General features: G+C 35.8%; 3 protein-coding genes across 6 annotated transcripts; 1 reads left to right on the plus strand and 2 right to left on the minus strand.

Annotated features, from left to right (window-relative positions):
• Positions 1–13,227: 13,227 nt before the first annotated feature.
• Positions 13,228–18,190, minus strand: LOC111887375 (uncharacterized). Of its 3 annotated transcripts, XM_052767018.1 has the most exons (10): positions 18,006–18,190; positions 17,618–17,694; positions 15,478–17,061; positions 15,150–15,376; positions 14,736–15,068; positions 14,414–14,660; positions 14,211–14,339; positions 13,911–14,126; positions 13,703–13,826; positions 13,228–13,636 (listed from the first exon to the last, which is right to left on the minus strand). In XM_052767018.1, exons 3-10 carry the CDS (start codon positions 17,023–17,025, stop codon positions 13,398–13,400), a joined length of 3,063 nt encoding a protein of 1,020 aa, XP_052622978.1. In that variant the 5' UTR covers positions 17,026–17,061; positions 17,618–17,694; positions 18,006–18,190; the 3' UTR covers positions 13,228–13,397. The 3 variants fall into 3 exon arrangements, with proteins under 3 accessions (XP_052622978.1, XP_023739309.1, XP_052622979.1); XM_023883541.3 differs by lacking the exon at positions 17,618–17,694; XM_052767019.1 differs by lacking the exons at positions 17,618–17,694; positions 18,006–18,190 and having other exon boundaries at positions 15,478–17,210.
• Positions 18,191–32,939: 14,749 nt separating this feature from the next.
• On the minus strand, positions 32,940–37,222 carry LOC111887402 (CBL-interacting serine/threonine-protein kinase 24). 2 transcript variants are annotated; one of them, XM_052766248.1, is made up of 16 exons: positions 37,064–37,222; positions 36,294–36,543; positions 35,551–35,613; positions 35,374–35,445; positions 35,197–35,304; positions 35,041–35,115; positions 34,909–34,962; positions 34,695–34,820; positions 34,519–34,608; positions 34,308–34,430; positions 34,121–34,237; positions 33,912–34,028; positions 33,782–33,838; positions 33,610–33,684; positions 33,389–33,510; positions 32,940–33,322 (listed from the first exon to the last, which is right to left on the minus strand). In XM_052766248.1, the coding sequence occupies exons 2-15, from the start codon at positions 36,459–36,461 to the stop codon at positions 33,415–33,417; spliced, it is 1,341 nt and encodes a 446-aa protein (XP_052622208.1). In that variant the 5' UTR covers positions 36,462–36,543; positions 37,064–37,222; the 3' UTR covers positions 32,940–33,322; positions 33,389–33,414. The 2 variants fall into 2 exon arrangements, with proteins under 2 accessions (XP_052622208.1, XP_052622209.1); XM_052766249.1 differs by lacking the exon at positions 37,064–37,222 and having other exon boundaries at positions 35,551–35,624; positions 36,294–36,425.
• A 9,759-nt stretch (positions 37,223–46,981) lies between these two features.
• On the plus strand, positions 46,982–50,191 carry LOC111887395 (nuclear pore complex protein NUP1). Its single transcript, XM_023883564.3, has 8 exons — positions 46,982–47,344; positions 47,854–47,912; positions 48,065–48,207; positions 48,269–48,425; positions 48,511–48,825; positions 48,899–48,982; positions 49,061–49,498; positions 49,577–50,191. Exons 1-8 carry the CDS (start codon positions 47,032–47,034, stop codon positions 50,012–50,014), a joined length of 1,947 nt encoding a protein of 648 aa, XP_023739332.1. The 5' UTR covers positions 46,982–47,031; the 3' UTR covers positions 50,015–50,191.
• The last annotated feature ends 21,898 nt before the right edge of the window (positions 50,192–72,089 follow it).

A 72,089-nucleotide genomic window follows, 5' to 3' on the forward strand; every position in this document is an offset into this window, starting at 1 on the left:
CCCACTACCTATACCTCTTTTTATGGTCATAATTATTTTATGTTGTGTGTTGATCATTACTCCAGATTTATATGAGATTTGTACATTAAAATTAAAGCATGATGTTTATACCACCTTTAAAAATTTCTTATGATAGTTGAAAGACAATTTCAACCCAAACTAAAATCTATCTAAACCAACTGAGGAAGCGATTTTCGAATTTTGTCCCATTTCTTATCTCATCTCAGTATCACTCATTGCCTTTCATGTCTGCATGCTAGAAAAAAATGGTTTTGTTGAACAAAGACATCGACTCACTGCCAACAATGAAAAAAATGGTTTTGTCATTTTTCTTTTGACATCTTCGTATATCGTATTAACCGAATTCCGTCAATAACAAACTCCAACAACTCATCCTTTGAACATGTGTTCAAGCATAAAACTGATTTTTCATTTATTCGGGTTCTTGGATGTCAATGCTTTCCACATCTCCATCCATACAATAAACACAAAATGGACTTTCGTTCTACACCTTGTGTGTTTCTTGGTTACATCACCACTCATCATGGCTAGCAGTGGTTGGACCCACAATCTGATCGCATCTATGTGGCATGTCATGTTCAGTTTGATGAACAATCATTTCTTTTTCAAAAACCTCTAAAAACCACTCCAACTATAACCATTCCAAATCCCTACTGCGACAATCGCAAAAATTAACCCCAAAATGCTAATACAAAAAGTATAAAAGACTTAGAAAGCGATAGTTCCCAAAACACAAGATTTTGAGTTCCAACGCAAAAGAAAAATCAGTCAAAATAGATAAAAAAGTTAAAAGTAAGTGTGTGAAAAGTTATGTTGTCTTTAAGAAATAAAACCATGTTCCAAGAGTACACAACGTCCCGATCCCGGAAATATAAATTTTGTAAAAATCCGATTCCATATAAAATAGATATAATTTTTATAAAATACAAAATCAGCAACCCTTAAGGAGTTGCAACGTCAAAAGACTACGAAGAGAACAGCCGACCTTAGGATAAAGTCGCCAGAAGAAGAATCGTAGTACTTCCCGAGACAAGAATTTTGAGATAAAGAATTGTTGTATGAGGTGTCTAAGCCCATAACTATAATTTGTGTATACTTGAATTGATAGTAGCACAGTTCTTTTAGGTTGCCCTCAAAACTAGCAACTAGACAGGTTGACTTTTTGAGAGAGGTTGAATTTTATTTGATTAATAAATTGAAATAAATAATTTGTTAATATATTATGAAATTAATTAGAAATAGTAATATTTAATTAATATTTAATCAGGAATTAATTGGAATTAATTTCAGGATTAAAATAATTAATTAAAAGTGCAGGGGCTAAAGTGTAATTGTTCAATAGTTGAGCAAAAGGTTCCAGAACTTTCCTAGGGAAGGGTGGACGATTTTTCTAAGGATAATCGTGGGTTTCTAGACTATTCCATGTGGATTATTAAGGAGGTGGATAATTACCAGATATAAATTAATAATATTATATTCAAATTAGGGTTATCCAGGACATCCTATCTGCACTATAAATAGATTCATTAGGCTTATGCTTTTTGTCCACTAGAAACCCTAAAGGAATAGCCGAAAATCTTAGCTCTCCCTCTCCTCTCTCTCATCTCTCATCCTCTTGCTTGTTTGGGTGTGATCTACTAGAGGCGTGACACTTGTGACGTTTGCTCTCAAAGTTCAAAGAAGACTAGGATTTCAAGTGTTATTGCTATATAACAATCAAGGTGTGTTTTGTTAACCTTATTTTATATATTTCGAAAATATACTAGTCTATCAGGGTTTTCCATTTGATGTTCAAAAGTTGTATGTTTAATTAAAGAAAACATAGATCAAGAATTAGGGTTGCATGCACACATAGGTATTTTTTTGTTATGCTTAAATCCCATAAGTGGTATCAGACCCTTGGGTTGTATTCTATTGAATTGATTGCAATTTTTTGAATCTGATCAATTAGGGTTTTTGGCAATTAAACCCTTTTGGACTTAGAGATTTTCGATTCTAGGGTTTCTTGAACCCTAGGTTACGAAAATTTGGAAAGGGTTTTAACCCTTTCCCTTACCCTACAAGTTTCAAAATTAGGGTTTCCTTAACCCTTAAGAATTTTAAAAATGGCAAGGATTGAAATCCTTGCCTTCATCCCCAAGATAAGCCAATTTCGAAAATCAGGATTTCTGGTATGGTTATCTTATTTTTGGTAATTATCACCTTGTTTGATTAATTGGATAATTATAAATTTTAATTTATCCATCCCATGATTTTCGAAATTTAGGAGGAGATGATTAGGTTAAATTATCTTGATTAATTTAATTGGATAATCCTCAAAGTGATTTAATAAATTAATTAAATGTTTAATTAATAGATAATTATTAAATCATTTGTTTTTAATTTTAAATTTAAATTAAATTGGTTAATTTCGAAATTTAAGATTTAAAAACCCTAGTGTTTTGAAATGTTTAAAATACACGTTATACTATATATAAAATTAAATGTTTAATATTTACTATATGTACAAGACAAGTCAGTCGAACCGCTAGTACGCCTCATTCAAGAAGCCGATCTATAAGGGGGAATAAGGAAACTGCCTATAAAATGGTAGTTGGATGGGTGTCCACTCTCACTCACTATTTCCTTGATTGGTGGAGGGTCGTTAGCCGAACAAGTTTGATTGGACAAATAATTCTCATTAATAAGTATAATGAAATTATAAAGTAACTAAATTCTTTTATTAAATTCCTAATCTTAGTTACTTTAGGAAAACTATGAATTTGATGCTAATCCATGAAATTGCACATTGCACTTTATAAGTCGTTAGTGGAGTGTGTGTGGTTAACTGACACACTAATATGGACTAATAAAGAGTAGCAATGGGTGTCTCATAAATTATAATTGATTAATGGAGCGTGTGTGGCTAATCGACACATTAAAATGAGATGATAAATGACATCGAGAGTATCAAACTAATTTGCATGGTTATTCACATCTTATTTGTGATCCTCAGTATCCCAGTCACAAATGGAAGAGCATAATCAAGATTAAACATGACACTGAATATTTCAATGAATCTCAAAAGATCTAGGAATTTCATTAAAAACCTAGTTCGTTCAAATTTCGTTTTTCATGATGAAATTGGTAAATCGCCATTTACCTACCTTTATTTAATTCACAACTAGATTACGACATCCCTTTTCTAAGTTGTGAATTATCTAGTTATATCCTAACCTTAATCTTTTATTTGGGTGTTATATTGAGGCATATTCTTATCTAACCAAAACTTGTCTTTCTTCTCTTTCAGACGTCTACTCCCAACGATGCTTCTAGTTCCTCCTCCAACAACAACAACTTCTCGCTTCTGAACATGTTCTTGAGAGTTACCTTTGATGGCACCAATTACAATATTTGGATGCGAAACATCAAAATGGCTCTACGTTTCGAGGATAAAGAGTATGTGCTCAAAAAGGAACTTCTCGAGATCGATGAAACCAAAGCTACTATCGCAGAACTGTCTGAGTATAGGAAACACTACAATGTTGCAACCAAAGTGGCATGCTTCATGGTGGCGACTATGACTCTTGAGCTACAAAGGTTCTACAAGGATTACTGGCCATACGATATGAACAAGGAATTGATGTAAAAGTACCATCAACGAGCTCATCAAGAAAAGTATGAGGTAGTAAAGTCCCTCATAACTAGCAAGATGAAAGACGGAGAGTCCATCAGTAGCCACGTGCAAAGAATGCAACAATACATGGAGTGCTTGCTTAAGCAATGTGAACTTTGATGAGGAATTGGCTATTGATATAGTCTTGCACTCATTTCCCAGTTGTTATGATCTGTTTATCTTAACTTATCATTTAAACAACCGAGAGACCACATTGGCTCAACTTTAGAACCTCCTACGAACTGATGAAGCATGAATGAAGGGAAAAAAGTGTTGCCTCTTCCCCTACTGTTGCTCCAGTCTTAGCCATTGAGCAAGTAAAAGGGAAGAAGAGGAAAGGTCCTCCTAAACAGAATTGGAAAGGAAAGTCCCAAGTTGGGTCCTTAAGCAATGGACCCAAAGGAAAGGCCAGTTCTGATGCTCCCCTACCTCTGATCCTAAAGATGCTACTTGATTCTATTTCCATGAGAAAGGGCATTAGAAACGAATTTGCCCCAAGTACTTGCATGACATAAAGGATGGCAAGGTGAAACCAACCTCGACAGGTATTTACACTATCTTATCTAAAAACTCATCATATTCTCGCTCTTGGGTCCTTGATACAGGGTGTGGTTTTCACATTTGCTCAGATTTGCAGGGGCTAAGAAAAAGTGAGGACGTGGAGCATGGGAGAATGAACTTGATCATGGGCAACATGAGATCTTCACATGTTACCAAGATTGGAGTTTATAACCTAGTGCTTAGTAGTAGGTTATGTTTAGATTTGATTAATTGTTTCTACCCGTCAGAGATGACACGAAACAACATTTTATTTCATACTTTATATAAACTAGGTTTTAGATTTTCTTTTGACAACGAGTATGGATCTATTTCTGCTTTTAAAAATGGTGTATTTTATTTTGAAGTTTTACCTTGTGATGGTGTGTATGAAACCGTGATGATTGTAGACAATTTAGGTAATAATGGTTTACAAATTGATTCATCTAATGGTTTAGACAAAGCATGTTTGTGGCATTGTTGTCTTGGACATGTCAACAAGAAACGCATCGCCAAACTCCAAAAGGGTGGAGTGTTGGCATCATTCAACTTAAGGTCGAATATTGATACATGCAAGTCTTGTTTACTTGGAAAGATGACAAAATTACCATTCACTGGTATTTGTGAAAGAGGTGAAGGATTGCTAGATCGCATACACACAGATGTGTATGGGCCTTTTAAATCCACCACAAGGGATGCATCTCGAGAATCTACTCCAAAAGTGCAAAAATGGAAAAGTGTTCCAAAGAAGAAAATTGATGTTTCTAAGCAAAAAGTTGAAAAAGAGAAAATCAAAGTAGAAACTTTGTCATTGCATGATTATATATCGATGCCTAAAGCTGATGAAGTTAACTTAATAGACAATTTACAATCTAAAGTTTGTAATTGGGTTGTAAGTTCGTCTTTTCACAATATGTTCCAAACTAATGTCCACGGACCCAAAACGTTTTGGGGACCTAAATTTTTCTAATTGATTGTAGGGACTATGTGACGATCAATATGAAGAAAGTTGGTATATCGATAGTGGATGCTTGCGTCACATGACTGGAAGGAAAGAAATTTGAGAGATTTTCGAAACTTAGAGAATGTTGGTGTTGTCAAATTTGGAAATAATCAAAAGTGAAATGGGTCAAAGGCAATCAAAAGTTTGACTGTGAGGAACGAAACTAAAAACAAAAGTTAGGTTACTAGAATCAAAAGTAAAATGGTTTTATAGTAACGAAATCTTAACAAATGGTTGATTTTGTAGTCGAAATTAAAGGTTTGATTGTGAATGATTGTGTTAGAGTCGAAAATCAAGGTTGTGGAATTGAAAGCTGAAAGTTTGGAGTTAACTCTTGATTTTGATAGATGATAAACAGTCAAAAGTGATTTAGTGAGAATCAAAAGTTTTTGGAATCGAAATTTGAAGGATTGTGTTGATGTTGAAAGTTTAACTGTGAAGTCAAGCTTAATAATCAAAAGAGAAGTCTCTACTCGACTGGAATTGACTTGGAGAATGTATAGAACCGAAAGTTCAAAAATGGAATTGAGACTTGCCTGAGATACGAAAGTATGGTTTTGACTATTATTGTTTCGACTGTATGCCTGAGAGTCGAAATATTGGTTTCGAATCGAGAGTAATGATGATTGTTTGACTGTGTTGATGTTAGCTACGTTCCTGATGTATCAAAAGGAATTGGGGAAGAAGATTTGATGATTCAATTTAGGTCCCCTACAGTTTAAGCGATTTTACAGTTTCTTCCCAGTTTTGAATGTGGGGGGTATTTTCCCTATTTCTGTGAAGTGGGATGATTTTTCATAACTGGTCCTTAAAGTACTTGCAAAAATGGCTCTTTATACCCATTTTTCGAATTTCTTGCAAATCTCACCTAAAAGTCGAAATCTTCACAACTTTTAAAGATTTTCTCTCGGCTTTTCATGATTGTTTTTGGTGCAAGAATTTTCTATGGTTTATGAGCAATGTGCGTTCATTTTCAAGTCCGAGAAGTTAAATATTTGAAGATATTGGCGTATTTTTTTGGATTTTCTCAGATTAAAGAGTTTCATTTTTGTCACACGTCGAGGGGGATTTTTGTATAGATTATTCCTCGAGCGTTTCTCATACCTTTTTGGAGTTTTATAATCATTTTTTGATTATAAAAAAGGGGAGAAAATTGAAATGGGTATTCTAAAGGATATTTGTTTCAAAGCGGTTTTGAAGACCAGTGTTACTTCGAGGGGGAGTTAGTCTTGATCGCTTGGTGTTCGTTTGGATATTAAAGTCAAGAAATCCAATCCAAACTTTGAGGGGGTGAGTGTTAGGGTGCAAATTTATCCTTAGATGTGATGTAGGATTACCCTCTTAGGAATGTGTAATGGTTTGAGCTTTTCCTATAAATAGGAAGTGAGATGCTCCCATTTATGTAACCCATATGAGAGATTAGTCTAGTGAGAGAAATATTGCAAGACCCACTTTGTAATCACTTTCTAGACTAATCAGAGTTTAAACAATTTTATTTACTTATCGTGTTCTTGATATTGTTTGATTCACATAATCATTACATTTCCGTATTCGTCATCATTCATGAGATCTTATAGTTCCTAGGGGGACAAGAGGATGATTCATTCGGGAATAAGAGTATAGTTCCTATGGGGACAAGAGTATGGTTCCATCGGGAACAAGAGTATGTTTCCTATAGGTACAAGAGTATGGTTCCTTCAGGAATGAGTTTATGTCCATTCGGGGAAGCAGATGATGAGATGTAGATAGATGATTCATGTGGTAATCTAGATTGTGTATCGTTAGAGAAGACAAAGAAAAGTTCCTTGAGAGGAAAAAGATAAGATATTTCTTTGTAAGAACTTAGATGTAATCCATGAAGGATTAAGAGTAAGGAATTTGTAAGGTGCCCAAGAATAGAAGAAAGATTAAGGATCCACAATGGGTTATAAGAGAAAGAAGTAAGACCGGATGGTAGTATCCGGTAAAGATATTGGGATGTTGTTTCCCTTAGAAGATAGATGAGATTATAGTATCAGATGTGACCATTGGGCCGAGATGAGAACATAATGTTGAGGCATTAGGTAAGAGAAGAGATAAAGTAGAGAAGAGACATAGTAAAGAAGACACAGAGTACAGAATAAACACCACAAAGACAAGAGTTAGAGATAGGGTATGAGAAGAGCCTGAGAAGAGGCTAAGTAAAGAGTATGAGAAACTGAGAACATGACAGAGAAAGAGATAGATGAGAAGAAAATGAGTAGAAAGAAAGATTAGAGGAGAAAGATAGAAGAGATATGTAAGAAAAGAAAGAATAGTAATGTATGATATTAAGAGAAAGAGTTAGATGATAGCGTATAAGAAAGAAGAAAGAAGAAAGATAAGAAAAGACAAAAAGTGTAACTCACCAGACATAGTGTCTGATGTAGTAGAGACTTATGTTTTACAGGTTCAGGTAAAAGCAGTAGTGGTACCATAATAGAAGACAGGAGGACAAGGACAAGAATTAGATAGTAGGATGTTATTTAATGTATTTTCCTTGTTGTTCAAACTTGTATGAAAGAATTTTATTGTAAACCTGTGGTTTGTACTGGGAAGTAAAGTGTTTTAATTTTAGTAGAATCCGCAACTATAAGAAAAATTCTTATATTTTCCTTAGAATACATGTTATAAAATTTGGGTCACTACAGAAACAAGTTTTCAATCATTAAACAACTAAGAGGAATCATAGAGACGATTTGGGAACTTTGAACCAAAACCCTAGTTCTCATATCTTTTTGAATGATCAAAATCTTAATGTTTTAAGTGTTAAGGATGTGGTTGCAAGCTTAGAACATTAAATATGAAACATGCAGCTTAGAACATGGTAAATTAGAAGGTATTTGATAATTTTTAATCAGACTTTATTATTAATCATGCTTAATTATTTCATATTTTAATATTGAACTGACTTTTTACTAAATCATTGGTCATGGGTTCAACCGATTTTTTGATAAACCTTTCTGGGTCATTCTGAATAGTAATTAAGCAAAAGTCTGCTTCTAGTTGGCTCGGTCTCTTCACGGGGTCACGATCCAACCGGTTCGACCGGTCAGGTCAACCAAATTATAAAACATTGTAAACATATGGTTTAAAAAAAGTATTTGTATCTATATTGGAAGAAAAAAGATATACATATATGTTTTGGAAAGAATGTATGTGTATCCATGTTGGAAAGTTAAGTATATAAACATATCTTTTGGAAAGAAAATGTTAGTATCTATGTTGGAAAGAAAAATATATAAAAAATATGTTTGGAAAGAAAATACTTGTAATTATGTTAGTAAAAAAATTATGTGTATTTGTTTGAAAAGAAAAGGCACTTGATTTGTCTATGAAAAGGAAGGTATATCAGGCTATATTTTGGAAAGAAAACATATATTTATGTTTGATTAGAAAGACAAATGAGCCTATATTTTTGGAAAGGGAAGTATATATAGTTAGGTTGTGGGGAGTGGTCACAACAAAGTCATTGGAAAAGCGATGTCAACTCAACGTCACGTCAGCTCCACCACCAACTCACTACACATTGGAAATGTCTACCACTCCACAATATTCTTTTTTTATGATTAAGTTAAACAAAAAAACATAATTTAAAACATAATAAAATATTTTACATTAATTAAAACCACATTACATAAATTAAAAAAACATAGAAAATTAAACCTAAAAAACAGAAAATTAAAGCTAAATTACTAAAAAACATTTAAAAAAAACCTAAATTACTAAACAAAACATAAAAAACATAGAAAAATAAACCTAAATTACTAAAAAAAAACATAGAATCTAGTTGCGATATTTTTCGAGAACTTTTTGTTCAATTTTTAAAAATGCGTTTAAATTTTACGGGTTGAGATTCGGTTGCGGCACCATATTTAGAGTTTGAAGATCGGTGAGTATCATTTTTCACTAACGAACTTACTCCATTGATTCAAAATTTCTTTCTAAAAAAATAGAGTTTTGTCTTTTTTTCTCTACAAGTACGTCCTCGTTGGTTGATTTTCCGTTTGAAGACGCTCAATTTCTCGCTTTGTCCCTTCCCGATTGTCGACGAAGTTGGACGTCAGGTGGACCCTCCCCTTGGTGGCGTCGAACCCATCATTGAGGTCGAGGCTAACACCAATGTCCAACTCGGAAGTTCTTGCTTTTTTGTTGGAGCCGTTGGTAGATCTCGAATGTGCCGTTTCCGGATAAAGGACACATTTTGGATCATTACGACAAACTTCCAACACTTTTTGGTTGGCGAATGGTTTATCATTGTTGGTAATTTTGTATTGTTACAACGCAGTTGATAAAATGTTGAAATCGTTGTTACCACTTCAATACATATGTTTAAGATTGTCAAATACACCGTTAAATTTGGTGTAAACCACTCAAAGGTCACGCCATTTTGCATTGACCGAGTCGTATGTTCGATTCGTTTCCCTTCCTAATAATGCATGGGAGTGGTCTAAAACATGATTCCAAAAACTTTGACCGATTTGCACGTTACCGACATCCCCGTCTTGTGATATGAAAATCCAAACTTTAGCTAAAGCTTTCTGCTCCTGTCTGGTCCATCTGTAGTTTTATTTTTTCTTGGATCTTTTGATTTTTTTTGCCTTCTACGATTTGGTTGTTGTTCCTCGTCGTCATTGTCGAGGTTTATAGGATTGAGATAATGGAACTTGAGATGGTTATGAAGGTTGTGCGTGAAATTGTTGACGTTGAGAAGTTTGGGGTTGAAATTGCAGAGAAAGTTGTTGTTGAAAAGCTTGAAATTAAGGTTGATTAAATTGTGGTAGTTGTTGGTAGTGTGGGTGGTATGAAAGATTGGTGAATAGAGGTTGTTGTTGGATTGAAGATGTTATCAATTGCATGTAACTAAGATTTACTAATAGATCATTTGGAGTGCTTGGAGTATTTGGAGTAGGTAGGGTCCTTTGATTTGGATTAATATAGAAGATAAAATACTCCCTTCGTCCCAAAATTATTGTCCACGTTTGAGTTTTGAAGTCTTTCTATGTCAACTTTGACCATAAATAACTTTATTTGTGTTATATAATTTTTGCTGAAACTTATAACAATGAAAATATATTTAAAAAACAATCTATTTATATATCTTGCATAAAAATTTATATAACAAAAAGTAAATTATTTAAGATCAAAGTTGAACAAAAGATACTTAAAAAGTCAAATATAGACAATAATTTTGAGACAGAAGGAGTACATGAGATGAGTGTTTTTTTTATAGAAGATAATAAATAGAGAGTGTTTTTTGAAGTGTAAAATGTTAGTAAATTAGTGGATATTTATAGTTAAGGTTGATAGGTTTTAAAATGACAATATATATATATATATATATATATATATATATATATATATATATATATATATATATATATATATTAATGTTAACAGTCAAATGGACTTGGGGACCGTTGAAAATTTCCAACTGTTGCTAGCATACTCCTTCCTCATTGGTCGTCTTCAAGCATCTTCACAGCCACGTTACAAGCAAGCCACCGGTTCTGGGGATGATGTTCACGCGTCTTCAGACCTGGACCTTCCAAGTCAACTTCACGCGTGATTTGATGGTGCCACTCCGGATAGCCTTATGCTTGAAACAAAAAGCATATTAGCCTTAATTATATTTTGGAATGATATGTTATAAATCACGGTTGACAAAAAAATCTATTTATATAATGAGATAAAGAAATATTTAATTATATAATCGGTGAAAATATACATAATATTTGATCAAATATGTATATTGGTATATTTATAATATTACGTATAATATTATATTTAATTATATAATTGGTGAAAATATACATAATATTACGTATAATATTTAGAATGGTTACAAAAATAAAATATTTTTATTCAATTTATCATTAACAAACGAATTTTTTCTAACTTGATTTTCTTAGACGTTTGTAGTATTCATGGTGATTGAAGGTGTGCAAACAAAATAATTTCTTCTCAGTTAGAATGTAGTGTGGTGTAGTGAACTAAGGAGATGTAATTTAATAGGAATACCATATTTCTTTAGGTAAGTACTATAATGTATCCATGATCTTTTGGGATACATTAAAATTCTGATATAATTAAATCATATTGACTTTATTAGATAAGAAAGAATTTGAAATTTATATTTGGATAATTTAGTTTACAATTTGAAGTGATTTGAAATCTAGAAGCAAAAAATGAAGAAATAAGTCTAGGAAAAGGACATGTGATATGGTTAGGTTTTGTTTATTAGAATATATAGAATAGATATTTTGGAAAAAAAAATGTGTTTATGTTTTGAAAAGAAAATTATTTATATATTTATAATTGGGAAAAATGTATGTTTGAAATTTTGAAGTATTTGAATATATTTTTTTTATATCAAATATAAGTATTTCCGTCAATGACTTGTGTTTGGATCCTAGTTGGAGACACATAAATTGGGTTACACCAGGGTTTGACTCCTAACCTTAAATTTTTTTCTTGATTTTAGCTGAGATGTCTAGCGAGAGGTAGGGAAAGTAGTTTGGTGTACAATGTTTTTTACAAATCGGATTGAACCGACCGGTCGAACCGGTTGGACCGGGAACCAAGGAATGAAGCGATTCAACTAGCACCGGTTTATGTCTATTTTTGAACCGGAACAAACCTTCCAGTTTTTACAAAAACTCAGTTGAACCGGTTGAATTGAATAAAAACACATAGATATGAAATATTTTACATAATAAACTTTGGTTGTTTTTTCATGTCTATTTAGATTTCTATGAATAGATACGTATGATAAATGTTATCAAGTTTTTTTGATGCATTTGTATTTATCTAAACCTATATTTTGTTTCGGCATTATATTTTTTTTAATGTACGTGAATTGATGTAAAACCTATAGTAATGTGTTTTTTAAATATATACCGATTGATTTACAATTTATTTTTGTGTTTTTTAAATGTTTGAACTTGTGGACATCAAATTTTTTATTTATGTATGTATATATGAGTGTGTAAGAAAATATAAAAAAATTATGAAATTATAGAAAACCAATTTACCTAAGAGTCGAACCGGTTAAACCCGATGAACCGAAAATCAATCACTATATCAGTTTAACTAAAAACCCGATTTTTAAAACATTGTTGGTGTATGCTTTTTTTTCCAATGACCCTGTGTTGGTGCCAAATCAATTTTGAATTTTTTTTTTTTTTAATATCGGTGTCAAGTATCTCACCTGATAATAACCTTAAGTGTTATTTTGAAAATCATGGAATTAAACACATACATATACATATAAATTATGATTATACAATGTCAATGAAAGTAACATCTTTATTGTAATTGTGAGCTATAAATTTATAAACTTGCTGGCCGGCGAACATTATATCATATTTTGTAATGTACTAACTTTAACTTTTAAAAATTAAAAACTATCAACTTGAGCTCAAAAATATATTTTGTACGGTTATTAATGAAGTTGATTTTTTGTATTTCAACTCTAACGTTCCTTTCAAACTGTCATACCGTTACCAGTCAAATCATCATCAAACTTTCATGAAGTAATGGAGTAACTTTAACTTTAAAATCACGGGAACCCTCATGATTTTTATGTGATTAATTAATTGTTACTTATTTCTAATTGAATAATTTATATTTCGTAAAACGTTAGGTTTGATATTAAAAACAATGAAAATTAGTCATTGGAATAAAACATGCACATGCTTTGGTCTATCAAAATAAAAACTATATTTTGCGTAAAGCAAATAAACACATGGGATGTGAACCCTTCCAGAATACATCCATCCTGGCCATGTTTTGAGAGTAGTGTGACATTGGCAAGCACGTGCATGACACATGTTTTATTGCGTCATTAATACCTATATAATCTTTTACCTTTTTACTATAATCTTTACAGAAACAGTCCTTGTAATTTGGTACAAATTGCATATGCGTTCTGATTCAAAGTTTAATATGTTATATTGTTGATTTAAATAAAAATTGGTGAATTTGTTTGGAATATCATAAACTAGTTTGGAGTGTGTGTTATGAGTTATTAAAGAATATATATAAATTGCGTGTTATTAAATTTCCGAATTGTTGAGACTCGTGGTGAACAAAATTTGTAAAACTTATTCGCCAGGTGGCGTACCCTTATTGGTTGTGAGTTATAGTTATAGTGAACCGGGTTTAAGCAGGTGAGGGGATGGGGTCAGGCTGCAAGGCTTTCTTGACTAACTCCGACTGTTCAGTCCCGTGAACTCCATAGAATCCGGTGGCGGTAGCAGCAGAGGTTCCCCGGCCCACGTATTTGATGTCATATATGGTACCTCTTCCCAACACCTTCATGGCTGTAGCAAGGCGATGAGAAATGTAGGAATATGCCCCCATGTTCATCGGCTCCTCCTGACACCAAACAATCTCCGCATCTGAACAAAATAATTGTATTATTAATTAGTCAATAAAATAATTTCAAATTAATTTTTAATACTTACTTGGGTAACGCTTTAATTCACGTTGGATTAGGTCATATGGGAAAGGGCAAAGCTGTTCAACCCTACAAATCGCAACGTCTTTGCTTCCCGTTGACTTCCTTGCTTCATCAAGCTCATAATACACCTACACCAAAATACAAACATAACAGATTGTAAATGCCCTTTTGAATCAATGATAATTACAAAGATAGCCATTGGATGTACGTACCTTTCCAGAGCAAAGAACTAAGCGTCTAATGCCCTCTTCGAGATCCGAGTGGCCGTTTTGATCCTTGATAAGACGCTTAAAACGGGTCCCTTGTTTGTCATAACCCGGGTGGCCTTCAGCATCATCGAATTCTGATAAATTTGACTTACAGTCTTTATGGCGAAGTAGATTTTTAGGAGACATTACAATTAGCGGCTTACGAAAGTCCCTGTGCAGCTGCAATATGTAAAAAGTTATGACTCCGTAACCTTTTTTTTTTTTGTACTAATTTAAAAAAAGAACGGGAGCTTCGGCTTTTACTTGTCTACGCAAGACATGGAAATAATTTGCTGGGGTTGTGACATTGACGACTTGCCAATTGCATGTTTGGATTTGCGTACGGAGTGTGGGGTCCATTTCGGGGATAACAAACGGATCATCGTCGCTCATCTGGCATATCATCAAACTAAAGTTTATAAAGAGATTTGAGTAAAGCAATAACCAAAAGTGGAATGAATTAATACTTGAAGGAAACGTTCGAGCCTTGCACTGGAATGTTCAGGGCCTTGACCATCGTAGCCATGAGGCAGCAATATGACTAAGCCAGTCTGACGTAGCCACTTGGCCTCCCCACTGCTTAAGAATTGGTCAAACATGACCTGAGCTCCGTTTGAAAAATCACCAAATTGGGCTTCCCATAACACCAACGAATTTGGATTTTCCATTGAATAACCCAATTCAAACCCTAGAACACCAAACTCCGAAAGAGAGCTGCATACATACATGTATTAAAAAATATTGATACGAGTCAATAGTGTTGATTATTAAGTTAGGTTAGTTACGTACCTGTTGCTGACAGTGAACATTTCGGGATGCTGATTGGACATAACATGATCCAACGGACAGTATCGTTCACCGGTGTCCTGATCATGGATGACAGAATGACGATGACTGAAAGTACCTCTCTCAACATCCTGACCACTCAACCTCACGTGATTCCCCTCCACCAGCAAAGTCGCGAAAGCAAGGGCTTCTGCAACCGCCCAATCAACACCCTCCCCTGATTCGATCATCTTTAATCGGTCGCCAAATATCTTTTTAACTGCTCTGTGAGCCTTGAAGCTTTCTGGAAGCGTTGTGATTGCCTTCCCAACATTCTTCAAGATTTCAGGCTGGACCCTGACAACCAAAAACATTTTACTTTTTTAGTAACAGAATTTTTTTTTTTTGGGACCAAATATGTAATTTTTTTTTTTTTACCCGGTGTTACGAATGCGTGAGAGTTGTTCAGGGGATTTGAATCCAGACCAGTAAGCTGAAAGCCAATCCCTTTTCTTTTGGGCGTAATCTTTACTTGCCATGAATTCTTCATTCAAGATTGTGGTTACCTTCTTTTGCATTCTGTCGATGTCTTCTTTTGTTGATTGACCACTTTCCAACAGCTTCTTTTGGTAGATTTCAAGTGCCGATGGGTGGCTTCTGATAACCTATAGTAAAAAATGAAACAACTGGACTAAATCCGTAACTTTTGAAAAAAAAATAAGGACTAAAGTTGTAACAAGAGAGTTAAGAGATTCTAGATTCTGACCTTGTACATTTTAGGCTGAGTGAAAAAAGGTTCATCAATTTCATTATGCCCAAATCTTCGATAACACGTAATATCAACCACAACATCGGAATGAAACGTCTGCCGCCACTCAGCCGCCAGCTCACACGCATGAACAACCGCTTCCACGTCATCACCATTAACATGAAAAATCGGAGCATCCAAAGCTTTAGCAACATCCGTACAATACTGTGAAGATCTTCCCGATTTGGGATCAGTAGTAAACGCGACTTGATTATTGACGACAATATGAATTGTTCCACCAGTTGTATAATTAGGAAGAGCACTCAAATGCAAAGTCTCATAAACAACACCTTGTCCAGCAAAACTCCCATCTCCATGAATCAAAATCCCCATGTTCTTCGTTCTATCGACATCATTAGAATAGTATTGTTTTGCTCGTGTTTTCCCAATCACAACAGGATCAACAGCTTCTAAATGACTAGGGTTTGCAACTAACGACAAATGAATATGTTTTCCACCTCTTGTGGCTCGATCATATGAAGTCCCTAAATGATACTTCACATCACCAGTTCCTGTATAAAGTCCGACTTCATCAATAGGTTTTGTTCCACCACTAAATTCACTGAAGATTTGTCTTAATGGCTTCCGAACAACGTTTCCTAAAACATTTAATCTTCCTCTGTGGGACATACCAATGACGATGCTTTCAACTCCAAGATCTGCTGATCTGTCAAACATTTCTTTCATACCTGGGATTAGGGTTTCACCACCTTCAAGACCGAATCTTTTTGCAGCTGTCCATTTTGTTGCTAGAAAGTTTTCGAATTGTGTGCTCCAAATGAGTCTATCAAGAATGACTTCGCGCCTTTTACTATTGTATTGACTTGGAGATGGGGTTTCTATTCTGTCTCTTAACCAGTTACAATGATCGCGATTTGCAATGTGCATGTATTCGTAACCTATGCTTCCACAATAAGCTTGTTCGAGTCTAGTCAAGATTGCTCTTAGGGTTTGAACAGGGCGATTTTCGGATAAAAAACCCGACATTTTCCATACCCCTAGGAAGAATTCACGGTCTAGGTCGGATTCGGTGAACCCGTAGAAACCCGGGTCAAGATCACCTGGGATGTCTCGTTGTTCGAGGCTTAATGGATCTAATTTGGCTTTCATGTGGCCATGAAATTGGTAAGCTCTCACGAGTAATAACAATTTCATGGATTCTTGAATGGTTTGACCGGATACTCCAGGGGATATGGATGCTTGACCTACGAAGTTTCTGAAGAAATTGTCCCATGATTCATCGACGCTAGTGGGGTCCGCCTCCCAGGCTCTCTGCATTTCTTCCAAGTAGACACTGCTGGTTCCATCTAAGAAGTTGTCTGATAATTTGGAAAGTGGAACAGATCGTGGAATGGGTGATTGTGGTTTTGATTTGGGAATTGTGGTGTGAAAATGGTGGATTCTTGATGGAAGGAGTCGAGGTCTTGATGCATAGGATCTGCCTTGTGTTAGGGTTTTCCTAATTGCAAGCTTTGCTACACTAGTTCCAGCTCTCAACCATGCCATTTTTAACCTTCAAGTTTGTGTTCTAGAGCTCAATTCCTGCTAAAACAAAATTTGATTATATAAACCAATGTAATTTAAAAAATCTGTAGTAGAAGAAGGAAAGGTTTTTGATGTTAAAAAAGAAGCAATATGTATGTATTACAATAGGTAAAAATCTATGCCAGGATCTCATAATCAAAAGTTTTGTTTAAGCACCATAAATAAATCCATAATAATGAACAAACCGAAGGGGAAACAGTTTATAGACTTTTAAACAACAAAATTTTTGTATAAGAACTGTGTGGATTGATAAATCGAATGACTGTTGGATGAGGATGAGGATGAACACAGAAATCAACAGCAATTTCTAACCCATTGGTTTGGAGATTGAAGTAATTAATAAAATAACGATGATGAGAAATGAAAAGACAAGTTTTGTGAGTGATGATGAGATGAAGAAGGGCTCTCTCGTTCATTCTGATAAGGGGAAAAATCAGAAACAAAATAAAGGATCATAACAAAACAATATAGAAATCTGATATCAACATCAAATTCCAATCCCTTGGATCGGAAAGAAAATAAATCAAAGAATAATGCAGAGAAAAGAACAAACCCTAGGTTTATCAAAAGATGAATACACGATCTCACTTCCCCTTGCGCAGATTGTTTACATTCTGAGAGATTATAGATCTACGAAAACAAATTTTCTTCATGAAATAACACGTAAACAAATTAAAAAATCAGCGTAAACTTGCATGCCATACAACATTATATTCAGAAATCAAGGAGTAGACACACACTGACACGCATGAATTCGTTATCAAAATTAGCAAAATTCCAAACGTACTACAAATTACAAATTACGCATCATAATCAGTGAAAAAGAAAGCTAACAATAAAGCATTAGGACCACAGGCATAAAATCAGAATCAACATGGATGTCCAAACGGTTTATTCCGAAACAAATTAAAAATAACGAGGATGAACGAATATGAACAAACCTAATTCTGTGAGAGATCAAAAACCGCTTCCGTTTCTCCTTATGAAGATTGTTTGCAGATAGCGTATATAGATCTCGATTTATTCATTCATTGCGACCAATAGCTTCGCCCCATTTGCACCTTAACCAGAGCATAAGAACAGTTGCTACTACAATTCTGTTTCTCTTTCTAGAGACGACGATAGTCCATACGTTCTACTACTGCCCCCTGTAGGTTAATATATTTTCATTTTCGTCCTCCTAAGTTTTCTTTTTGTGTACATTCGTCCCTTAACCTTTTTGCTTCTTCCACTTAAAAAAAAATCAATTTATCTATATATAAGATAAAAATCAACTTTTGATATATAAAAAAATCACCTCTCTTTAGGAAATTGAAAAATGGTTAAATATTATAACATGATGATAATATTTCATTCTTGGTGTTATATATATATATATATATATATATATATATATATATATATATATATATATATATATATATATATATATATATATATATATATATATATATATATATAACTATTTTTATAAATGGTTTTCTCTAATTTACCAGAATCCTAAATGAATGTGGCAATGTGTTTTGAAAGTAAAAGAAAAGTATAGGGAGGGTTAGTGTAAATATTTTTAATTTATTGGTTGAGAAATTCTTAAACCGAATTTAATGTTTGATCATGAGAGAAAAGGCATACACGTGGAATATCTTTTTTTGCATATTTTCTATTACATGCGGCAGAAATGGTAGCCTTTTTTGTAGCGAAGAACAATTCTAACGTTTTTTTATAAATTGTATTTTGTTTTAAGTTCCAAAAAAAGTGAATAAATTTGACAAATATAACTTTAATTAAAGAATTGGAAAAGTCATTAGAATCGATATTCGACAATATAGTAACAATATGACCGATCACACTAAAATCAACTTGTTATTGTATAGGATATTTTCTAAAAACATATTTAACATAAAATATTTACTTTATTTATGCTAAATACAATAAATATTTTACCGGTTCTCAGTCCGAAAGCAAAACGTGGCCAAATTGAAATAGACATGTTTAATAATGGTATAAAGTGAAAAACATCAAAAAAAAAAAAATATGTGTAGGGAGGTGAATATCTCGTACCTAAAATATGAAGGACCTGTTTTGAAAATATTCCCCAAATCCGGCGGTAGCGAAGGCCATGGGCTCCGCCAAATCGACAATATATTTTTTTTAAAAAAATAAACCAATAAAAACATCCCCTCAAAATTTTTATAAACTATTGAAAGGTCATTTTATATTTTATATTCTAGAATAATTTATAAATAATTTTAAAAGACTCATTGATATTCTAAAAGTCTAAAAGTCACTAATAAATATCCAACTTAATTTTTTCTATAAAATCATTAAGCTTTAAGTTTTGTATTTATTTAAAAAAACATATTTGTTTTAAAATTTATTGTTATTATCATTTAATATTATAACTTATTATTATTATTATTATTATTATTATTATTATTGTCGTCGTCGTCTTTTTTTGTTACAATATTATGAGATGGCATAAATTTTCCAATTTTTGTCATTTACAGTTCAATTATAACAATTCTTCGGTAAACAGTCATTGTACATCAATTCAAGACAGACGAGTAAAATGATTATTTGTCCTAGGATTGCAAGAAATATGATGTTTTTGAAATTTTACATGTTAATCTTTGTATTCTAGAAACTATCAATAATGAGCCATAGATGACACACACAAACACACACGACGAACTCAGATTATGTTTGTGATATCAATCCAAATATGTTGGATGTTGGGAAAAAACAGGCACGACAAAGAGGTAAGTCTTGTTTAAGTAGTCTTGTTTAAGTGGTAAAAATGTAATTTTGTCTCCAGTATTGATATTTTTCAAATAAAGGCAAGTTTATTACATGTTTTATGTAAGGATCGGAGATCATAGATCCCTTAATTTCGAGGATAATTCAATGGATGGTTACACTATTGCCTTTGGTATTAGGAATCTTACACACATTGAAAAGTTCTTGATGAAGCATACATGTATTTCTTTCATAGTTTTTTTAAAAAAAATAGTAATTTGTCATTTTTTACTTCATGGAGCTTTTGTTTAGAAGAAATATTAATGGTTATTTTTCAATTAGGGGGTGTTTGAGATTGTTTTTTGAACTCCAAAAGTGTTTTTAGGCAAAAATGTATTGACTTATGGTGGTGACCAAATGAGTTTTTAGAAAAATGTTTATATTAGCTTTTGTATTGGCAATAAGCTTTACAATTGTAAAATGAATAAAAAGGTCACGGAAATAGATGAGGGAAGAAAAAGAGAGCGAGAGAGTTTATTAAGGGTAATATTGTCATTTTTAGTTCAAAAAGTCTAGGATACTATAATACACAAATAAATAAAAGTACGTTGTTAGTTCTTGTTGTAAATCAAACTAATATATGCTTAAGGAAACCGACAAATAAAATTGAGAATTATATGTCGATTAGTTTCGAACAATAGGTCTAATTATTATTAATATGTTTACCAAGTTTCGTCCAGAAACCAGATTAATCCTTCTCGATTAGATCTGAGTATAAAAAAGATAGAAGAAGATTGTCCTGTTGTTGAATGAAATTACACGCATGACAGAAAAGTAAAATTGACCTATCGATGACTGATCTTGAACTTGGAATAACTGCATGGATCGGAATCTTGTTCTTAAAGGTTTTTACTTCGCTTCTACTGGAAATCGATAAATACAAAGCGAATACTCGGATCCTGGAAGAAAAAACGCAGAGAGAGGGAGAGAGCTTCGATTTTTCGTGAGTAGTCAATACGGTTCCTAGGGAGCAATATTTATAGGTGTTGAAACCCTAGAAAGCATGAAACGAGTCCTCATAGGCCGGCCCCTAGAAACCCTAGGGCGAGGACTTGCTCTCCAAGCAGTTGTTTCCTAATCCTTCCAGAATGTCCCGACTCGTCCTCCTCGAAGTCAACGACGGTCAACCATTTGAACGGATCAATCAAACCGGCTTGACACGAACTCGTCAAAAATAAAAGCTAATAAGCTCCTAGCACGTCGTGCGAAGTGCAAAGTGCGCCTAAATCGTGCCATTTTGCGCAATGGCGGCGTCGGCTAGTGCTAGGATAGGCTAGGCGCGCGTGTGGGCTTGGCCCATTCCTTTGATCTACTAAAGCCTTTGGTGGCCTATCAAGGGAATAAGCTTATAAACCCATTAAAATTTTCTTCCCCCACCAATGTGGGATAGAGGAAACTTACCAACTTACAACCTTTCCTCCATAATTTCCAACAATCCCCCACCAAGTTGGAAATTTTCTTTTACTCAGACAGATGATGTCACTTGGGTGTCATAAAGATTAAACCCTAGTTTAAGAACAAACAAGAAGAAACCAATTTGATGGTATCCTTATAGGTTTAAACCACGAACCTTATGACCTCTCTGGTTTACCCCCACACATAACAAGTCGTCTTTGCATTCTCCCTGAGCGCTAATATGGTCATGCGCTATAAACCCTTTTCATGACCCTTCAGAAGATAAACCACTAATCTTCACTTGAGGCGGCACTACCTCTAGATCATATAGGCAAAGTTTCACAACATCTTCGTTGCTTATATGTATCCAAAACTTTGTTAAGAGTCGTAACTCAACCTCATTCTCGGCAACGACATACTATCCTACCTCGCATGGATCTATTGTTAATGATAGTACCTTCTATCGTTAGTGACTTCATTGTTACCCTTTAAACTTGAGAATTAGGAGCACTAATTTCAGGTTGGGTTTCCATCACTAAGAGATTTTACTGTGGTTTTAGACCCATGACTCTCGTGGTAGATGTAACCAAATCTCTCGTTGGAGGTTTGGTAAATAGATCTGCCAAGTTCCTACTAGTCTTGACATAGACAACCTTGATGGTACCACTTTCAGTTAGTCGTCTCATAAAATTGTGTCTCAAACCTACATGTCTCGACTTCCCATTATATATTGGATTATATAATTTAGACAATGTGGCCTCACTGTCACAGTACATGGGTATTGAAAGTAATGGAATATCCCATAGACAGATATCCACAAGTAGATCTCGAATCCACTCTGCCTCTTTGCCCGCTGCTTCTAAGGAAATTAGCTCTACTTCCATCATTGAATGAGCTATGCATGTCTGTTTCTTGCTCGCCCAACAAATAGCACCACCAGATAGAGTATAAATCCAACTACTTGTGGATTTTTAATCATCAGTGTGATTAATCCAGCTGGCATCGGAATAACCTTCAACTATTCCATTAGATGATGAATATGTTAACTCAAAAGTACTTATCCTTTTCAGGTATCCTAGTACTCTACCCACTACCTTCAAGTGCTCCGTGTAACGACTGTAGATCAGGGCTAGTCAATTTAGAGACGTTAAGTGTCAAAAAAAAATTATAGAAGAATTTTTAGGATGAATAATCTTAACTAAGTTGTAGTATATGTTACAAAGATTTTGTACATATAAAGAACGCCGAAATCCGAGTTATAACGAAGAAGTTATGACTTGTCGAAGTTTCGCGACAGAACCGACACGACGCTGAATGACGTAAAAAGTGAATTTATGTTAGAGTTATATTTAACCTTAGTGATCTAAATGAAAGTCGTAGAGTTCGTTAAACTGAGAGCGTGCATAAAAGAATGCCCAAATCTGACTTCGTAGGAGGAAGTTATGATTTTTCTAAGTTTCGACCTAGCGGTATGCAGCCCGAATACTCGATTTGAGATCGAGCGGTTTTTAGCCGAAACAATCTAAACGAGAATCGAAGATCTTGTTGATAGTAGTGCAACGGTAAAAAGAAAGACGAAAACGGATGTCAGACGAAGAAGTTATGAATTTATAACGGAGTTTTCTTGTCTCGGCCTACTAAAAATAAATAATAAAAAAAGTCAAAATTAGCGGACGGAGTCTAAATGAAAGTTGTAGATCGTAGTTTCACCTACACGGGGATATAAAGAACGTCAAAAACGGAGCTCGTATGAGGAAGATATGAATTTTTGAAGTTTATTAAATAATTAGAGTATTTAATTTAAATATAAATTCGGATATTATCCAGAGGGGGGGGGGGAGTCACCGGCCTTATCCACATTACGCCCAGCGTAATTCGAAGAATCAGCCCCTATATAAAGGGTGCGAGGGCAGCCGAGTTCCTTGCTCAATTTCTCTCTTCTCTCTCCCGTTTTACCTCGATTTTCGTGCAAGAAATATCCCGAAGCTCCGGTATCATTCCCAAGACCCAAAGCAAGTCCCGAAGCCCCGAAGATCCCGAGAAGTGCGATTCTCGAGCCGAAGCTCTGCCCGCGAGAAGCCAATTTTTGTGAAGATCTAACGAAGAATACTACTTCTACAAGCCGTAGCGTTGTCCGATCATCTTCTAATCAAGTGAGTGTGTGGTTACTTTCTTCTAGCACATAAATATGAAGTTTTTGTTATGAAATACGTGCTATGTGTTTATATATTGTTGTTTATTTGAGATGAGTGTGAATGGATGTTTTATATAGTTTTTAAAAGAGTTAAATTGTATATGTATTTTATATCTACAAATATGTTGGGTAGAACATGGGTAGATGAGATAGTTGGTGTGTGATAAAAGGATGAGTTGGATAATGGGATCAAGAGGTTAGTTTTAGATATGTGAGTAGGGATCTGATCAAGAGGCTAGTTATAGATCCGTGAGTATGGATTAGACCAAGAGGTTAGTTTTAGATCCGGGAGTATGGATCAGGTAAAGATATAAAACTTGTTATTAGTCCGGGAGTATGGATTAAGACTAAGTTAATTGTCCCTAGTCCGGGAGTATGGATTTGGCACAGTTATTGATCCGGGAGTATGGATTAGATCAGGATTAAGGTATAGTTAATTTTCCCTATTCCAGGAGTATGGATTGGGTACAATTATTGATCCGGGAGTATGGATCAGATCATGATGTTAGTTTTAGATCCGTGAGTATGGATCAGGTAGTTTTAGATCCGTGAGTATGGATCAGGGGAAAAGGTTAGTTTTAGATCTGTAACTGTGAGTATGGATTAGGTGAAAAGGTTAGTTTTAGATCCGTGAGTATGGATCGGGTGAAGAGGATAGTTTTAGATCCGTGAGTAGGGATTAGGTAAATAGGAAAATTTTAGATACGAGAGTTTAGATCGTGTCGTTGTGAGGATCGATGGGGTGGGATAAGAGTTGCCTTTATATGGTGAAATTGTACAAGTTTGAATGTTCTATATTTATAAATATATGATATAACAATGTAGGATGAAAACCCTATATGCTCACCAGGCTCCCAAGCCTGACCTACTCAGTTTTCTTTGTATCACAAGTATCGATACGAAGACATATTTCACAGAGAGATTTAAAGGAGATATAAATCATTAGTGTAATTGAATGTAAGTTCTGTTTATACTTATATGTCTGTATCGAAACATGACATCCCGAAGTTTTATTATTAAATGAAAATACATTCTCTTTGAGAAATGTTTTGATAAGTTATTATCATATCTTGTTTTGGGAACAAATTCCGCAACCGTTTTCTTTGAAATATTACTCTGATTTTTAAAACAAAGCATAAAAAATCGGTCTTTTCTAGCTGTGAAATTGGGGATGTCACACTCCGTGCTTGGATTAACAGTATACTGACTTAGTTTGCTTACAGTGAATGCGATGTCAGGTCGAGTGCAGTGAGTAGCATACATCATGCTTCCAGTTGCATTAGCATATTCTAGTTAAGCCACTACTCGACTAGAATTTACCTTTAGTTTCACACTTGAATCAAAAGGGGTGTTGAATTCCTTAATGTTCAAATGATGAAACTTTGTCAAAATTTTCTCTATGTAATGAGACTGACTCAGAGAAATCTGACCACCTGTCCTTTTCACCTTGATACCAAGAATTGTATCAACTTCTCCAAGATCTTTCATCTTAAAGTTCCAGGATAGGTATTTCTTCGTCTCAAGAGTACCTTCCAGGTGAGTGCCAATGATCAACATATCATCAACATAAAGACATATAACTACTATGTAATCGGATGTATATTTGGAATAAATACACCTGTCAGCACTGTTGTGCTGAAAACCAAAAGCAGTCACAGTGGTGTCAAATCTCGCATGCACTGTTTGGGAGCTTTCTTCAACCCGTACAAGGATTTAACAAGTCTACACTCTTTGTTTTCTTGTCCAGGTATCACGAATCCTTCAAGTTGCTCCAGGTAAATCTCCTCCATGAGATAACCATTCAGAAAGGTTGTCTTCACATCCATTTGATAAATGTAGAATCCTTTTGTAACATCCCAAAATACGACCCAAAATTTTTTGTTTTAATAATAATAAAAATCATATACTGATCGTCATATCATAAAAACCATACGTCAAATATCTCAACTCATAATAAAATGTCGTGAAACAACTGTATCAAATCAAACTATGAATCAAAACAAACTCCCAGGATAAAGACTGAAGTTGTGGTGTGTGCGATGCCATTATCCCGAGCTTTTATCCTTACTTACGGAAGTACCTGAAACCAAAACTGAAACTGTAAGCACGAAGCTTAGTGAGCTCCCCCAAACTACCACATACCATACAATAACATATAAGCATGTATTGGGCCTTGCCCACTGCATCGGACCGAAGCCCGGAAACTGCATCGGACCGTAGTCCGGAACTAACTGGGACCTTGTCCCCCTGCATCGGACCGGTGTCCGGAACTAGCTGCATCGGACCGAATTCCGGAACTAACTGCATCGGACCGAAGTCCAGAACTAACTGATCATAGCATAGCATAAACACATATCAACTAGCATGACACAAATAAACACATAAATCCTGCCTGAGCCACGAAGGCATCAAACACACTATCTGTTGCGTCGGACCAAAGTCCGGAACTACTGCTAGCTAATCGGGCCGGCAATGTGGCCGTAGACCCGTTCCTACTGGAAGGAAACTCACCTCGTAGCCTAGCTGCTGAAAGGACTGCTCCGGAATCTGTCTGATGCGGCTCCGGTTTCACCTCGGCTACAATTTCCATATGCACCATCAATCAAATACTGGGAATAATACTGAGGGTAAAATGACTCTCTTACCCCTGGTCCAAGTCAACCTAACTATCAAAGTCAACATTCAGTTGACCTGACTCGTCGAGTTGGGTCGCCAACTCGTTGAGTCCTTACTCTTACTTCCTTGATTCTACTCGCTACTACTCGTCGAGTTTTGGCACAAACTCGGCGAGTTCCTCTTTGCTACTAACATTCCGACAATCTGCATCCGACTCACCGAGTTGTATGAACAACTCGTCGAGTTCTCCTTCATTAGATGAACATTCTAGCTGTGACTCGCCGAGTTGTATGAACAACTCGTCGAGTTTGTTCTTGAGGCATGAAGATTGCCTTGGACTCGCCGAGTCAGGGCATTGACTCGCCGAGTTCTTCCACGAATGAGTCTAACCCTCTAGCTCACCGAGTCCATCTCTCACTCACTGGTTCCACTCGGCATAACTCGAAAAAGGAAAAATAGGGGACTCACGACTCGACTCGCCGAGTCTGAAGAACGACTCGCCAATTCGTATGCATGCAAACACTATATACTCGATTCTGCTTGAAACCAATCCATACCATTAATAGATCTGGGTTCCTGGGACTTGATTAACATGTAAAGTTTCCAACTTTATGTGTAAATAACATCAAATGAAGGTTTTAAGGTTCAAAGCACACTATAAGAGTAGATCTAGAGCTTCCATGCAAAATGGATCCATAAAGGTGCTAGATCTAAGCTTCTGGAATTCAAACCTAGCTAGATCCGAAGGCTAATCAACTCCATGAGTCCTCTATGCTACTACTAAGCCAATAAATGGTTCAAGAATAGCTTTAATGGCTTCAAAAAGGGGATTTAAGCATAGAAACAGAAAAGGGCCAAGATATACCTTACTATCTTCTGAAATTCCTCAAGGATCTAGGATCTCCTTCTTCTCCTCTTGATCTACCTTCCTTTTTCTCTCAAGATCTTCAAAGAACACACCAAAATCACACAAAATGCAAAGAGGGCTCTAGGGTTTCGAGAATGATGCTCTGAGGGGTGATGGGGGCTGACTTGTGGCCTCAAAAGTTGTTTAAATAGGGTGCAAACCCTTGAAATTAGGGTTTCATCCAGACTGGCGGACTCGCCGAGTCTGGAATATAGACTTGCCGAGTCTCCAAATTAAACGTGCTCGAAATCCTGACTCTACTCGACGAGTCCAGCTACTGACTCGTCGAGTTCCCCTTAAAACTTGAAGAAAAATAACAATAAATAAAAATATAAATATCATACCAAAAATGGGGTGTTACACCTTTCAAAGCTAATATTGCTATGAGAGTTCTAATAGAACTAATCCTAACAACTTGGGCATAGGTATCAAAATAATTGATCCCTTATCGCTGCTTATAGCCCTTAGCAACCAAGCTTTCTTTATAGGCGGATATGGATCCATCTGGGTGATATTTTCTCTTGAATATCTATTTGGATCCTATGGGTCTTTTCCCCTTGGGTGGATCAGCTAACTCCTAAGTTTCATTACCCATAACTGAATCCATTTTGTCATTGATGGTTTCCTTCCATAAAGGAGCACCTCGAGACGTCATGGCTTCAGTAAAGGTCTTAGGATCATCATCCAAGTTAATTGTAAAGATGACCTCTCTCGTCACTTTTGTTTGAGTTCCTTCGACCAAGTAAGAATAGAAATCATCTCCAAAACTTTTCTCTATTCTAGCCCTTGTACTTCTCCTTGGTTCCTCCGTAATAGGAGGATATGGGAGTATTTCTCGAGAAGTACTTGTAGGTGTTTTATGACTGGAGTTTTCTTCATCCCTAGAAAACTTGTCCTCAAAGAATTCCACATCTCTCGATTCCACAACAACACCTGATTCAATATCTAATAATCGGTAAGCCTTGCTACTATGATAATATCCAATAAATATACTCTTATTAGCTCGTGCTCCTAATTTGGTTCGCTTAGGATCATGAGTCCGATAATAAGCAACACACCCCCACACTTTCAAATAGTCTAGGTTAGGCTTTCTACCTTTCCACAACTCATAAGGGCTTGTAGGAATCACACGACTAGTGATCCTATTATGAATATAGCAAGCAATCAATAGTTCTTCCCCCCACAGATTGTTTGGTTGACCCGATTGATTCAACATACAATTGACCATCTCACAAAGGGTTCAGTTCTTTATTTCAGCCAAACCATTATGTTGGGGAGTGTATGGTGAAGTTCTCTCATGTTTGATTCCATTCTCTTTGCAGAATCTGTCAAACTCATGGTTTAAATATTCTCCGCCTCTGTCCGAGCGAAGAATTTTGATGCATCTATTAAGTTGATTTTCGACTTCAGCCTTATACAGTTTAAATGCATAAATAGCTTTGTCTTTAGATCTCAGCAAATAAACATGTAAAGATCGACTGGAGTCATCACAGAATGTGATGAAATACCTTTTTCCTCCTCGAGTAAGGATTCCATTTAATTCACATATATCAGAATGAATCAACTCAAGCAATGATGTGTTTCTCTCAACTGATGGAAATGGTTTCTTAGTGAACTTTGATTTTACACATGTTTTCCATTTTTCAAAATCTTTTGTATCATATTTTAACATTTCTTTAGTTTGCAATTTTTTCAATGTTTTTAACATTAGTGTGTGCCAAACGTTTATACCATAAAGAATTTCAACAAATAAAATAACCAGAAAAGTTCACTTCATTCACCATGGGTGAACTTCAAACAAACATCACCTCTTCCTTGAACTTCAGCTTTGTGGCCATCAACACAGACGACAACTGTCCCATGTGGCATTGGGTGGTAAGTGCGGAAGCTCTCTCGTTGCCCACAAACATGCATAGTGACACCAGTGTCCACGATCCATCCTCGAGCATAAATTACTCGGATAAGGGAGGAGATCATGAAAATCTCTCCAAGGTTCACACTTGCCACCATGTCAGTAACCTTCTCGACTACATGTGAACCCAACCTGATTTGCGATCTTTTCATTCTCTTGCATAGTACCCAATCTCTCCATAGACGTGGCAATGTACAATCCTCTTAGGATTTGAGTTAGGATTCTAATCACCTATTTTCTTGAAGTTTTGTTTCGTGGGTCCCAAGTTCTTTTTGTTCTGTCCCCCAGACTTGCCTTTGTGACTAGAACCCCCAGCTGACACGTGATGCACACTCGATCCGACTTTACTACGCTTGTCCCTGATGCGAGTTTCCTTCTCAATGTGGAGGTGTTTCATCAGATCATCCAAGGAGTAGTCCTCAGATTTATGCATCATTCTCTTAAAGAAATCTTTCCACGAGGGTGGCAGTTTTGCGATGATCGCACCAACCTGAAAGATTTTTGGAATGGAGATGGAGAGTGCATTTAACTTGTTGACCATGAATTAGAGTTCATGCACTTGCTCCATGATTGATTTGTCATCAGCCATTTAAAACTCTAGGTACTTAGATACAAGGTATTTGTTAGTACCTTCCTCATGTGCCTTGTACTTAAGTTCCAACGCATTCCATAGCTCTCTTGGGTCTTTGACCGGCACGTAAAGATCATAGAGTCGATCCGATAGGGAGTTCTTGATCTAACCTACACACAGTTCCTCAGACTCTTTACGCAGAGTCCTTTGCTTTTCTAGTTCTGCGATGACCGTTAGGTCCACAGTTTTCCCTTCTTTGGGAATTGGATTAGCAGGAATTAGTGCCATATTTGGGTCCAACACAAAAGCGAGCTTCAAAACATGAAGCACGAACTTGACCTTTTCGACCCAACGGGTGTAGTTCTGACCATCAAATTGGTCAAGTTTGGCAAAATCTTGGTTCATGAAGTGGAAGCTAGCAGTAGACTCCATTAGTCTGTCGATTTATCACAATAAAAACCTTTAAGAATGTTGTAAATCAAACTAATAGATGCGCAAGGAAACCGAAAAATAATATTGAGAATTATATGTCGATTAGTTGCGAACAATAGATCCAATTATTATTAATATGCTTACCAAATTTCGTCTAGAAACCAAATTAATCCTTATTGATTAGATCTGATTATAAGAAATGTAGAAGAAGACTGTCCTATTGTTGGACGAAATTAAACGCAAGACAGAAAAGTAAAACCGACATGTCGATGGCTGATCTTGAAATTGGAATAATTGCACGGATCAGACTCCTGTCCTTAAAGGTTTTTACTTCACTTCTACTGGCTGTAAGCAACAGAGTAAAACCACAAGATTTAATGCAAATCTATCAATTTTTCAACAGCACTAGAAATCGATAAACACAAAGAGAATACTCGGAAACTAGAAGAAAAAACGCAGAGAGGGGGAGAGAGCTTCGATTTTCGTGAGTAGTCAATACGGATCCTAGGTTGAAACCCTAGAAGGCATGAAAGGGGCCCTCATAGGTCGGCCCCTAGAAACCCTAGGGCGACGACTTGCTCTCCAAGCAAGTTGTTTCCTAATCCTTGCAGAATGTCCCGACTCGTCCTCCTCGAAGTCAATAACGGTCAACCATTTAATTAGATCAGTCAAACCAGCTTGACCCGAACTCGTCAAAAATAAAAGTTCATTGGCTCCCAACGACCAATACGTCGTGCCAAGTGCGCCTAAATCACGCACTCGCTGCGTCTGCTAGTGCTAGGCTAGGCTAGGTGCACGCGTGGGCTTGGCTCATTCCTTTGATCCACTAAAGCCTTTGGTGGCCTATCAAAGTAATAAGCTTATAAACCTATTAAAAGTTTCTTCCCCCACCAATGTAGGATAGAGGAAACTTACCAACTTGCAACCTTTTCCTCTATAATTTCCAATATTTCTTGCATTACCCCTCTTATGAATCATGATCGAGTATGCTTTGTGGTTTGACGTAAAAACATCTTTAATGTTGACCAGACCTGGCCTTAATAAAAACAAAACAAAAAAACATTTAAGGTTTGTTGTAATTGTAATTTCCAGGAGGTGTTTGCTTCAATGATCGGGGATGTTGGATTTCAAAAGGTTAAGTATGAGTAGAGATGGCAACGGGGACAGGTATACCAAGGATCATGTTCCCCATCCCCATACACATTCCCATACCCGACATCATCCATATCCCTAATGGGGAATGGGGATCCACAGCGGGTAATTAGGGATTTTCCCCGTTACAAGGCTTTTAAACTTTTATGAAAAATAACTCAGTGATATATTAACCAACAAAAAAAAGATTATAGAAACAATATAAATCAATTCAATCACCGAATGACGTCAAACACGAACATTAACATTCAAGTTTAAAAATTAAACCATTTTTTTGCAAGAAAAAAAAACATAAACATAAAAAGTCTTCCAAAAAGTTGCCAAACATCATCTATCATCGAAACAATAACAATCAAGTTCAGCAAATTTCAATTTCAACTTTCGCATCGAACCTTTAAATATTATATATTCACCTACCAACAAAACAAATACAAAGTATAAACAAATGCATAAAAAACTATAAATTAATCGATTATAATCATGAAAAAAAATGGTTTCATTGTTACCATCAATTTTCACTATCTATGTCGTAATCATCAAAAATAGTTGCATTGTTATCCGAGGTAAATTGCACACCTTTATCTAAATAGAACAAAAAGTTAGTAGTAATTAGTAAATTAGAAACAAATAGAAATAATAATAAAATAGATAGATTACCATTGTTTACAATTTCCCACAACCAACTTTGTGTCCACATTAGAGCTTCAATTGTGTTTGGTTTAAGTCGACTTCAATGTGGGCTTATCAATCTTCCACTAGTACTAAATGTAGATTCGAAGGCAACGGTAGAGACGGGAATAGCCAATATATCTCTAGTTATTGCTTGCAATATAGGATATTTCGTTGCCCTTAATTTCCACCACGTCAAAATATCAAAGTCTTGAGGTTCAGGTTTGATCCCTTCTTCTAAGTAACAATCAAACTCGGTTTTCAAAACCGATTGAGGTACTCTATTCTTGGCCTTCACATACTTATCCCAAGCCGACAAATTTTCATCACCATCCATTTCATTTGTGGAAGCCCATATAATCACAACTCTTATGTAAATTTTTCATACTCTTTTCTTCGTATTCTTTAACCAAATCATCACAAAAACTTTTGATTCTACTAACTTGATTCGCATAGTCTTTCGGGTAGAGAAGTTGGAAATAAAATTTTATCATTTCCATATTGTAACGTGGTTCAAATACAACAGCAACGCCCATAACTCATAAATAGTACCCCAATAATGATTGAACTTTGCAATAATTTGCGTTGCTATTTTTTGCACAATTATATTAGAACAAAAATTTCATGTAGATAATTCAAGTCTAATCTCACATATTTTGGAAAAATATAAGTTGGATGTGGGGTACTTTGTTCCAAAACAGATCGAAGTGACATTATAAACAATTCCAATCTCCTACATATTTCTTATACGTTCTCCCCATCTAATGAAATAGACAATATTTTGTATTGACTATCATAATCGCCCAAAAACCTCTTTATACATTAATGTCACTTTCAACATCAAGTAAGTTAGAATTTCAGAAGTTGGATGCTTTCGGACCTTTTATTACACCAGATTTTTGGATATCATAGGAAACAATAAACGTGTGATTTTAAAATTAGTTATTTTAGATACAAATAAATTATTGGGTAAATGAAAATTGAATTCTTTATTTCAACATATTCAATCCCATTCTTGTATTATACTAGGATCCAAAGATCTTAATAACCCAATGTGATCTCTTCTCTTTAGTATTTATTCTATTTTCACGTTTTATTCTACTAAACTTATAAATCATTTCTGCTTCTAAAAATATTCACTCAACTTGAAATTGAGCATAGTAGATTGCAAGAAGCCTCATAGAGAATCATAGCTTCACCCAACCCAAGCTCTGTTTTATTCCATGTCGTGTCTCCTTAACCCATTTAATTTTCGTATACGTTTACACAAGTATTGTTTAACATAATTTGTAAATATTTCCTCTAAGTTTTTCCAAACATCTTCAAATACTCCTCCATTGAGTTGGCAACTTTATTGTATGCTATCTGACAAAGCTAGCGCACTGATGTACAATTTTGTAATGGAGTAAAGCCCTTTCTACCTCTCGCATCCCATCCTAACCTAAAAAATGCCACCTCTCTCTCCAAATCATTTACCATGAACATTTTGCTCATAGGGAACCATCGTCTAAAACATTTTACCATCATATATGGCATCATCATCATCATAAGTAGCACCACACAAGTAAATATGTACAAAACATATGTATATTTACTTAGCATGTTGTACAAAACATATATATATATATATATATATATATATATATATATATATATATATATATATATATATATATATATATATATATATATATATAATCCTTGGATCAGCAGGTCATTGTTCTGTAAATAGAAGAGTTTGGCAGTCCCTCTTTTGGCTTCCATATGATATGGTCGAGTTTACCACAAAAATCCTTATAGAACTGACATACATAGATAAACACCAACAAAAATAATCACTAAATATTGAAAACACAACATAACACTTGTGTAAAGAGAAGGATGAAGTTTGTGTTTCTTGCCTTATGGTATTCGAGAGTATCTCCAGCAGCCTTGCGAACATCCACCATGAAAAGAGATGTTGCCACTTCATACACCTTAATTAATAATTATATATGAAATTGGTAACCCACTTTTCCAACAAAAAAAAGGAGGGGGTAAAATGTAAAATAGAATGATAGTCAAGAATTGTACCTCCAAAACAACAGCAAACTGTCCAGCGCGATTCACGGATGCACCCTCGAGTCTAGTCTGTGGAACATTACATAACAATTTTGGAATCTAGTTTGAAAATTTTAAGAATTTTGTTTCTTTTAAAATGTACCTTGTAGCCACGTCTAATGACCTTAAAACCCAACAATTCTGCAACTGCTGTGATTGCTGAAATTATATCTTTAGCAGGCTTCCGGGATACAAAACGAGTTTGTCGTCTTACATGATCCTGCAATTCACTTACATTTTAACAATTAAAACCAGATTACTGTAAATCCTGTAGATATGATATAAACATCAAACAGAAAATTTTAAATATACCTGACGTCTATCAAATAAGGCAGATAGATTCAGTCCTTGAGAGAGAGTGATCATCTCAAACGCATTCATTGTTAAAGGCGCAACTTTCTCCTCCGATCTTTCCATTACATATTGATCCTACAAATACATGTTTAAGGTTTAGGGTTTATATGTGGTATAGATACCAAACAAAGTTGATAAGTCCAACCTCAATGTCATCAAAAACTGCACGAACATCATCCAAACTCGCATCACCTTCTTCTCCCTGACTCATTGATACATAGTTCATTTGGAACCATGGATGCTCGCGTATCCCATCAATTCGAATACGCTAAAATAATGATGTTATGTCAAAAAAAAAAAAAAAAAAAAAAAAAGGCATCATACTTTGAAAGTACAATGATATTACAGATACTCACAGTTTGAGGGTTGGGATCCAGAATCTTGTCTAGTAATGATTTTGCACCAGAAGGGAACCAGAAAGGATATGAAAACTCAGCAGCACTGACCTGAGTGAGTAGTTGAAGAACTTAGCAAATAAATATAAAAACATTTTATAAAATAATGATATTAATAAAAGTCTTTGATATTTAACCTTTTTATACAAAGTTGGAAGATCGGACTCTTCAAATGGAAGATATCCGGCCAACAGGACATACAGGATGACTCCACATGACCAGATATCAGCAGCCCCACCATCATATCCGCGTTTTCTTAAAACCTAAAAGTCAACCATGGTAAAAATCTTAGTCAAAGATTTGAAATTAGAAGAAAATTGGTTATAAAAAATTGATATTGTTTTGGTGAACCTCTGGTGCGATGTAATTTGGGGTTCCACAAGTGGTATATAAAAGTTCAACACCCTGGAAAATAGTTTTATATTAGAGAGGAAAAGAAGAAATATAAACACTGTGAAAAAAATATATAAATATATGCTTTACTTCTTGTGGGAGTGCACTGAGTCCAAAATCTGAAACCTTTAGCCTTTCTTTGGAATCAAGAAGGAGATTTTCAGGCTATATAATACAAGAAACACTGTTAGTAGAAAATAAAATATTTAAATGATCTGATTATTCTTAAAAGTTTGTGTCTCTTACCTTTAAATCCCTATGGTAGACACCCTTGGAATGGCAATGGGCAACTGCATCAATAAGCTGTTGAAAGTATCCCCTGGCTTCCTTCTCTGAGAGCTTTCGTTTGTGAACCTAGGGTCATGAGGGTAGTTTAGGTATTTTATGTATCAAATAGTACTTCTATCAAAAACTAGAGCTTACAATTCTGTCAAAAAGCTCTCCTCCAGTGACAAATTCCAGTATTATATATATCTTTGTATGGCTTGACAAAACCTAACAGAAGGAAAGGTTCATGTCATTAAAAAAAATTAGAAATCATAACAGGGTATGTATTTGCTGAGATAGTAATTAAAATGTATTTCATGATTTCATTTATACCTCATGCAGTCTCACAATATTGGGATGTCTCACTATCTTCATAATGGAGATCTCTCTTTTGATCTGCAAATCAACTTAAATAAGTTATATACTATTAGCAACTTGAAATAACTAGGAAAAAATCACAAAAATTTTGCAGAGTTACATTCTTTCCTTGATTTAGCAAACAGAAATAAAGCACAGTAACAAGGAAACAAATTTTGGTCAAATCTCCAATAATTTGATGTCAATTAGGATCAAGTAACAACACTTAAACAAGCTTGAATTGTTTAGTGTGACATGAAGTCATAAATAGATGCAAGAAAATGTAAAAGACATAAGTTAGCATCCATGTCTTTTAGAAGATGGTTTAGGTGAATAATCAGATGGATCCATTAAAGAAGAACTGTAAATACTCCAATAATCTTTGTGGCATGATATTCATCCTTTTAATGCTAATTCTGTGCATATTTCTTAGGTCTCACAGTTGTATCTTCTATTCATGAAACCTAAAAGCATTTGTTGCATAAACTTGTTCAAAGTGCATGCTTGAATTCTGTGTTTCATTTGTTCAACCTCTTCACAGCAGTTGAACTTATTTTCCTCCCTTATTTCAGTTATGATGCTGTTCAAAACTACAGAGAAGCTAAAAGGCCATATTCCATGGTTAAAATACAGGTGCAAATACAGAGAACAGAGGCGTCATTGGGATACGTTATGTAAGATTTTGTGTTGAAGAGAACAATTGTAAGTGAAAATCATACCTGATCCACCATTTTATGCTTCAGTATTGTGCTTTTAGCCAGAACCTTAACAGCAACAGCTTCACCAGTTTCTGTGTTTTTCGCAAACTTGACCTTTGCAAATGTGCCTTCACCAATTGTTCGGCCAATCTCATATTTCCCGACCTTCTTTGTTACGTTCTTCGTCATTTATCCAGGCTCAAAGAGCATATAGATTATCCACAATTTCTAACCACGGTTGAAGACAATGGAAAGCATCCAACATTTATAGCTATTTACGTAAAATAACAAAAGTCAGACTTCATTTATAAAGTAGGTTCAATTGAAAGGTCATTCTAATCCGCTAGCGCCAAACAGTTCTACAGTATCATTCACGATGATAACATTTTTTCTTCATTTCTTCATTGATGTGACGTATCAGAATCTAAACCTAACTATTAGCTCCTTTCACGCCTTTCACATAGATTAAATCGGAATCTGATTAAACACATGGAGAAAACGTGAACTTAATATTTCCATTTCGAGCTCATTCGTCCTCTACAATACAAGATGACACAAATTTTAACAAAAGAATAACAAAACATTATCATTAGTCACTTAGACCTAACGATTAACGAATCGTTCGTATCACAAGTATGTGCACTTTATAGATTATAGAAATGCAAACCATAGCTCAACGAGTCCTAATTATATATGCAGAAACACAAATGTCCCTATAGGTACACAATTTATACATAAGCACAATTCAATGCAATTAAATTGAAGAAACTCTTCAGCAGCCAGCCACTTACATGGAAGGAGAAGCGTGTGACCGGAGTTGCGGCAGAGATAGAAACCGGTGATCAGATCGTCTGGAACTCCAGCGAGTACAAAAACTGAGTCGGTATGGAGAGAGAGAGAGAGAGAGAGAGAGAGAGAGAGAGAGAGAGAGAGAGAGAGAGATGGGCGCTCAAAGTGGAAAATAGAAAAGCTATATGCTTTTCAGGGGAAACACATCTATAGAAAGGTACAACATTCAATGCATACAGTACGTGTTTTTTTTTCATAAGAACTCTGTATTCAATAATCACTGCTCTGGACAAACGAATGGTTAACAAAGTTGGAGTACTTTTCCCTGATTTGTTAGTGTTTTAATATTTAATATTACTAGAATAACCCTTAAATTACTAAAATAACGCTTGATTAGCTGCAGGAAGCTGGTATAGCCTTCACGATGACGTGGACGCGATCCCCCAACAACTAAAAAAATAATAGGTTCCACCTACCATTGATTATTATTATAATTTAATGACAAAACTAAATTTGTTCCTTATAGTAAAGGTTTGAAGTTTCAAAATCAAATTTTTCCTGTGGTTTTGGTCCTTGGAACATCTGAAATGACGGTTTTGCCCTTTAATTTCTTTTTTGTATTTTTTTTGTATGTATTTTAATACTTTTTATTTTAAAAAATAAAAATAACATCTCATCTCCTCTCTCTCTCACACACACATACACATACACATACGACTTTTTCTCCCAACACAATACTCAGATCTTCTTCTCAATTTCATCTTCTTCACAACCACCGTCATTTGAATCATCATCCTCAACCACTCAATCGACATTTCAGAATCACCCACAGATCAAGCTACATTCGACTGCATCCTTCACAACGCCTGAGGCCATAAATAGAAACCTAATCTCCATGATTTCTCCGTCAACAACCCCAACGAAACCATCATCGACCCTCTGTATGAGTTCCTACAATGGTGGAATAAACCCAGATCTTGGAATGACTTATCACCTACACATTCATGTTTCATTCATGAGTTCCTAATTCCACTTACATGTACCAGATTAAAGAGACCTGTTTTGAGTTTGAGTTTCGATTTTCCTGTTCCTTGCCTCCACCGACGACATCCCCTTTGCTCAACCTCCTGATGATCGATCCAAACAAAGATCAATTTTAGGAAATCGATCTGGTTAGCAATTGAGGAGCAGTGATGCGGGGGTGGTGTTACCCTTTCTTAATCCCATCATTCGTTTTTTTGTTATCTTTATCACACACACACACAGATGCAGACACACAATGTGTGTGTGAGTTCCCTCGTGTTGTTCAATCACAGAGTAAACCCAAGATGGGCGCTTGTGTTTTTTTATCAACTATTGCTCTTCCAGATGAAATTTTTGAACCTATTGGAAGATAGATCGAAGAAACAGATGAAATTTTGAGAGAATTTGAAAGGATTCTCGATTTATGGAGTGGATGTATTTGTTAGTGTTTGAAGGCAAGAAATCAATTTCTATCCCCGAATTCTGGAATTTGTGTATTAGCTATAAGATGAACACAAGATCTTCATCTTCATCTTTCCCCTGATTTTTTCATCTTCATCTCGTTCCCAGATCTTCATATTGTTCAGATGGTAATGGTGATATTCCATTTTTCTAAAAATAAGAATGATGAAGATGGGTTTTATAGATAGACAGAGAGAGAGCGGGAGAGAGAGTTACTAGTAGGGGTGGAGTGGGTGTCTATCTGTTTTGTTTTTTATTTTTATTTCATAAATTATTGAATTAAATAAGAAAAGAAAATACATAACTGAAATTAAAAGGGTAAATCGGTAAGTTCAAATTTTTTTGGGCCAAAAACCCAGAAAAACCTTGATTTTAGAACTTTTGTGCAAACTATAAACTTTTTGGACCTCATCCAAAGTTTTTTCGCAAACCACAAGGACCAAATTTGCAGTTTTGTCTAATTTAATAAACAACCATTTAAGCCATTAGTGTTGGTTTCAATGATTAGATTACAAAAAAATACGAATAACTTTTTTGTTTTCCGTTTATAAAGTTAAAATTTAAGGATTTTTTGTATAAATTTTCCTTTTTATGTATGCTAAATTTTTTGTGAGCATCCTTTTTTCCACGTCGTGATAAGGTAGATACGACCATTCAAACCTTAACGGTTACTTTGTGTCACGATGTGGACATTCTAATGCCATGACGTGAAGATGGTGTTGATCATGCTATAGTTGTGGGGGGTGCTTACCTCACGACGTGACGCCTATTGGTCACGACATGATAACTGCTCGAACATAATCCGTTTTGGCTTTTAAATGTTGTTCTTAATAAATTCATTGGGTGTTCTTGTAGGGGTGTTAGAGTATCTGCTTAGGAGCAATTTTCCTCTGTTCATAGCTTACATATATTGGACAAGAGGTGAGTCATTTCTTGTGTTGTTTTAGCACTAGTTTAGAGGGATAGCATATACATATGTAATATGTTGTGTCTCGACTTTTGATATTGTGTAAAGTTTGAAACTGATTGTCTAAGGTAGAATGAAATCTAGACATATAATATTATTGACGACACAATTGAACTAGATAATTGATGTATGCTAGATCCTTGAACTAATCATTTGATGCAACATGTTAGTGTTAGGTTTATGCTAGAAGTGAGGACTTTTGTGTGGTTGTATTGTGATTTTATGTGTTATATTTTTTGTTTTGTCATTTTTGAATTAAACAAGAAAATACATATTATATGTTGGGTGATTGAAAGGTGTATCGTATTATATGTCATGATATATTAATGTGTCTACCTTGTGTTTGGTATGCCTTGGTGTTGTTATTCACACCCGATTTACCCAGATCAAAACTATTTTCCAAGGGTTTTGTGTTAGTGATTAAGGTTAGTAGCACTCACCGATTAAGCTCCATTCTTTTATCTACTCGTCCATTTTGGAATCCAAATCAGAATCAGGAAGTATTTTATCTTTTTAGCATCGATTGTACTCAAATTTTCTATTTACTAGTTGTGATTTTGGAAGTGAATGAGAATCAATAATCAATTTTTTCTGTTATCAATGCTTTTGAATGTTGCTTGTATTGTTGCATTTTTTGAATGTTGATAATAAACATGCCTTCCAAGTGTTTCATATAATGTCAAAAAGAGAAGGTTTTTGTGTAAATGAGACAAGTTTGATATGTTAGACTTATTGGGAAGATTCTGTTAGAATATGTTAAGGTAAACTACATACTATGTTGTTAGAATTACAATAATATGATTATACTTGTGTTGAAATATTCTGTTAGAAGTAAAGTAGATAATATTATGTTAGAATTTTTAAGGAATTGAAGTTTAAGCAACAAACGGAAATGAAATGTTCTTTTAGAATTGAAGTTAATATGTGTAGTTATGTTATTTTGGTGTTTTTATTTTATAAAAAGGATGTTATAAATTCTTTAAGAATATAAGTTAAAACTTATGTGTAACATTCACTAGGTTGGTAGGTAGTGGTAGAAGTGTTGTAAGATTGCGGGGTGGTCGTAGCATTCACTAGGTTGGCAGGTAGTGGTAGAAGTGTTGTAAGACTACGGGGTATCTGTAGCATTCACTAAGTTGGCAGGTGGCAGTAGGATTGTTGTAAGATTATGGGGGTGGTCGTAACATTCACTAGGTTGGCAGGTAGTGTAGTAGTTTTGCAAGATTGTGGGGTGACTCGTAGCATTCACCTGGTACATGAGCAGTTGCAAGGATGTTGTGGAACTATGATTAGGCTCGTAGTTTCCTTTATGTGAGATTAGACCATAACAGGTTGGGTTCTAAGATTGTGGGAAGGCCACAACATTTGTGGGATTGAGGAAGGTTGTGGACCACTTAGGATCGGTTGTGATGTAATACTACAGCTGACTAGTAGCATTAATTTAAAGTAAAGTAGATTATGTTGCATCGGTGTAATGGTTGGTTATCTTATCCCTTGTTGGATCAAGAGGACTGTTGGAGCCATTATGACAAGCAGGCTAGGATAACTCTTGCCAATATATACCCTTGTTTGGAGTCGCATGGTGCGTTTGTGTGTGAGGCTATCAGCCTCAACAACCGGTTGGGATTCCAGTATTTTGGTTAATTGGAAGGTAAGTACGAGGCCATAGAGGTCTAGGTTAGGTTTGAAATATGATTATGGAGCGACAAGATGAGCATGGGATGGTACCAATGATTGAGACTCGTGTTTAAAGTCATCTTTGTTTTCAAGTGAAAGGTTTTTGGCAATGATGAATGGTCGGGGATTCTATTTCTCAGTGGAATCAACAAGATAATTCAGGGTCGGAAGGGTTTTCGTTTGGTTTGGGTTGCGAAGTGGAGTTGTATTAGTAATGATTCAGAAGGGTTTTGTATGTCGACAAGTCATACAAGGTATTGGATTTATGGATTTTGAGTCAAGTGGTGATGGTTATTCTTTATTGGTTAAGGTTAGCGGGGAAAGGATTCGTTTGTCGTCAGTGTGTGAATCTTGATAAGGTTGGGTTCGATTATTTTACTGAAGGGCCATTTATGTCATAGTCGAATTTTATCGGGGTTCTGGAAGAATTAACCGAATCGTCTGGGTGCTAGGAATGTGGTGAGAATTGATTTTGAGGAAGAAATCTAATTTAAGTAGGTGAGAGTTGTAACACTCGTGTTCTAAATTGGTTAAGCTTGCAATTATCAATGGTCGGAGATGAAATTTTGGAAGAGACCTTGTGCCATTACGTGGCAATGGTTAAGCAAATTGCGTACTTTTGGGCCACCATGGTATGGCAGCTAATTAGGCCCAATCCCTTGACTCTTTTAAGGTTCCATTCATATTTAAACCTATCTAAACCCATTTTAGGGTTCAATATCAGCCTCCAAGCCCCCTATTAGCTCAGAAAACTCTAGTCTTCATCCATAGCTAGAGTTTTGGTCTTTCTTAAGCTTTGTTGGTTTGAAGAAGAAGAGAAGAGGAAGAGGAAGGTATCTTTTAGTGGATATTGCAAGGAGTCAACATTATCATCACCTCATATTATCTTTGGACCTTTGTAAGTGTCAAAGTTCCTTTATTTATGTCATTCGATGGTTAGATCTTAAATATCATCCCATGTTCCTCATGTTTGAGTAAGTTTGGAGTGAAGGAACTCATAAAGTTGGCAACTTTATGACTCTCCTGGGCCCCAAGAGTATGACATGTTATGGATCTAGCCTTCTGATGGTCTCAGATTCCACCCACGTATGCGGGGGGTACGTGGAGTACACATGACGTATCCAAGGTTGGGGTAAACCCTAATTTTTAGGGTTTGTGCCATATTTAAATGACTTAAAATCATCTCCTGGACATTTTAGACCAGCCTCCACCTCCTCTTGCCCTAAAATCGAAACCATAAAGTGAATTGGTGAGTTTTGAGCTTGAAAGAGTGGTTGTTGGTGGTTTGTGAAAGAGAAGAAGAAGAGGAACACTTGGAGGAGTGTCTTGAGCTTGTAGATCCAGGGTTAGCTTCTTATTTGCAAGATTTTTGAGGCAAAAAGCTCACACCTTGATGATCATATATGTTCGATCTAGTTTATGGAGTGTTTTGGAGCTTTTGAGTCTTTTGTGTTAAAGGTGAGCTTTTGATCTACTCCAAAAGCAATGGATGCTAGATCTTAGCTCCATTTAGTCCCCATGTTCATAATAATGTCAACTTTATGGAGTGTTTTGATCCATGCATGTATTAAGACCTTTTTTAAGCTCTTTTTGAGCTTTTAAGCCCCCTTAAGCCATGCATGTATGTAAAGTTGCCAACTTTACGTGATAAGTCACCCTTAGGCACCAGATCTGAGAGTTTGGAGAAAAGTCTTCGTTGTTTAAGTGCTTAATAAAGTGAATTGAGAGCCTGAGGCATACGTTGGGCGTACCAGCTGAGTATGTCCCGCGTACTCAGTAGATGGACGTTGGACTTGGCCATTCTCAATATTGGGGCAAAGTTTGGGTTTTTATAGTTTGGGCCTTATTGGACCATTAGACCTTTATTTTGGGCTTGGGGCTAGCATGTTGGGCTTCCTTGGATTTTAGGCTCATGATAGGTATTGGGCCCAATTTGGAAGATTGTGCCATAAATTGGGCTTTAGGATTTGGGCCTTTTGAATAGTTGAATTGGGCATTGGCTTTGGGCCAAGTTAGATAAAGGGTAAAATGGTCTTTTACCCTGGTTATGGGCTAGATAGCTTAGACTTTTGGTTATGGGTCAGAATCCAATTAATAATTGGATGTTATTGATTTTGATAGCACGGGGATTTCCGGGCCATTAGTCAGAGGTTCAGTCGAGTGATTCAATAGCTAGAGGTGAGTTTCCTCGTTGTGTGTTAGCGGGTTAAAGGCACCAATGTCGACCCATGGTTTATTATGTTAGGATGCTAGATGTCTGCGTGACTCTTGCATATGTTATGTGCTTGTATGCTTACCGGGCATGGCCCGATGACTATTATGTATGTTATTACCTTTGTGATTATCGCATGTGTTTGTATGATTATATGTTTATATGTATACATGGCGGGACACCATGCCAGGTGGGGCATGATGACTGATAGATCTGTATACTGAGTAGGGCCTGATGTCGGGCGGGGCCTATTATGTGTTTATTATGTATGATATGTGGTATTTTAGGGAACCTACTAAGCTTTGTGTTTACGGTTTTTAGTTTATGTTTCAGGTACTTCTAGTTCGAAAAGGAAAAGCCCAGGATGATTGTAGTGCACACACCACCTTGTTCCGCATTTTAAGATTACTCTGATGTTTCATGATATATTTGACACACTTTGTTCTATCTTGGTTTTATGATGATGTTTGGATTACAATTTTATTAATTTAAAAACAAAAATTTTTGGTCTTAATTTTCGGGACGTTTCACCATGGGTTGGAACGACGTGGCAACTGAGACTTTCCTATATGTATGGCTGGGTAAAGGCCACTACGTGGCCAAGGAAGGCTACGACGTGGCGGTTGGCTAAAGTCAATTTTGGTTATTGACTTTGACCATTGACTTTTGGCATATGTTGACTTTTGGTCAATATCTATTTTTAGAAGGTAGACTTAGGGTTTGCCTGGTGTGGATTGTTAGGAGGTGTTTAGTACCCATCTTTTGGCCGTGAGAGTTGTTAGTTATGGTGGGTGTGGCGTTGCACGAGGTTTTAGTCAACATCGTGATTCATGTGAGTCTCCTCACTGTACTTAGGGGTCGAAGGCACCAATGTCAGCCTACTGGTTTATGTTATATAGGAAGACCAGGGGGTGGCCCCTGATATTTGTATGACAGACCTGGAGGTGGCTTTTGGCAAATTGTGTGCAAGACCAGGGACCGGACCCTGACCGTTATATGTAGTATATATGCTAGTTGTCTTTGTGATACTTACATTGAAGACCAGGAGGTGGATATTGGCACTTGTCTGTAAGACCTAGGGTTTTAGCCCCCGACCTGGCAAGGAAATACCATGATACAACTCATGGCATAACGAAAAGACTATGTCTGGCACATAGCAATCTCTATTGTATGTATGGTATGTGGTATTTTGGGGAACTCAATAAGGATTGTACTTATGGTTTTATGTTCATGGTTTAAGTTATTTCAGTACGAAAGAGAAGGGCCCGACGTGACTGCAGAGCATCCCCCCGACGTTTTCCGCATTAGCTTTTATAACTTTTACTCTGATGTTTAAATGATATAATTTACTTTGGTTGGTTTTGGAACAAATTGTTTGTATTGTTTATGGTTTTAAAAAATAATTTTTTTACTATGAATTTTTGTGATGTTACACGTCTTGGCACAAACATTTTCTTTTAAGAGTTTCGTTAACCCCTCTCTTAGCCTGTGTGGTAACCCTATTCCGACCCGCACTCCTTGATCTGCATATCTGTTATTGATTATGATTTCTTAACCCGTTATTTTCTTGTGTTTCTTCTGTTATTGTCGCACTTGCTTCTTTTTCTACTATCATCACCACGGGTCCCGTCGGTGGCTTGCTGTAGATTGTTCCATATCAGTTTGGTGTTCTGAATTGGACCGTGCCATGAATCGTTAACAAGATTGCTCCAAATTTCTTCATGATGCTTCTCCCGAATATAATATTGTATGGTGACGCTGATTGTACGATCGTGAAAGCTATTGTATGTGTGTTTTTTTTGCTTGTGTTAACTGATCTATTAAAGTTAATAGAACAAACAATATCCCTTTCAACCACACAGAGTGTCCCGCAAAGCTCGTTAAATGCCCTGTCAGTTGTTTCATCTTTTTCCTTATCTGCTCCGTAACTGTGAGAAGCAGTGGTCGTACATAATTTAGTCGAACTCCCACTACCATAATATATCCTATGAATACCTATGTCGTATATTTGCCCATATATAAGTATCGACCCGACTTCTTGGTGGTAAACGATACACTCCTTTCCGTCATTAAACATATCGTGCAAAAATTCAGCGTCTTTTTTCCTCTGCATGCGGTGGGGAGTTTGTTTACTTTAGTTTACTATTTGGCATGTTGCCTTGCTTGTGGTGTTTTCAATTTCAACCTGTTTGTCGGGTATTTCCTTTATTGTTCACGCTGGTACCATCATAATACAGATGACACCAATGTTGTTACGACAAACTCCAGGCGCATGTTTAGCACTATCACCTAAGGGTCTTAGTCTAATAAGCGTCCGTGATTCCGCTCTACATAAGATAAACAAGTGCTAGGTTAGACAGCCATATCGGGGGTTGGACGTCAGTATAACTCTCCGATGCCTAAGTTAGATTGCAATTTTTAGTGTTAACTTAATTCCATATGCAATGTTTTTTTTGCCTTACCTTGTTTTGCCTTATTATATCGTATCTCTAGAGTATTTATAGGCCGCTTGTTGTTAGAATGTTTATAGTTCTGCCCGATCCTTCATATATTATTTAGTGTGTAGACAACCATGTCTCTTGTTCCTTTCTTGTTATTTTATTGTTCTGTACCATCTCCTTTGCATGTTTCATGAGATACGGTTATGATACTTGTGTACAATGTATTCGAATTTAGATTCGTCCGTAACAAACCATGGTGTTCTTAACGCCGACTTGGTAAGTATTGAACCGATAATGAATTTTTTCGGACTACCAACCTGATACACCATTAATATGTAATGATCATATGTGTTCAAAAAAATGTATTAGTGATTAAATGTGCAAAAAGTTTATTTACCTTTATAGGTAATTAACTATTACTAGATATGATCAGTTTCTTAGTTTCCCGAGACGAACACCCTGCAGATGATAAGCAAATGATAAGAGCATCATCATTAGAATGTTAAACATTTTTAATGACCAAATTGACAAAAAAAACCCTTAAAATCATGTGTTGTGCATATTATGAGAAATTAAATATCTTTCTAATTTTTGTTCCTACATATCCTCTTACCCAATGAAATGGTGAACATTTAATGCTCATTTAATGATATTTAATAACATTTTAGGATACTAATATGACAAATGTCGCCAATTAAATGGGTATGAGGATTGATAGAATCAAAAGATAGGAGAATATTTCGCATATTATAACATAAATATAGGAATTCATCGTGATGTTACTTTTTAGGAATCCAAACATTACAAATCAATCTTTTTTAAAACATTATAAATTAACTATTTTGAACCAACACAAAAAAGTCAATGACATACACATAGGGTGACAACTAGTAAAGGGACTAGATTTGTTGTTTACCCTTTTGCTTCTTGTTGAGATATATCGATCATCATTAATCTAAAATTGTTACCCTAAAAAACTGACCTATAACTTTTTAAATTATCTAGTTTGGAAAACATTAAAAAAAAATCTAAGTTTGGAAAAGATTTCAAATATTTAATTTATTCTATCCAAAATTTTGTAAACCAATGTACGGGGGCATACGAGAGTAAACTTAAAAGTCTTCCGAAACTCATTAAAATCCTTTTGGTTTAAAATTTAGGGAAAAGAACACGTAGGGAGAGAGAGAGATGGAGAGCGCTAAGCCGTCGTCTTCGGCGCCGCCGTACTCAGGAGGAGGCGCCGGTGCCGGCGGGAAATACAGGAAGCCTCCTATTTCAAGGAAACGGCCGTCTACTCCTTTCGACCGTCCATCACTGACTACTGGTAATAATAAATCGGCCGAGCCTCAAGACGTTGGCGGTAGCTGGTTGTCGAAGCTTGTTGTCAATCCTGCTCGCCGTCTCATTGTTGGTGGTGCTACCACAATACTGACATCGCTTTTCTCCAAATCAGACTCTTCTTCTGCTGACGAGTATGAGGACGATCCCCCTGGTGATCGCGGTGAGTCACAATGACGATGTCACGCATACAATATTAATTAAAAATTAGGTTTTGAAGTGAATTAGGGTTTCGTTTCTACTTGATTAGTACAATACAATTAGAATACGCGTGGTTTAAGATTGATTACACTGGTATGTTTTATTGAAGCGGCAGTGGCACAATCTCATAACAAGTTCTTTTAATATAATCCATAAACAGCAAGTAGAAATTATTTTTTGTTACTTATTGTAGCAATCAATTTGATTCATGCGTTATTGCATATAAAGTCACCCCTTGCTTACATGCAATTGGTAGATGTTAATTGCTTGTGCCAAAAAAATCTTTGGTCTTTATCAGATTGTTCATGGTTCTGGTGGCATCAAAAAGATTTGGAAGGGCAATGGAAGATTAGAATTCATAATGTAAAGTCTTCCACACTAAAGAGAGATACCAACATAGGGTGAAAAACAGCTAATTATGTTTCTTGTATGTCATTTGCTAATACATGTACTTTTTTTCTTATTGGACAGATGATCAAGATATAGATGCAACTGAAAATGCAAAAAGTGATGATAAACATACTTTAGAGGCAAGTTTTCTTATCCTTTTTATCCCAAGACATGTAAACATATAAACATTCATATGGATATCTGAAATTTTCTAGAATGTAATCATTAAGAGTACGAGGATATATGCTTATATGTCTGTTGTAACTAAATGTATCCCATTATGGTTATGCAGCTTGGAGTATCCAGTAATGAAATGGACAAATTGAAGGGAAGTTCAGAACATAATATTCTCCAACAAGATGAATCAAAGAACTCACCTAGCAATCATGGTTTAGCTAAAATTGAGAACATACTGAAAGGGAAACAATTTTCAAGGTAATTAGTTATATACTTATATTATAATCATTCTCTTTCTAAAAGTTAAAGTATAATACAGGGATGAAAGGAATCGTTTGATGGAGATATTGAATTCTAGATTGGTTGATGTTTCTAATGCTGAAGAAGTGAAGAAAACACCAGAAGTAATTTCTCTTTCTCATGGGAAAGCTAAAGTGGATGTGGTGGAAACCCCAATGCCTCATTTGCAATCAAATGTAAGGAAAAATGTTACTAAATTTTTGTTACTTGTATTGTATTATATAATCAGGTGAAATTTTTTACTTTTCTTGTTTATTGCAGATGCAAGATGAAGTTGTTGCTTCACCTATTGATATTGCAAGAGCTTATATGGGAAATCGAACATCAGAAAAACTAGGGTTTAATACTTACACTATAAAGTCAAAAGATGAAAGGGAAAGTCAAACTCATGATTTGATTCCTTCAAAGCCACATAACATCACACCTTCATCAAAGTCACCCACTTGTTGGCCAGGTGTCATGGTTCAAGAACAACGTGGCTATCTGACCCCACAGATTCAAAGAACCAGATATGGCCTTCATGGTTTCCCAAGAACACCATATTCTAGAACCATCTATTCAAGTACTAAACCAAAGGTATGTTTTGAAGGATACTAAATGACTATTTTACCCTTGTTATGTTTAATTTTGTTTATTATTTTATTAACAGATGAATCAGTTACAAGGTGATAACCAGCCTTCTAATGTTTCCGTGACACCATTCCAACATTTGCGTACTCCTATTTTTAGTCAGGTAATAATTTATTTAAATATTTTAAAAAAAATAGGGAGCTTATTTATTTATTTATTTATTTATTTTTATCCAACACAGATGAAGTCAAGTGGTGATGTCTATGGATCAGTGGGACCAATTCGTCGTGTAAGAAACAAGTTCCCATTTGAACCTCAGTCTGAAAGACGTAATGCTTCTAGAAGCTTTGTGCCTGTTTTTCAGAAGAATCCGGAAGCTTCTGGAAGTAGTGGTACTAGTGGAGCATCTAGTGAAACAGTTAGAAAAATAATGGAACAACTTGATAGACACAAGCCTACGCCTAAAGAAAAAGCAGATGAATTGAAGCTTGCAACTGAATGGAAAAGATCACCTTCTGAAAATAATTCCAATTTGATTATTCCCAATTCTAAGGAAAGTAGCATTTTAGGATCTTTTGTTAAAAAAAATGAAGGTGGAGTTGACCCGGTCAAAACTTTAAACAAGGATGCAGAGCCTTCATTTGTTTTCAAGAATACAAATGCTGCTGCTGATGATGAGGTAAATTATTTATTTATTCATTTATTTATTGTTAACTATTGTTTTACATTGGGAGTTGTTGTGATTGGTTCAAAACAGAAGGAAAAAGAAAAAAGTCAGCCATCGTCATTTGACAAACAAATCAACGGTCAGGATGTGAGTAAAAAGAGACAATCTCAACCAATATTGAAGCCGATTTCCTTCAAAAGGCCGGACCCACAACAAGTGATATCATCATCGGATAACAGCCGTGGATTCACGTTCCCATTCTCTGCCACCGCCAGCTCAGCATCAGAGCCGCCTACACCATCCATCATGTCATATTTTCCGGCGACCGGAGTAGCATCACCGGTTATCCCAAGTTACAGTTTTGGAACAAAGAAATCTGAGCGAATTGTTTTCAGTTTTCCTTCTACAAGCAGTGGTGTTATACCTATTGGTGATGATGGTGAATCTGACCTTAAGTTCAACTTTGGGTCGGATAAAAAAAGGGTGTCTTTTAGTTCTCTAGGAAGTGATGCAATTGCAATTAATTGAACTTTTATTCCTAGAGGAGTCTAGCCAGCACTTTTTTTTTTTTTTTTTTTACGTATCTGATTGATGTTTTTTTTTTCGATAAATATATTTGAAGATTGTATACCTGCAAAATAGTTAAGAGTTTGGGGTTTGACCGCTGTAACAATTGCTTGTGGATGTGTGTCTGTGTCTGATTTACATCTTACAATGTTGTGTGGTGGCTCGAGGAATGACCTTTTCGTAGGAATTTTATGTTTATTGTATTATGATTTCTTTTACACTTCTAAAATTGATAGCCTATGTGCAACAAAAGTGTAAAAAGTGTTGGATGAATGTTGAGAACTTTTACTAGACTACGTTATTCCTCCTAATTAAGAAATCTGAGATTTATTTTGACGATGTAGTTACTGGTCTATATGATATTTAGTAATATGGATCATAAGGTTTTCATTAGTTTTTTCTTTTACAGATTGACTTTTTTCATGCATATGATTGATTATAAGTGAATTTTTATTAGCACAGAGCAAAACTAAAATTTTCATTTTTTAATATGGATTAGACAAATCTTCATAAATGGTCCCTATGGTATCTCAAAATTTGAAGCTTTGTCCTTACGTTTAAAAAACCCCACAAATGTGGTTTCAAAACTTTTTATGTTTGGTCCTTGTTGCTCACTCCATCATATTTTGTCCGTTAACTGAAGGGTATTTTCGTCATTTCACTACCAAAGAGATCATTTATGAAGTTTTTCCTTATTTAAAAAAATATATAATTATTATTATATACTTATAAAGGAAGCATTTTTCCTTTTACCACATTCATTTAAAACTCTTATTTATTTTCCTTTCACCACATTTATTTGAAACTCCCATGACTTTTCAATTTCTTTCTAATAATAATTATAATTTGGCTAATTAGGTTAAATAAATATCAAACCTAAAGTGTAATCATATATAAACCAAATTTCAGTATTAAAATAATATTTTTACTTCTACTTATAAATTTATGTTTTTTTAACTTTTAACATATTATATTTATTTTATTAGTTTTAATATATTGTTCGATTTAAACCATTATCATTTTAAAGATTCATTTTTGGAACAATTTGTATAAAATACTTAAATTATTTATTTAAATATAACATTAGAGGGTCAACTTAAATATAAATTTTACTTTAACTTCAACAACCCAAAAATACTTTATAAATAGTTAAAAGTGATAAATTGTAGTGTCTTTCTAATAATGATTCTAAGTTGATTAATAAGGTTAAATAAATATCAAACCTAAAGTGTAATCATAAATAAACTAAATTTCAATTTTAAAATAATATATTTACTTCTGCTTATAAAGTTATGTCTTTAACTTTTAACATATTATATTTAATTTATTAGATTTAATATGTTGTTTTATGTAAACAATTATCAGTTTAAAACTACAACTTTTGAACAGTTTGGACAAAATACTTCAATTGTTAACTTAAGTATAACATTACAATGTCAACTTAAGTATAAATTTCAGTTCCACTTAAAAACCAAACAACAACTATAAATAACATTAAACACTATATTATATTTAATTTTATTCATGTGTAACTCGCAGTATCATATAATTCAAAATAATCAATATATTATATCAATTTAGTATAAGAATTATTAAATCAAATTTAACAATAACGTTATTGTTATATTTAAAAAAACATATATTTGTAAAGACTTCAACTATATAGATATTTCTGCGCATTACGATGTCAATTTAAATATAAATTTCAGTTCCACTTAAAAAACCAAAGAATATTTTGTAAATAGTTTAAAGTGATAAATGCAAAAATTAAATTGTAATTTCAATTTAACTAAAATATTTCCTAAATATATTTTTATAATCATTAAAAATTTCCAACGAAGTAGTTTAAAATAACTTATAATATCATTAGTTAAAATTAACTCTATATAAATGATTATATTGTTACCTTTAAAATCAAAAAATAATGTTTGATGTTTTAAATAATTATAATGATAGAAATTAAAACAGTAAGCAAATAAATTTTAAAAAATTACTTAACAATAACAACAACTATAAATAACATTAAACCATATATTATATTTAATTTTGTTCATGTGTAACTCACGGGTAGAAATCATTTAAACGATTAAGATTATGAAGTTATAATAGATGTATATATTATCATATAATTCAAAATAATTAATATTATATCAATTTAGTATAAAAATTATTATATGAAATTTAACAACAACGTTATTGTTATATTTAAAAAAACATATATTTGTAAGGACTTCAACTATATAGGTGTCTCTGCGCAACGCGCGAACATTCACCTAGTTTAATATAAAGGGTCCCACACACACACTCTCTCTCTCTCTCTCTCTCTCTCTCTCTCTTTCTCTCTTTCACACACACACACACACACACCACAACCATGCCCCCAACCTACCCTACTCTTTATCTACCATTACCACCACTATCACCACTACCGTCTGCCATCACCACTACCATCACCAGACCAAAATCACCAACCTTATTTCTCCATTCCAGCCAATACAAAACACCATCACCATCGTTGACTTCCACCTGTCGAACCACCACATACTCTTCAACAACGTCATTATCTTTACCAATATCGTATTCTTCATCTTCGTCATTGAAACTTTTCATTTTTTTCTCCCCTATGAATGCCCAATTAATCAATAATGAGCAAACACAACCATCCCATTCATTAAACCAATCACAAGTCCATCAACTACATTAGAACTTAAACATCCAAAATTATCAGATGCAAAATTGTAAGAAATCAGAGATCGTTGCTTCATTAAGTCGAAAATGAAAATTAAGCAAAACCCCAAGTGAATGAAGTCGATTAAACCTGTGTGGCAACCACCGAAGTAGTTTCCTTGAAATCAAATGTAGGTTTTCCGACGAATATACAGATCGAACAACCATAAACCATCCACCGTTGATACCACTAGCCATCGGATTCACAAAGCCAACAGCCAGAACAACCGCCACCACAACAATAGGATCTTGGGAGGTTTTTTCAATGTGGATGAAGAGTTTAAGTGGTTTCTAGATTGAAATCTAGTGGGATGAAGAAAGGCTTCCGACTTGAAATCTAGTGAAGATGAAGAGAGATTTCCGGTGAAGCTCTAATATCCAGCGAGCAATGACGGGGAAGCGATGAAGCTTTCAGATGGGGCCACCGAATATCGAAGGCCATGAAGTTATCAGAGGAGGTAGGAACTGGAAACGCCAATGGTAGGAGGTTTGGTTCACCAGCAGTCAACCGATGGATGATTAGATGGGGATAATTTAGGCTTATCGTTCCCATTTTCTGTGGATAGGCGACTTCAGGCGACAACGGAGACCGACGATGAGGCGAAGGTAAATTAGAGAAGAAGACGGAGGTGTGGGGTGGAGCAAGGAGCACTGAAGATGAATGGTTAGGCTGGGGAAGAATGAGGGTGGGGATTGTGTGTGTGTTTGGAGAGAGAGAGAGAGAGAGAGAGAGAGGCCCTTTTATATTAAATAATTATATTTCCTTTTTTTTTAAATAAGATAGAACTTCATAAATGGTCCCTATAATAGTGAAATGACCTGAATACCCTTCAGTTAACGGGCAAAAGATGACGAAGTGAGAAATAATGACCAAACATGTAAAGCTTTGAAACCACAGGGACCATTTATGAGGTTTTTTAATCTTAAGGACTAAACATCAGATTTTGGTATACCACAGGGACAATTTATGAAGTTTTGTCTATGAATTACTAATTATTCAGAGTCACTCAAAACCACAACTATATATTTTTGATTAAATTACAGTTTTGGTGTCTGTGATTCGGTCAAATTCGTACTTTCAATCAAATCTTTGAAAATTTGACAAGATGTATCCCTATTGTTTAAAGAAATTGCACTGTACATCCTTATTCCACATAAAAAGACCATTTTATCCTTGCTTTTATATTTTTGTTTTTTCATATATATATATATATATATATATATATATATATATATATATATATATATATATATATATATATATATATATATATATATATAGGGCTGAGTTATTGTGAGAACTAAAAAAAGTGTGTGAACTTGCGAAGTCATAATAAACTCATCATTTTTCAAAATAAAAAACATTAATCTTCTCCAAATTGTGCGTCTAAGCCATATATAGTCTCAAAAAAAGATTTGACATTTTTTTTTTATTTTCAAAATTTGCATGTATGCGCAATCAATAGTTGTACGGACTGCTGATGAGCACAATCAACAGTCATGTGGACTATGAATGTACACAATCAGCAACCACATGGACTGATGATGAGCAATCAACAGTCCATGTGACTGCTGATTGTGCTCATCAGCAGTCCGTACAACTGCCAATTGTGCTCATCAGCAGTCATACAAAAAACCAAAAAAAAAAAAACCGTCAAATCTTTTTTTGAGCCTAGATATGACTTAGACACACTATTTGGAGAAGATTGGTGATTTTAGTGTTGAAAAAATGATGAGTTGATTATGACTTCGCAAGTTCTCACACATTTTTTGGTTCTAAGAAAACCCGACTCTTTCTTTCTCTCTCTCTCTCTCTCTCTCTCTCTCTCTATATATATATATATATATATATATATATATATATATATATATATATATATATATATATATATATATATATTTGTTTAATTTTTTTTTTATATTTTGCAGTCTACATTTTATTTTATTTATTTATATTTTTTATGAAATATATATATTTTTTTGAAATTTTATTCGAATATATTTTTAATGGTTTTTATATTTTGATCGTTTAAATGTGAGTATGATTGAACCCTTCCTAGGGGTGTATACGAGCTGAGTCGAGCCGAATACTACCAAGCTCGAAGCTCGGCTCGACTAAAATACTCGAGCTCGAAACTCGACTCGAACTCGACTCGAGCCTTGATTTTAAGCTCGAGCTCGGGCTCGTGAAATACTCGACAGTCTCGAGCTCGGCTCGACTAATATTTTAAAAATCAAAATCACTAAATTGAGTAAGAAATATTAAACATTCCACATGTAAATGTCCAAACTACAAAAAAACCCACTATTGATTAGCTAATATCAATATAACATCAACCATATATGTCATAAATGAATAATTATAAAGAAATGACATATATCTTATAAATGAACAATTATAAAGAAATGACATTGTTATATCCCCAATTTCACGGCCAAAAAAAACCGATTTGTTTATGCTTTGTTTTTAAATTCAGAGTAATCTTTTAAAGAAAACAGTTGCGGAATTTGTTCCCAAAACAGAATATGATAAAAATTACCAAAGCATTTCTTTAAAGAAATGTATTTTCATTTTATAACAAAATCTCGGGATGTCATGTTCAATACAAACCAAAAGCATAAACAAAACAAAATAGACCTTACAACAGTTATTCATAACTACTGGCCTATAATCCAAAATCTCTCGTTAAGTCCACCAACTTATACTCCTGTGCCATTACCTGTAATGCAAAGAAAACTGAGTGGGTCAGGCTTGGGAGCCTGGTGAGCATATAGGGTTTTCAACCCACAATAATATAATTATTATATTTAATTATCAAACAATCAATCCAATTACCCACCCCCATTATCTTCCTCTATTTCATAAAGATTTACCCTAAGAACCAATTACCCTTCTCCCATTTATTCCTAAGAATTGCCCTAAGGAATTGGCACAAAGTCTAGTGCTGCCATGGTTCTTAGATTACCTCTGGTGAACACGCAGTTCAAAATAATTAACAAACATCTAGTTCAAGAACACCCATTGAACACACTCCGTTCAATAATACCTAATGAATACCTAGTTCAAAACACCTAATGAACACTTAGTTCCAATATCCCTGGTGAACTCAATCACCTAAGGAACACAGAGTACGAAAGCTCTTAGTTCAAACCACGTGATAATAATGTATATCTTGATCCTACAAAACCACTAATATTATTAACACATATAAATCATATTTCCAAAACAATCTATCCCATCCCGTCGATCCCCACATACTGACCCTATACAATGATCTTACGAGATCTTAGCCTAAGGAAATCGATATGAGCAACAACTGACGAAGCTGCTTCGGAAATCCCTAGCAGCAAACGAGGATCAATAAAGACATCGAATGAGGGGAATGGAATAAGTTCCACCACGAACCTTCGTTCGTAAAAGAAAGAACTACAAGACATTTTAAGTCAGGGGTAGTTATCAATGCCTAGGCTGTGGTCTGAATATCGTGAGGTATATAACCCCCAACTCACCCTATCCGACAATGGAAACGCTGACTAATGCCTAGGCTGTGGTCTGAACCCCCATACTCACCCTATCCGACATTGGAAACGCTGACTAATGCCTAGGCTATGGTATGAACCCCCAGACTCACCCTATCCAGCATTGGAAATGGAAACACCGACTAATGCCTAGGCTGTGGTCTGAATACATGAGGTATTTCACCTCCATACGCACCCTATCCAACAATATAACACCAGACATACCTAGCAGTGGTCTATTACCGACATACTTTATTAGGCAGTCTACGAAGTTCCCTTAATTACTTCGTGAAAGAAAACGCTGACATATGAAGCTCGGTCGATCACTTCATAAAAGAAACGTTGACTCCAAAGCTCTCTCAAAATAAAAGTATGGGGGAATACTACTAGAGTACTCCCGTACGCTCATGTAACCGACACACAAATCTGTCAAAAAGACGTTGTACATGATCGTACTTCTGGCACATTATAGTACTCTGGTATGCGAAAGAATCGTACCCGAGAACATAATAGTACCCTGGCACAAGCAGCACCCAAGACACAGAGCTTTGAAAAATACTTCGTACATAAAATGTACTTCTGTACGTAGGACGTACTCCACCGATCATCAATCTCACAACACACGTACTCTTAATATGAGGCTACCCAATGTCCAAACTTAATGGAACTAAACATCCCTATTTAAGTCTTAACCCATCACTAGGAAAACCTACAATACTTATAATCAATTTCCGATACTATCTCCGTTTAGGAAAAAGCTAACTAATGTATACTTAACACAAAGTTTTAAGTAATAATATCATATATATACATCTTAACACATATTGAACCATATCCGATTCGCACGTTGTATATCATCAAATATATCTAACACGTATTTCGGACAATAACAAATACTTCACATACATATGTATATTTCATACTTTAATCAATTCTTGTATTAAAATCACGTTCCTAAAAGGGACTATACACATGATACCTTATCGAATGAACACGTAATTCAAAAATACATAATCCGTACTCCCGAATCTAAAATTAACCTCTTGATCTGATCCCTACTCTCATATCTAAAACTAATCTCTTGATCTGATCCATACTCTCGGATCTAAAACTAATCTCTTGATCTGATCCATACTCTCGGATCTAAAACTAACCTCCTGATCTGATCCATACATCCAGATCTAAAACAAGTTTATCTCTTTTTCCTTTTATCTCATGGTCCAACCCATATTTTATCATCTCCATCAACCTCATCTACTCATGTTCTACCCAACATATTTTTAGATACAAATTACATATATAGTTTAACTCATTAAAACTTATATAATTCATCCATTCCACAATCATCTCAAATAAACAACAAAATATTATGCACATAGCACGTATTTCATAGCAAATACTTAATATTTATGTGTTAGAAAAAGTGACCACACACTCACACATATAAACAACAATATACTTAATACATTCAAACAATAATTGTATTATTATCGTGTTTATGAAAGGGACTATACACTCACTTGATCAGAAGATGATCGGACAACACTACGGCTTGTAGAAGTAGTATTCTTCGGTGAAACCAGGATCATTTCACACACCGGGTTTCTCGCGGGCAGAGCTTCGGCTCGGAAACTCTTTTCTTCTCAGGATCTTCGGGTTTCGGAACTTGCTTTGGGTCTCGGGGTTGATACCGGGGATTCGGGGGTACTTCTTTGCACATAAATCGATGTAATATGGGAGAGAGATGAGAGAATGAGCAACCAAACTCGGCTGACCCTTCAAATCTATTTATAGGGCAAAACTGGCCTTTTCCACGTCGTGGAACCTTTTGCCACGTCGTGGGCTTGGTCGTCACTGCATGCGTCATCCCAAGTTTCATCTGGGGGACTCCCGGAGGTGTCAGGAGACTTGCCACGTCGTGGTCTCTGGCAGTTTTGGGGTTTCGTGCCCTGAACTTCAGAAATTCATAACTTTCGCATACGAACTCCATTTTCGACGTTCTTTATGTCGACGCGAAGTTGAGATTATGCTCTACAACTCTTGTTTAGACTCCATTGGCTAATTTTGACTTTATTTTTAATATATTATAAGTATATTACTTATATATTATCTTTAGTAGGCCGGGACAGGAAAACTCTGTTCGAAATTCATAACTCCTTCATTTGAACTCTGTTTTCGTCTGTCTTTTTATCGATGGACTACTATCGATGAGATCTCCAATTCTCATTTATATTGTTTTGGATAAATATCACTCTAACGTAAATTCACTATTTACGTGACGTTGTGTCGTGCCGGTTCTGTCGCGAAACTTCGACAGGTCATAACTTCTTCGTTATAACTCAGATTTTGGCGTTCTTTATATGCACGGAAACCTTGTGACATATACTAAAACTTGGTTAAGATTAATCCTTCTAAATAATCTTCCATCAAAAAGTCATTTTTGATGCTTATCGTCTCTAAATTGACTAGCCCGGATCTACGGGCGTTACAGACATATATGTAAATTACACTAAAATCGAATAAGCTCACGAGCCTTACGAGCTGAGTATTTTTGTACTCGAGCTCAGCTCGATAAGGTACTCGAGTAGCTCGAGCTCGAGTTCGGCTTGATTAAGGTCGAGTCGATTTCGAGTATTTTCCGAGTCGGTCTCGAGTTTCTCGCGAGTTGGCTTGTCTCACTTACACCCCTAACCCTTCCGACGATTTCGGTGTCTACGTCGGGAATCTCTATCTCCGGTCCTTCTTTTCCGATGAGTGCAAACGCCGGTCGGGCTAGGGTATTTTCGCCCTTCCCCTGATTCCGCTTTGATTATCTTATGATTCATTCTTGTTGATGGATCCTGTGAGTATTCTCTTCCTGTACATAATGAGTTTCATGAATTTAAGGAATTCTTGATGGAAGCCAGATGATGGGTGGAATAAATATCGCTATTTTAATTTAATGGACAAAGAAAATGGATTTCAATCTAAATGGGATCAACATCATTTAATGTCTAATAGTCAATCCTTTTACATTAAAAACTTCCAGAAACTGTTCTACCTTCTGATTTGTGTCGTGTTTGTGTTCGTATGGGTAAGATTGTCGATGCTTTTATTTCTAATAAGAAGTATCGAATGTTAATCGTATGGTTAAGAGTCTCTGTGATGTATGGTTTGGCTTTCATAAACTATATGCATCGGTTACACATGTTGCTAAAACGGATTAATTTTTACACAAAATCCATTCAAAAATTGAGAAAACTGAAGCTCCAGTTGTCTCTTATGCAAATGTAGTAAGAGGTCAAGAAAAGGGGAATAAAGAACCAGATAATGTTACTATTGTTCTTAATTCTAGGGATTTTATTATTGAAAATAAAAGCTTGCATGTCTAGCAAAGGCAAGAGACTTTTCTACTTTACTGAATCTTGGGATGTTATGTCATGATGAAGGTTTTGTGGATTTTCAAATTCGATATGTGGGGGGCCTATGGGTGATGTTTAAATTCACCTCTAGAGAAGCATGTAAAAATTTCTTAGCAAGTGATGCAACTAGTCACTGGGGTTGTGTGGTACAATTAGATGATAACCTTGGTGAATATGTATACAAAATTCGAGTATGTATTTTGACTTATTATCTTGGTATTATTTATGAAGTGGTGAAGGTTAGTGTCGATGGTATCATATTCCTGGTTAGAGTTAAAGAAGCACCCAGTTGGACTCGACCTTTTTATTGTATTTCATGAAATTCGTTGATGGGGAAGATGGGGACATGTTCAGTTTGATGAAGAAGGAAGTAATGTTTCTTTGAATGAGAATTATCAAGTATCTAAGGACCCGTTTGGAATTTATGACACATTGGTAAAACTTGAGAAAGCTGAAATGAAAAATAAAAAATCTAATCAATTTTCTCCAAGGAAATCTAATGATAGAAAGGATACAAATGATATTAACGAGAAATGTAGTTGGGTTGACTGTCCCATATCGCCAGCCATGTCAACAATCCCCGCATCAGCTCTAATACAACAACCCTTTTCTGACCGATGGACAACTGCAAATTCAGAACTTGTTCCTGCTGCAGATTCGACAGCATGCAACCTCCTTCTTGATGATCCTGTTCAGATCAAGATGAGCGAACCTGATGTGAATCAGGTTAAAAAACTATTGAGCGTCAATTCCATCTAACTCAATCTTCCGTTCCTCATCCCGTGACTGGTTCTTTGGGTTTTTCGGGAGGTTTTGGTAGATTTTTGGGAGTTAACTTTTATGAGGATAAGCTTACTCATCCCCGGAGTTTTTCTAATAAATGCTATTCGTTCAATGGCGGTAATCAAAGTGTTTCGGGAACTTCTTTTAATAATAATTCGTTTATTACTGAAGTAAAAAAAACTATAGAATTGGGAGAAGTAATGTGCTATAATTTAGATGGGTGTCTTGATCGTTTGAAAGAAATTGTAGCAGGTCACGATGAAAGACATAAGATTTGATGAATTGTCTCTCAATTAATGTTCAAGGGGCGGGTTGTATGGATAAACTCGTTTGGATTAGAAAACTTTGTCATCTTAACAAAGTTAATTGTTTAGCTATTCAATAAACGAAGATGGGGGAAATTGGCTTGCTCTCGGTTAGATCTTTTTGGGGGAATACCTCTTTTATGCATGCGTTCTCTCCTTGTGGTGCTTTGGGCGGTATTCTTGCTATTTGGGATCCAAAATGCATTTCTCATAAAAGGACACTTACTTCGAATTGGTTCATTGTTATTGAGGCAATTTAGACTATTTCAGGTCTAGAAGTGTTATTTATTGTAGTTTATGCCCCATAAGCTGTTGATTGTAAAAGACAAATCTGGAATGATATTACTCATATTATCTCTTCTTTTCTAGGCGAATGTATTATTATGGGGGATTTTAATGAAGTTTGAGATGAATCTGAAAGATTGGATCAACCTTTTATCCGGCTAATGCACATTCCTTTAATGATTTATTGACCATCTTGACCTCATTGATGTTCCATTAGGTGGCCCGCGTTTCACTTGGAGTTAAAAATGGGGCTCTAAATTTAGCAAGATCGATAGATTCTTGGTTACAGAAGGTATTTTGTCATCATTCCCTCATCTTACGGGTCTCGTCTTGGAAAAAAAGATTTCAGATCATCATCATATTTTGTTATTGGAGCATTGTATTGATTATGGTCCTACCCCATTCCGGGTTTTTCATTCTTGGTTTGAGATGGTTGGTTTAGTGGTTTTGATGCTATTATGAGAGATTCTTTGATGCAACCGATGACCGGGGTGATTTTAGATAACCCTTAGGTTATTTTTAAGAAGAAATTGCAACTTCTTAAATATAAATTAAGGAAGTGGATCATCAATAGTCAGGACCTGGTTGCTACTAAAAAGAAAAACATTCAAAATTCGATTGAGTCGATTAATAGTCGCTTGATGATGGCTTTGCTACTTTGAGAGAGCAGATGGTATCTTTACTTATAAAATTGGTGGATCTTGATCACTCTTCTCAGTTGGATCTTGTTCAGAAGGCAAAGATTCAGTGGAGCATTGAGGGTGATAAGAACTTGGGCTACTTAGAGAGAGCAGAGGGTGTCTTTACTTACAGAATTGGCGGATCTTGATCACTCTTCTCATTTGGATGTTGTTCAGAATGCAAAGATTCAGTGGAGTATTGAGGATGATGAGAACTTGGGTTACTTTCATTGTATCATTAATCGTAAGAGGTGTCAAATCGCTATTCGGGGTCTAATGATAGACAGAGCTTGGATAGATAATCCTATTCGGATCAAGGAGGAATTTCATGCTTATTATCATTCTCTTTTCTCGGAGAGTAGGGAATGCTGCCCTTTGACAGGGGCCACTCATTTTAGTACTTTATCTGTTGATCAGGTTGACTTCTTGTAGTCCCCTTTTACTCGTGAGGAGATTAAAAGGGTTGTATGGGATTGTAGGACTTCTAAGGCATTGGGGCCTGATGGATTTACTTTTGGGGTTTTCAAGCATTACTGGGATCTTATAGTGGAGGATGTTGAGGCATTTTTCATGCATTTTTATTCATCATTCTTCTATTCCGAAGGGATATAATGCTTCCTTTTTTACTATTATCCCTAAAACTTGAGACCTGAAGACTCCGAGACACTTTAGAACTATTAGTCTAACTGGGTGCCAATAAAAAATTGTTGGTAAAATTTTAGCTAATAGATTGGTGAAGGTCATTGCTAGTGTTGTTAGTTTGGAGCAGTCTGCTTTTGTCAAAGGTAAACAAATTTTGGATGGTCCCTTTCTCCTTAATGAGGTAGTGGCTTGGAGGAAATCTTCTAAGAATTCTCTGTTGCTTTTTAAGGTAGACTTTGAGAAGGCCTATGATTCCCTCTCATAGGACTACCTTTTAGAGATCATGCAGATTATGTGGTTTGGTCCGTTATGGTTTGTTTGGATTATGGAGTGCCTGAAATCTGTGAGGGCTTCAGTTTTGGTCAATGGATCACCTTCTGATGAATTATAGGTTCATCGTGGTTTGAGACAGAGAGATCCTTTTTCTCCTTTCCTTTTCATATTGGCGATGGAGGGTCTTCATGTGGCTTTGGTTAGAGCTCAGATGGCTAATGTGTTTAGGGGAATCTCTATTTCAGGCATCGAGATTTCTCATCTTTTATATGCTAATGATGTTATGCTGATTTCTTCTTGGGATCCTGAGAATATGAATTGTCTAATTCATATTCTTCATTGTTTCTTTATGGCTTTGGGTCTTAAAATCAATTTTGGCTGTTGTCCAATGTCTGATTCATATTCTTCACTGTCTCCTTGAACAATCATTTTGGCTGTTGTCCAATGTCTTCCCAAGCCATTAAGGAACTGTAGGTTTGTTTCATGATTGTTGCGGACGGTGCCCGCATTGGACAGTTTTGTGACAATCAAGTTGAATCTCTTAAAAGAGTCTTCCAAACTTTCACCGGAGTGAGCTTTGAAGTTGTTGAATTCATTGAGTGCCGTAGTGAGCTTTTTGTCTTGAGCATGTTCTGAACCTTCGTACAAGTTTTTGAGAACATCCCAAATCTCTTTTGCTGATTTGCAGTTTATGATGATGTCGAAGTTGTCAGGAGCAACTCCACAAGAGATTTCATAAAAGGCAATAGCATCATTTTCCATCTTGTCAAGATCATCTTTGGTGGGACGGTTCAAAGCTGGTTGACATCCTCCTAACCTTGCTGTGGCTCCATCAGTTTAGACTGGTGTGAGGACTGGAACATGTGGTCCTTCTTCTATAGATCGCCAAACATCTCTACCAAGTCTTATGATATATCTTTCCATCCTTTGAGACCAGTGATGATATTTATTCGCAACCAGTGTTGGGGCTCGATTAGAACCACCAAAACTGTTGGAGACATTTAGTGATAACGATTGTGCCATTTTGAAGATTTTTTTGTTTTAGAAATGAGCTTCAGTGGTATAGAAAGCTCTTCGAAAAACCAGAGTTCCGATTTTCAAAAAGCAACAACTATGGCTATGATACCAATTGTTGAGAGAAAAACTTGAGACACGCTTGAACAAATCGTTAGAACAAGTATATAGCAGAATAGTTAATCTCGAAGGATCTGTTAGCTCAACAATAATATTAAGAGTTAGAAGTTAGTGAGTTAGATGCGGAAAAGTAAAGAAATGTAAATGACAATAATTGTTATATCAAGTATACACATAAGCAGATTCATAATAAGGAATGCATTCAAACCAAGTTAGTAAATGAGATCTAGCTTAGTGATTAAGTCACAAGTGACTTGCTCCGAAGAGAGATGGTGATTGATTATGAGAGTAAGAAGATTTGATAAGTAAGATAGAATGAGAACTTTGAGATGTGTATTAGAATTTGATGAGATATTCACATCGATACTGATTACATGAGAAATGAGCTCTATTTATAGAGACAAGTTTACAACTCTAAGAGTAGCCATGCAAGGCATATTGGACATTAGAGTGTTTTACAGAAAAGACAAAATAAACTAAGTAAAGATAAAGACTGCGGTGCTGAAGGCTTCAGATGACTATAGTTGATGAGATTGCTTGACTGCGGTTGCTTGGAGGCTGCGGTAGCTGAAGTTCAAAAGGGTCACTTTTTTGATTCAACAATTTCCCCCTAAGTGACCTCTTTAACTTTGATCAGTTATCAAGTTTAAGGAACTTGATCAGGATCCACCAAAACTTCCTCACGTTCTCTAACCAGTTGATTCTTCTCAGTATTTCAAACTTGACCTCTGCGGTGGTATGCTTGGATTTTTCAACTGCGTTGCGGCAGATCTCAAGTTGTTTTCTGGTGAGACGGTGCATGGCAGTCATAGGAATGAAATATTTAACATTGTCAGTCTTCCTCTTGAAAATGACTCCTAGCTCAGGATAGTTGGTTGCTCCTAATGATCTTTCCTCATAGCCTTCGGTAGGCATGGGTGTGGGGTCAAGTGGTGGCAAGTCAGCAATCTTGGAAATGATGGGATGAATGTCTGCATCTATTTTGGCGAAGTCACAGACTGTTTCCTTAAGAAAGGTATTAGCCATTTCAAGTGAGATCTTCATCTTCGGATGCTTCTCAGACTTGTGCTGAAAAACCTTGGCGATGAGAAACACTTCTTCAGGGTTCATACACGGAAAATCAACCTAGGTGCGGATGTATTCGTGCTCCCTCCTGGTCAGGGTGTACTGGATGAACTCAGCCTTCATGAACTTCCGGATCTTGTAATTTTTGACTGCGGATGGTCTATCGTTAGACCATATGTGTTCAACTGGAGAGGCATGATTAGCATAGAATTGGCTAAGTCTCTCGAACTCCATCGGAAGTCTTTTATGGTCAAGAAGGTTGCGGTCGAACTGCTCAAATACAGTGAAGTATCTGGCATTCGGTGAGGTTGGGACATCCCAGTAACCGTTTGAGGGGGGGTTCCGCATAGGTAAGATGAGGGACATAATCATCATCAAGTAGTCTTCTGTGTGGATTTGATCCAAGATTTTATCAATGACTCATCCATAACCGTGTCGAATCCGCAAAGTCTCCATACTTCTTCAGCAAGCTTGGCTACTCTCCAATCACTTTTTCTTTGAGCAGTGGCAGGAGAGTCGTTAATGCTGGGAGAAGACATATATTCTTCCAGATTGTTGAATTGCGGTGGAGTATCTGGTTTTTTAGGAGTAATTTCAATTTGAGGAGGGGAGTTGTGAGGTGGAGTGTGATGAGATGGTTGTGGTGAAGGTTGTGGAATGGGAATTTTTCCAGTAGAGACTGGGGGAGTTTGATAGTGAGAGATGTAGTGGTTGGAATGATGGACTTCTTCACTTCCCCCTCTTGAGGAGTTCAGACCCGGAGCCTCCTCAAGCCATTGATAAATGCCATCAACCTTGTCAAACACCATTTGAAATTGTGCTTTGATCTCTTCTGCCAATTGTTGATTATTGGGAATGGAGGGATTGAAGAGTAGTTTATGAATCTCCTTAGTGAGCTGAAGAATTTCCGGACCATGGAAGTTGGCCGATAGGGATCGTTGCATTCTGTTGATAGTTGTTTGGAGAACGGAGATTGCGGACTCATAAGCAGTATGAGTTTCAGCAATCAACTTCTCAGAATGTGAGGCCTGATCCGCAATGGCTGCTTGAAGATCAGTTTTGATTGCGGTAACCTCAGAGATGAGGCGTTCTGCAGAAGCCATAAACTCCTTGTGATCAGCTTGACGATTGTTGTCAAGTGATCTGATTCCCATCTCAACCTTCAGAGAGATGCGCTCCGCAACCATTTTCTCTCTGGTTTCCAATCTTTATATTCTTTCCATTAGGGACTGCAGTCCCGGGTTGTCTTCTGGTTATGGTTGATTTGGCTTGACCGCAGCTAAGATTTGATCAACCTTAGCCTGAATACTGAGAAATTCCTTTCTTTTGACTGCTTGCTTGCTTGCTTGCTTGCTTCTTCTTCTTCTACTTTTCCTTTGGCTTAGAAGTGGAGTGATGAGAACCACTGGACTCTTCATCTTCATCAAACATCATCAAATCGTCATCAGAAGGAGAGGGCTTGTTTACCTCTTGTGGTTCATCATCATCGAAGCCAAAAAGGGGAGCAGAGCTCACTTTGATTTCAGGTTCTTCATCTTGTGAACCTGCAGCAGTGGGAGAAGGGGGAGGTTGAGAAACATGCTGATCAACAGCAGTTTGTTGAGCTTGTTGAACTTTGTCTGCCATTGCGGACATCCATTCTTGAACCTTCAAGATGGTGGCTATGGTATTGGCATTGTTTATGGCATCTGCCCAATACTTGGCCACAACTTGAATCTCTTGTTCCTTGAGCTGTTGTTGCTTGATTTGCTGATCCTTGCGAGCTTGAAATGCCCTACGAAAAGCGGCATATTTCTTGGCTTCATCCTCGTTAGAGGGTTGATATATGCTCCAAGAATCATTAGAATCTTCTCCATCAATTCCTGTAAATCACACCAAGGTGTCCCTTGGGTTCATGGATCCTTGCACATTTGTACTACCGTGCCTAAACCACCTGATTGTAATGTAAGCAGAGTAGGATTTCCTGAGCTTCCTTGGTCTCCTTGACCCGTGGTCAAGTTTGGCCTCAGCTCAGTTCTGGCATAGGCGGAAGAAGTGCCCTACGGATGGGAGTGTGTTTGTAGTGTTTGGGTAACGTTCAACAGGATGGAGTTCAACTCCTCGGGTGAAAAAATATGTAGTCGGGAAGCCCTGGAGACTTTAGGGCGAGAACTAGTATCATCCCTTTGGGAATATACTAGGGGGAGTCTCCTCTTTGCTGTGATTCAAACTCACTTTCTGAGTCTGAAACGAAAAAGATAGTGGTGTTGAATGGATGCGCAGGCATCCCAAGGACTACCAGAGCATGTGGAGAGGCTGAGGTATCGGTACGATCATGCATTTGGCTAGTGGAATCAGGTTTCCGTTTCTTGAGGATAGAAATGGGTTGGTTATCCTCTTCAGAATCACTACCGGAGTCATGGCGACTTGGTTTAGCAGTTGTGATTACGGGTGGTGATTTTCTCTTCTTTGATGGTTTGGATGGTTTAGGGGCATCCTTTTTGGGAGTGCTAGATTTCTTTGTGGTGCGGGGACCATGGAGAGAAGAAACCTTATGTATGCATCTCTGAGAGATGTTAGAAAGAGTGGTGGAGGAAGGAACTGCGGTACCTTCAGGGTTAAAGGCTGCGGATGGGAGAGGCGGGGTAGGAAGGTATGGGTCAATACCTTCCGTAGCCTCAACGTGGTCTGAGACATTAGCAGTCTCGAGACCAAGGGAAGTAATAATATGTGTAGGGAGTCTGCGGATTGGACCAAAAATAGTTTGATCAGAGGAAGGGTTGTACCTTTTTAAGTCTTTGGTGACGAAGAAATTGATGTCAAACAACCTATGCAAATGAACACACATGTTGGAACTATGCAAATGATCTGATTTTTATATGATTTTTTTTTGTTTTCCCAGTTTTGTAGGTAAAAATTTCATTTTTTATAGTTTTGATGGTTGGATGTTATTTCGATCAAAAGGACCACCGAACAAATCTTAACCTTTGTTTTTAGACACACATAATGTATATTCCAAAGCATGTTCCCTGTAAACCCTTACCCCTATTTGCTCACTCGACCCATGTAACGATTAATTGAACCTTTATCCTTTAAGGACTCAATTTTCTAACTATAGTCTTCGATAAATTGTCTAATTATGGCCTGTTTAATTGTAGTATTTTTAATATGAGATTGAGATTGTTTTGGTTTTATTGTTTTATAAAGGGAGGCCATGGAACGTGACAATGATCATTCACAAAAGGTCATGGTCTCATATTTTAATTCCACCCCCCCTTTTTTTAGCTTTTGGTGGTCTATTTGTTTACCCTTGAACATGTAACTTTTTCAGATGGTAGATTCTTTGATGAATTGTGGTGCTTCCCAAGAAGGTAAAGCTAAGGGCATGGAATCAATTGCCAACAACTTGTTCGTATCTCTTCTTTATATGAATTTTTAGCACTATTTTATGGCTAACATCAATCTTATATTTTAATTGAAATTCCATTAATTCTTCCTATGTACTTTGTGGTAATCAGATAACCTAGAGGAAGCAATTTAGGATATTTCTGATGCAATTATGTTTGCTTCGTCTATCACCAAAGCTAAAATGTAGTTTTGAGCGTTTATTATCTATAACAAAATGAAGAAACCAAATTCTTCCATTTGCGTGAGTTACTGATGCTGCTCCTCAGGGATCACTTATTTTTTCATGAAAAATTAATATATGATATTAATTTAGAAATTTTGGTTCTTAGTTTAACATTTTATTTGGTTTGCAAAGATTTTGGTTCTTAGTTTAACATGTTGTCTTGATTATTATAGCGACAAAAAGTTTTCCAAGGTATGATGTTTCTAATTTCTTAACCATTAGGTCATCTGTTATACCCACCACTAACCATTATAATGGTGGGTGCCACATCATCACCACATTCCCTACCACTAACCATGGGATACCTACCAGGCTACCACTAAACACACCACTTCTTCTCATTTTTCTAATTAAGAGTAAATTACATGAATGGTCTATATGGTTTGGGGTAATTTGCATGTTTGGTCCCTAACTTATTTTTTTAACTCGGAAGGTCCCTACTGTTTGTGTTTGTTGCATGCTTGGTCCCTATCTTACTTAAAAAGACTATCACAAAGGTCCCAATCCTTCTCGATGATTCCTATCTCTTTGTGAACAAATTTGTCTTTTTACTTTGAGGAACCGAATATGCCTTCATAAGTGTAGAGTAATTCGGGTAGATCCTATCACAAAGGTAGTAACCGTATTTGTACGAATGTCCGTTCACCGTGAACGTCATATCAAGTGTTTTTATGGTCTAAAGATCATTAAAAAGTGGAGAATGGCCAAGACATTAATGTCGTTGTTAGACACCCCCCCCCCCCCCCCCCCCCCCGCGACTCCAAAAAAGAATTCCATATCCATAAATCCTGAGATGCGACAACTTCTAGGAATATACTTGGTTCACCTATATCTCTTCAAGTGAATCGACCACGCCATGCATTTGGACATTTTTCCCAAGCTACATGCGTACAATCTAGACTACCAAGCATACCCGAAAATCCATGCCTCTCTTCACGAGCAAAATATAATCTCTCAATATCACGTGGAGTGGGTTTACGCAAATATTCTTGATGAAAAACCTCATATACACATGCGCAAAACCAATCTGCATAATCAATTGCGTCCTCTCGGATATTTTGAAGTATTCGCCAGATGCATCAAATGCTATACCGTATCCCAAATACCTAAGCACACCTGCACACTTTTGTATACTACTAAAACCCATTATTCCTCTAGCGTCGAGTTTTTGTTTGAAAAAAACCATAACAGACTTTTAAAGCATTACTAATACGTAAAAATATCGTCTTATTTAGACGGAAATGACGTTCGAATGTGTCTTCATTGTAAAGATAATTATCGGCGAAGTAATCACGTACCAATAAGTTGTGTGCGGCTTGACGATCACAATTGACGACCGCCATTGTACAAGCAACATTCAAACTTTCTTCATCATGAATGTGTTGCATAACATTGAAGAAGGTCGAGATGAATTTTCCATCATCATCTGAGTCAAATTTTTTTAACACTTCCAAATCCTCCATGCACTTTTTTGTTTAGAATGAGAGTAAAATTTGATGAAATGTGAGGATTTTATTAGATTTATATAGGTATTAAGTTTTTGAAAAAAAAATTAAAATTAACAAATTGACCGTTCAACGGTCAAAAGAAGCAAATTCAATTTCATTCGGCGTTTCATTTCGTCGTCGGAAACATGGGCCATAACGACCACGACCGGCCGGAGTGGTGTGCACAATCCATGTTTAATAATTAGAAATTCCCATCATAAGTTGTTTCCAAAATTCAATACATCAACATATTATTCAGAAAGATCAGAGTGTCCATAATAACTAGTGGGGAAAAATGTTGGAGAGTGCACGCTGCGCCATCCAACAAAATTGTAAGCACACGCTTAGTGGGTTTCCCAAAACACACAAAACATATAACCACATATTTCCATGCACACATACATATAAGGTCGCCATGGACTCCCTCCATGGTCTTCACTTGGAATACCATGGGCTACCCCCATCGTCTTATATCCCTGAGCCATGGGCTCCTCCCATGGTCTTGCTAAGTGCCATGGGCTCCTCCCATAGTCTTCAAATAATTCACACATAGATCAAATAACAAGAATTACATATTCCATGACTAAACATTTCATATCAATTAATGGGCCGGTCTTGGTACCTTCGACCCATGAGTGTAGTGAAAAGACTCACCTCAAATACTGAACGATTGCTGACTAGGTCCCATATCCGAATATCAGCTCTACTCAACCCCTAAACAGAAACAATTCCTTAAATACAACTCAAAATGCCCTAAAACCCCTTAAAAGTCAAACTTGGTCAAAGAATAAAGTCAAAGCTCAAAGTCAACGGTCTGAGTTGATCCAACTCGCCGATTTGTCCTTCAACTCGTTGAGCTTCTCCATTAACTGCATAGATCGGGAAAACTCTCATCAACTCGATGAGTTCACTAATAAACTCACTGAGTTAGCCAGAAATCCAACAACTTAATGCATTAAGCTGTTTCCATCAAATCTAGGAACTCCAATTCTCAAATCTCCTTCAAAATGATGTATAGAAGGGTAAAGTTTTCAACTTTACCCTTAGGAACCATCCAAAGTGAATCAAACCCAAACCATAGACTTATTAGAGCGAGGCTTGACCCATTAAGCCCTTAAACTCTCAAAACAAAGTCCCAATATGCAGATCTGGTCTCCAAAGACTGGAAAATCACGTAAAGTTTCCAACTTTACGTCCATGCATGCTAAAAGAAACTCTAGGGCTCAGTATGGGTTTAATAAAAGACTTATTGCATAAATGGGATCTAAGACCTAGTGAAGTTTGCAACTTTAAGCCAAATGAGGCCATAAAATGGCTAGATCTAACACGACAAACCCTAGAACACTCAACTTCTTGGAGAACTCAACCATGAGCCCAAAATCAGGATAAAACCCCAAAACAATAGATCTAAACAATAATAAAGCAAGTTATAAACTTGATACCTCCAAATGACTGAAATGAGTGGGGAGATTCTGGATCTAGGTCTTTCCTCCAAGCTATGAACCTTCAACTCCAAAGATCCTCCAAAAGTGTGCAAAATATCAAAACTTAAGGCCCTCCACAAGCTCACACACTCACAAGGATGATGATACATGCTTTTAGGGTATTTTGGACAAAGGAGACTGGTAAGGAGGCCAACCAAGAGACTTAAGGCCTATAAATATGGTGCAACACCCTAAAAATTAGGGTTTCCTTCCCAACCGCCAACTCGCCGAGTTGGTTCATTAATTCTTGCGGCCAAAGTCCACTCAACACATTGAGTTGAAGCTTTCAACTCGCCGAGTCCAACAGGATAAGTCAACAATTTAGGGAATAAATTCATACCGAAACCAAGCGTTACATAAGTCAGTATATATATATATATATATATATATATATATATATATATATGTATATATATATATATATATATATATATATATATATATATATATATATATATATACTGATATTAAAGCATGTACAATTTATGTGTTTATAGAATGCTTACCAATATATATATACTAGGCGAATGTTCGCGCGTTGCGCAGAAACACCTATATAGTTGAAATCTTTACAAATATATGTTTTTTTTAATATATATATATATATATATATATATATATATATATATATATATATATAT

The sequence above is a fragment of the Lactuca sativa genome, chromosome 8 (genome assembly GCF_002870075.4).
Source record: "Lactuca sativa cultivar Salinas chromosome 8, Lsat_Salinas_v11, whole genome shotgun sequence".
NCBI lineage: Eukaryota > Viridiplantae > Streptophyta > Magnoliopsida > Asterales > Asteraceae > Lactuca > Lactuca sativa.

Bases quoted from the DNA above. Each gene is read 5' to 3' on its own strand.
- LOC111887375 (XM_023883541.3), bottom strand. From the start codon at position 17,025: ATGGCATGGTTGAGAGCTGGAACTAGTGTAGCAAAGCTTGCAATTAGG. The intron at 15,377-15,477 runs GTCAGAATCTAG...TTTTTACTATAG, and splicing joins CTCAGCCTAAAATGTACAAG to GTTATCAGAAGCCACCCATC. The intron at 13,637-13,702 runs GTAAGTATTAAA...TATTTTGTTCAG, and splicing joins TGAATTAAAGCGTTACCCAA to ATGCGGAGATTGTTTGGTGT.
- LOC111887402 (XM_052766248.1), bottom strand. From the start codon at position 36,461: ATGACGAAGAACGTAACAAAGAAGGTCGGGAAATATGAGATTGGCCGA. The intron at 35,446-35,550 runs GTATAAATGAAA...TCCTTCTGTTAG, and splicing joins ATATTGTGAGACTGCATGAG to GTTTTGTCAAGCCATACAAA. The intron at 34,431-34,518 runs GTGAGTATCTGT...TCATTATTTTAG, and splicing joins TGGATCCCAACCCTCAAACT to CGTATTCGAATTGATGGGAT.
- LOC111887395 (XM_023883564.3), top strand. From the start codon at position 47,032: ATGGAGAGCGCTAAGCCGTCGTCTTCGGCGCCGCCGTACTCAGGAGGA. The intron at 47,345-47,853 runs GTGAGTCACAAT...CTTATTGGACAG, and splicing joins CGATCCCCCTGGTGATCGCG to ATGATCAAGATATAGATGCA. The intron at 48,826-48,898 runs GTATGTTTTGAA...TTTTATTAACAG, and splicing joins ATTCAAGTACTAAACCAAAG to ATGAATCAGTTACAAGGTGA.